The 72,089-nt window shown below is 33.6% G+C and overlaps 6 protein-coding genes and 1 pseudogene across 8 annotated transcripts; 4 read left to right on the plus strand and 3 right to left on the minus strand.

The window, feature by feature from the left end:
* Positions 1 to 10,923: 10,923 nt before the first annotated feature.
* LOC114185752 (lipoyl synthase 2, mitochondrial) lies at positions 10,924 to 14,962 on the plus strand. Its single transcript, XM_028073653.1, has 4 exons — positions 10,924 to 11,427; positions 12,411 to 12,622; positions 13,155 to 13,534; positions 14,500 to 14,962. Exons 1-4 carry the CDS (start codon positions 11,000 to 11,002, stop codon positions 14,620 to 14,622), a joined length of 1,143 nt encoding a protein of 380 aa, XP_027929454.1. The 5' UTR covers positions 10,924 to 10,999; the 3' UTR covers positions 14,623 to 14,962.
* Positions 14,963 to 15,238: 276 nt separating this feature from the next.
* LOC114184680 lies at positions 15,239 to 18,245 on the plus strand. Its single transcript, XM_028071994.1, has 4 exons — positions 15,239 to 15,339; positions 16,361 to 16,506; positions 16,607 to 16,676; positions 17,993 to 18,245. The coding sequence occupies exons 1-4, from the start codon at positions 15,239 to 15,241 to the stop codon at positions 18,231 to 18,233; spliced, it is 558 nt and encodes a 185-aa protein (XP_027927795.1). The 3' UTR covers positions 18,234 to 18,245.
* Positions 18,246 to 22,201: 3,956 nt separating this feature from the next.
* Positions 22,202 to 23,112, plus strand: LOC114185864 (protein GRIM REAPER). The gene has a single exon (XM_028073807.1). The coding sequence runs from the start codon at positions 22,328 to 22,330 to the stop codon at positions 22,796 to 22,798; it is 471 nt and encodes a 156-aa protein (XP_027929608.1). The 5' UTR covers positions 22,202 to 22,327; the 3' UTR covers positions 22,799 to 23,112.
* Positions 23,113 to 29,292: 6,180 nt separating this feature from the next.
* On the plus strand, positions 29,293 to 33,568 carry LOC114184681 (annotated as a pseudogene).
* Positions 33,569 to 33,968: 400 nt separating this feature from the next.
* Positions 33,969 to 36,602, minus strand: LOC114183503 (50S ribosomal protein L3-2, chloroplastic-like). The gene is made up of 6 exons (XM_028070539.1): positions 36,478 to 36,602; positions 36,108 to 36,408; positions 35,279 to 35,488; positions 34,911 to 35,015; positions 34,680 to 34,793; positions 33,969 to 34,383 (listed from the first exon to the last, which is right to left on the minus strand). Exons 2-6 carry the CDS (start codon positions 36,399 to 36,401, stop codon positions 34,210 to 34,212), a joined length of 897 nt encoding a protein of 298 aa, XP_027926340.1. The 5' UTR covers positions 36,402 to 36,408; positions 36,478 to 36,602; the 3' UTR covers positions 33,969 to 34,209.
* A 1,094-nt stretch (positions 36,603 to 37,696) lies between these two features.
* On the minus strand, positions 37,697 to 42,645 carry LOC114183915 (putative RNA-binding protein YlmH). Its single transcript, XM_028071096.1, has 10 exons — positions 42,409 to 42,645; positions 40,826 to 40,935; positions 40,493 to 40,624; positions 40,332 to 40,405; positions 40,128 to 40,233; positions 39,676 to 39,744; positions 39,232 to 39,296; positions 39,060 to 39,158; positions 38,118 to 38,217; positions 37,697 to 38,009 (listed from the first exon to the last, which is right to left on the minus strand). The coding sequence occupies exons 1-10, from the start codon at positions 42,560 to 42,562 to the stop codon at positions 37,947 to 37,949; spliced, it is 972 nt and encodes a 323-aa protein (XP_027926897.1). The 5' UTR covers positions 42,563 to 42,645; the 3' UTR covers positions 37,697 to 37,946.
* A 2,137-nt stretch (positions 42,646 to 44,782) lies between these two features.
* Positions 44,783 to 49,222, minus strand: LOC114184873 (proton pump-interactor 1-like). Of its 3 annotated transcripts, none has more exons than XM_028072246.1 (8): positions 48,996 to 49,222; positions 47,893 to 48,286; positions 47,375 to 47,560; positions 47,091 to 47,270; positions 46,785 to 46,979; positions 46,108 to 46,206; positions 45,479 to 45,985; positions 44,783 to 45,404 (listed from the first exon to the last, which is right to left on the minus strand). In XM_028072246.1, the coding sequence occupies exons 2-8, from the start codon at positions 48,259 to 48,261 to the stop codon at positions 45,081 to 45,083; spliced, it is 1,860 nt and encodes a 619-aa protein (XP_027928047.1). In that variant the 5' UTR covers positions 48,262 to 48,286; positions 48,996 to 49,222; the 3' UTR covers positions 44,783 to 45,080. The 3 variants fall into 3 exon arrangements, with proteins under 3 accessions (XP_027928047.1, XP_027928048.1, XP_027928049.1); XM_028072247.1 differs by having other exon boundaries at positions 48,971 to 49,140; XM_028072248.1 differs by having other exon boundaries at positions 47,893 to 48,269; positions 48,996 to 49,128.
* Between the last annotated feature and the right edge of the window lie 22,867 nt (positions 49,223 to 72,089).

Raw genomic sequence — 72,089 nt, forward strand, 5'->3', positions numbered from 1 at the left:
CATCATCCTCCAGAATGTGTGTAGGATCGGCTATATATTTTCTCAACTGTGACACATGGAAAACATTATGCAAGTTTCCCAAGTGTGGTGGCAATGCCATCTCGTACGCTGCAGGACCAATCCGCCTCATGATCTGATATGGTCCGATGAATCGAGGTGTCAGCTTCCTCGATTTAAGTGCCCTGCCAATACCTGCAGTAGGACCAATCGAGGTATTTATTAATTAATTATTTATTTAATTAATTAAATTCTACGGGTCTTACAATACTCCCCCCTTTTTAAATTTTTCGTCCTCGAAAAAGAGAACTTACCAGTGAAGAGATGAGGATAGGACCGCCTCATGACATCGTCCATCTCCCATGTCATTTCTTGAGTTGCCTCATCCCATAGGACTTTCACGGTTTTGATTTCCTTCCCTCTGAGCTGTTTCGTTTGAGAATCCAAGATTCTCACTGGTCCGGCTCCAATGGTTAAGTCCTCCCGTATCTGCACATCATCATCCTCCAGAATGTGTGTAGGATCGGCTATATATTTTCTCAACTGTGACACATGGAAAACATTATGCAAGTTTCCCAAGTGTGGTGGCAATGCCATCTCGTACGCTGCAGGACCAATCCGCCTCATGATCTGATATGGTCCGATGAATCGAGGTGTCAGCTTCCTCGATTTAAGTGCCCTGCCAATACCTGCAGTAGGAGTGACTCTGAGAAACACGTGGTCCCCTGCCTCAAACTCAAGCGGCCTCCTCCTCTTGTCCGCGTACGACTTCTGCCTGCTTTGAGTCACGCGCATCCGATCCTGAATCACCCTCACCTTCTCGGTGGTCTGCTGTAAGAACTCTGGCCCAAGAACCACTGCCTCCCCATCCTGTTGCCAACACAATGGCGTCCTACATCTCCTACCATACAGGGCCTCGTAGGGAGCCATTCCAATACTGGTATGATAACTGTTATTATACGTGAATTCTACCAATGGCAACACATCACTCCATGTACCCAGATGGTCTAAAACGCAGGTTCTCAACAGGTCCTCCAACGACTGTATGGTCCGCTCAGACTGTCCATCTGTCTGAGGATGATAGGCGGAGCTCATCCTGAGCTGAGTACCCAAAGCGTTCTGCAATGACTGCCAGAACCTCGATGTGAACCTCGGGTCTCTATCAGACACGATACTCGCTGGCACTCCATGTAACCTGACCACCTCTCGCACATACAAGTCCGCCAGCCTATCCATATTCATCTTCTGGTTAATCGGCAGAAAATGGGCACACTTCGTCAACCTGTCTACTATCACCCAGATTGAATCGTGTCCTCTCACTGATCTCGGCAGGTGAGTGATGAAATCCATGGAAATGCTGTCCCATTTCCACTGTGGAATGTCCAGAGGTTCTAACATGCCACCCGGTCGCTGGTGTTCTATCTTCGCTTTCTGACATACCAAGCAAGAAGCGACGTAATCAGCCACATCCGTCTTCATACCCGTCCACCAGAAAGAGGCTTTCAAATCTTTGTACATCTTAGTCATACCCGGATGTATGCTAAGACGACTCTTATGCCCCTCATCTAGGAGCATCTTCCTCAGAACCCTGCTGCTTGGAACACACACTCTCTCCCTGAACCGTAGGATCCCGTCTCTGCCCATTCGGAAATCCTTCCTCTTCTCAGTGCCCAACTCACCAATTATCATCTGCAGTTCTTGATCCTTCCCCTGTTCCACCCGGAGCTCATCTAAGAACTCATTCGTGATCCTCAACATGCTGCACCGTATCTGTCCAGGTCCTATATCCAACCCCAGATTCATGTCCCTCAACTGTTCTATCAGCTCCAACTCCCTAATCATCATAGCTGATACGTGAATTCTCTTCCTACTCAAGGCATCCACTACGACATTAGCTTTACCAGGGTGGTACAATAGCTCAAAGTCGTAGTCCTTTAAGTACTCCATCCAACGCCTCTGTCTCATATTCAGCTCTTTCTGATCAAACAAGTATTTCAAGCTTTTATGATCGCTGAATACCTGGAACTGCGCTCCATACAGGTAGTGTCTCCATGTCTTGAGAGCAAACACGACTGCCGCTAACTCCAAGTCGTGTGTCGGGTAATTCTTCTCATGCACCTTCAACTGTCTCGATGCATAAGCTACAGGTCGTTTATCCTACATCAGCACACAACCTAACCCCCGATACGAGGCATCACAGTACACCTCAAATGTTTTAGTCGTGTCAGGGATTGCCAATATCGGTGCGGTGGTCAGTCTCCTCTTCATATCCTCGAAGCAAGCTTCACACTCGTCTGTCCACGAGAAAGGCTGGTCCTTTCTCGTAAGCTGTGTAAAAGGACTCACCATCTTGGAGAAACCCTCCACAAACCGTCGATAATACCCTGCCAAACCCAGAAAACTCCGCACCTCTGAAACTGTTTGAGGCCTCTCCCACTTCACCACAGTCTCTATCTTCGCCGGATCAACGGCTATTCCTTGGGCTGAGATCACATGGCCCAGGAATTGTACCTCTTCCAACCAGAATTCACATTTCGACAATTTCCCATATAGCTGGTGCTCTCTGAGAATCCCCAATACTACTCTCAGATGTTCTGCGTGTTCTTCCCTGCTCTCGGAGTAGATCAGAATGTCATCGATAAACACTACTACAAACTGATCCAGATATGGCCTGAAAATCCTATTCATGTAATCCATGAATATAGCCGGCGCATTGGTCACCCCAAATGGCATCACTACATACTCGTAGTGACCATACCGTGATCGAAAAGCTGTCTTCTGGACATCCTCCGGCCTGACAAGGATCTGATGATACCCCGATCTCAGGTCTATTTTTGAGAACACTGCAGCTCCCCTCAACTGATCCAACAGATCATCAATCCTCGGCAACGGGTACTTATTCTTTATCGTTAGCTTATTCAGCTGCCGGTAATCAACACACAACCGGGAGCTACCATCTTTCTTCTTCACTAACAGAACCGGTGCTCCCCACGGTGATGCACTCGGTCGGATAAACTTCTTCTCAAGCAGATCCTCAATCTGTTTCTTTAGCTCAGCTAACTTAGCAGGCGCCATTCTGTACGGTGCCATAGAAACTGGCCCAGCGCCAGGGATGAGATCAATGGAGAAGTCTACATCTCTGCTAGGCGGTAGTTCTGGAATCTCATCCGGAAATACATCTGCATATTCATCCACTACCGGGATCCTGCTGATCTGCTCGGCTGTGCTCATCTTCTCTGCTTGAGCCACAATCATGTAACAGGTAGCTCCAGCCTCAATCTCTCTCACCGCCTGATTAGACGAGATCAGTTCTAGCCCCACCGTCTCAGGAAACACTATCTGACGCTGCCCGCAATCAATGACGACATGGTTACTCGACAACCAATCCATGCCCAGAATCACGTCTAGACCCTCCATCGGCAAACAAATGAGGTTCAACCTGAACCTACGACCTGCCACCTCCATAGGACACCCCACGCACATAGAAGTGGTGGATACCTCTCCAGACGCTGGCGTCGCAACTAAAAGCTCGCACCCCAGCTCTCGCATCGTGAGCCCGAGCCTCCTCACACATTCATTAGACACAAAAGAATGAGTGACTCCCGAGTCGAATAACACCACTACCTCGTGGTCACACAACAAACATAGAAACTGTAAAAGATTACCTGACTGTTTCGCCTCTGTGGTCGTCAAAGCGAACACACGCCCCGGTGCTCTGGGTCGGTCTCCTACTGGCCTCGTAGCTGGCGCACCACCAGCTTGTCTTCTGTTAGGACACTGACGTGCAAAGTGCCCTGTCTGCTGGCATGCATAGCACCTACCAGTACCACTGCCTCCACCGGTACTGCTGGCAGGTTTAGTACAATCCCTCCTCAAGTGTTCCCCGCCACAGTTAAAGCACCGTAATCTTCCCCCGATAGTCGGCGGTCTGCTATAAGGTTTCCTCTGAGGTCTGACATCTGAGGTAGTCCTCTGCTGTTTCCCCCCACTACTCGATCCAGTCTCCAACTGCTCCACAGTTTTGGCCTGCTCGACCAAAACTGGAAACTCTCTAATCCGAAGTGGCACAATAAAGCGGTGTATCTCATGTTTCAATCCGCCCTCGAACCTCCTACACCTCCACTCCTCAGTAACCTCTGGAGTGTAGAAACGCGCCAGGTATTCGAACCTCTCTATATAAGCCGCCACAGTCATAGTCCCCTGCTGAAGAGTAAGGAACTCTGCCTCCCGTTCGTGCCTCGCACTGTCGGGAAAATACTTCTCCAGGAACCTCGTCCTGAAGACAGTCCACGTCACCTGCTCCCCACGGGTCTGCATCAACTGCTGCATCCCCTGCCACCAATATTCTGCGTCCGCCACCAGAAGGAACGTGACAAACAGCAACCTCTGCTCATCTGTGCATCCCAGCACTCTACAGATCTTCTCACACTCCCGCATCCACGCATCTGCCTCGTCAGGGGTGGCCTTGCCAGAGAACTTGGCCGGCCGGTGTTTCATGAAATCCTCCATAGCTACTGGTCGAGTAGGTGCCACTACAGCTCTGGGTGGCGCCGCTATGGGCTGCATCGCGTCCACCATACGATGGATCGCCTGAGCTATGTCATCAGCTCCAGCGGTGTTCCTCCTCCTCCTATTAGCCATAGCTCGTGCACGCCACATATTATAGCTGGTTCACACACACACAGCCCATATTAGGATTTCATATCCAAAAATAAACTAATAACACAGACAATTAGTCACGCAACGTAACACGGTATGCTCACTCTCCATAGACCCCAAAAATCATTTTGAAAACCATTGCTCTGATACCAAATGTAGCATCCCGTCAGGATATTACTAATTTATAAATAAAAATTGAAATAAATAAGACAACATATTTAATAATACCTCATTTTCCCAAAACGCGGGAAAATTTAAAACTTTATTAATTGCTGATAAAAACTTAGAAAGTTCATCATATAATAAAAATCCAACGTTATTAAGTCCCCCATCCGGGTTTACAAATATTTCCAAAACAAGTAATATAAGTAAAAAGTTTCCCCAGGTCAATCCCCTCTCCGCGCCTAAGTTGCACCTGAGCCACCTGCATCACAAGCATCTGCTCCCGTGTACCGCGTACACAATCATCGCCACACACACGCAGATAGGGTGAGCTTAGCAGATAAAGCACATATATATATACAAAGCTATTACATATATAAATAATTCAGTACTCATAAACATATCATCACTTTAAATTAACTTCCCACATTGCCCTATATTTTTATTCTCTCAATTCAACCTCCAATACGTTTATTCGTGTTCTACTTCGTCTGCTAATTACTTCAAGGTGACTTGCTGCCATACCTATCGGCCACAACCGATAGAGCACGTGCGGGAATACATGCTACGGATCATACACCGCAACGCCAGGTAGAGTTCCCACATACGAACAAAGTCCGTATCGTCCCAAGACTACCAAACTCGTCAGCCAACAACTGAGGAGGGCAATCTATCTGGACCCATCCGTACTGGCCACAACCAGCACACTCATACCGGCCACACTCGCCAACCCGAGCCACAACTCAAGGGTCCCTCGTGTTCGTCCGCCATCCCGAGCCACAACTCAAGAGATGCTATTCCGAGCCACAACTCAAGGAATACCACGTGCTTAACCCCCTATCCCGAGCCACAACTCAAGGGATACGTTCCGAGCCACAACTCAAGGAACTCCAGCAACCTCACCTCTAAAGCATTACCAGAAGCCTTGTAGAACACCCTATGAAGTCCAACAACTGGGACATACAGCATCTAAACCGCCTAGCGGGGGACACGTACCGCTAGGCGCCACAGCTTCCAGACCGCCTGGCGGGGGACACGTACCGCCAGGCGCCAAGCGCCTCAACACACAAAGTCTGCAACCACCGCCTGGCGGGACAGTATACACCGCCAGGCGGACGTTGTTCCAGGGATCACGTATTTCTTCGCCATCGCCTGGCGGAACCCCCCTTGCCGCCAGGCGACTTCTGCACCAGAACCCCATTGTTGCCTCTCTGCCGCCTGGCGGACCTAACTCTGTCGCCAGGCGCCGTATCAGTACTTATGCAGTACTGGTTTTGGTCAATTACTCTTCGCATCTTGCCCTCACACCCATTCTCAAACCATTATACTCCTAGCTTAGGGCATGGCACTGTTCACTTAGATGGGACTTTACCACTTTCCCTTTCTACTACAACTCTCCACAAAATAATTACAATCCAAGGAACTCACCCATGGTTGGGTGTCATACTTATTTTTCCCAATTCCAACTGTCCCTATTCTAAGACTTTAATTCAAGCAGTACCACGAACCCAAGCAACCAAATTACTAATACCCATATTAGACAAATTAGTTCAACATCTCAAGCCTCTCTTAAGCTCGCTAATTCATATAACATACCCAACATATGTGCCCACAATCAAGACAGAAAAACAAGTCGTGACCCATGGATTTCCCAACACTTATTCCACCATACTGAACCAATTCCTCCCAGAACAAACCCCCCCCAACTCTCCAACATTAGTTTCATCCAACCTGGTTACAATGTCTGCGTCGACGCCTGGCGGCAATCCTCGTACCGCCAGGCGGTGCATACCATCTGGGCATTTCCAGATTCTTCCCAACATCACTGACTTCACCATTCTTCCAACTACGCGACTCCCCATCAGTCCCCACTCATATTCCAGCACAATCAAGGTAATTCGTACTCAAATACAATGATCAATTAATCCCACTATACTCTACCAGTATCCAATTTCGAATCATAACTAATGGAATCCCCAACATTCAACCCTAGAATTCTTGTACACTGTTCCATCAATTCATCTGCTAAATATACGGAATCTCCACAAAATATGACGTTACATCATCTCTAACTCACTAACCCCAAATTTCTCTCCGATCAGAATCACGTTTAACACCCAGAATTGACGAAAATCATAACTCAGTCTCGCGTCGCCTGGCGGAAATTCATCACCGCCAGGCAGTTCATCACCAAAACCCAGAATGCTCACGAACTTTGAGCCGCCTGGCGGTTCAGGGATTCACCGCCAGGCGCTGTACCCAGAAATTCCCACAATACACATTCAAATGCATGAGCCACCTGGCGGCTAAGTATAGCCCGCCAGGCGGTTTCTGGAAAAATTTCAGAATTCGACGAAATTATAATGCAGACACAGAACATACTTAAATTATATAGCATTTCCATACATTTCAGACCAAACAATCAAAATTAACGTAGAAAGCTCCCCTAACCTGGTTCCTTAGCTTTCAACCTTGATAATTTGAGGAAATCTCCCTTGATCACCAACCCTCCTTGGTCCCTTTCTATTCAGCCCCCTCAAGTCTCACTCCAACTCACAGAAATTTCAGATTTTCGTGCTCTCTCTCTCTGGTATATTTTTCAGCTTGCCAAAACCTTAGCCCTTAACCTAATTTTCCCTTTTAAAGTGTGCCTAAACTAAGGAATTAACTTCTAAAACGAAAATAGCATTGAATGATACATAATGTGCCATTCAATCCCTCCCTTGGCTGCCCTTCCAGCCTCCTTTGGCTGCCCACTCAATTAGGTCTCCTCCCCACCTTTCCATATTCACATCAAAACCAAAAAATGCCAAAAAAATATAAAGTTTAATGTAAGTTCTCCAAGGCTTCAACCCATAACCATGCAATTGCCCAATCAATATCACACCATTTATCCAATCCATATTTCATGCTAGGAACTACAATTCAAGCATCATAACATACAAGAACACGTTTTTCATAATTTTAAATAACAAAAACATAACATCAAAAGTTAGCATACATAGGACTCGAACTCAAGTCCTCTCGCACAATCAAAGTGCTCTCAACCACATGAGCTAGCACTTTTCCACGTCATACCAACCATAATTTAATGTCATAATTATTACCCCTCCCGTATTTATTAATTATTTATTTATTTAATTAATTAAATTCTACGGGTCTTACACTATGAGCGAGGGAATTCATAGTAGGAAAGACAGGTATACGGGTCTGGGTCTGAGCGAGGAGTTCAGAAGACGGGTGAGGGAGTTCATGAAGCAGGACTACGAGCGGGATAGGCTTGTAGGTTGGACCACGAGCGAGGAGGGTCGTGGAAGCACAAGAAGTCCCATGAGTTAGAGTACATGCATGAACTCATAATGATTATGAGTGTGGGAAAGTAGGTGTTTTGTGGAATAATAAATATTTCATGACTTATCGGGTGGGTGTATTTCATATTTATTTATATCTATATGCATAGCTCACCCTATCTGTTTGTGTGTGGCGATGATCGGGTAACTTGTTATCTGGGAGCAGATGATGTTTCAGGTGAGCTAGGAGACGCTTAGTGGCGGAGTGTGGGAGCAAAGTACGAGGGGATTTTATAAATAATTTTTTTTAATTTTCATGTAATTTAATTACTGTTTTGGACTTCCAAATTGTAATAGAGAATTATGAGTATTTTGTTTTTTTATAGTGGACATCAAATTTAAAGGTTTTAAAATTTCTCGCGTTGTTAGGAAATGGATTGATAATAATAAGGTTTTCCTTTCAAAATTGTTTAATTCTTTTTACTTTAAGTAATATCCTACTGGGATGTTACACAAGAAATGCATACAATGCAAGCAAACAAGAGGAAGTTTTTAGAAGTTTTTGCCCCATAAAATCAAGTGCCAAACTCGAGTTAGTCGGTTTAGATGTGTGTGGCCCCATGCAGATAGAAACATCTGGAGGGAACATGTATTTGTATTGTTTGTGGATGATTTCACTAGGAAAACTTGGACATATTTGATAAAACAGAAACATGAAGTTATAGATGTGTTTAAAAACTTAAAGGCCTTGGCAGAAAAGTAATGTGGAGAGAAAATTAAGTTTCTCCAAACAGATTGAGGAGGAAAGTATACCTCCACTAAGTTTAGAAGATTCTATGAAGTTGAAGGAATGTCTCAAAAAGTTACACCACCATATACCCCCAAATTTGAGATGAGTGACCTCGAGGTGCTAAGCTATTTTTCTGGCATAAATTTTACACAAAGTCTGAATGGTTTGATTATGCATGAATCACGGTATACAAGAGAATTACTAAAGAAGTTTAAAATGGGCCAGAGTAATGTTGTTGCAACACCTTTACAATACAAGGCATGACTTGTGTTTCAATGTTGGATTAATTAGTAGATACATGCAGGACCCACGAATGTCACACATGAATGCTGTAAAGAGAGTGCTGAAATATGTGCAAGGGACGAGTGAGTTTGGGGTTCTGTTTTCCAGGTCTGAGACAAAATTTGAGTTGGAGATTACTGTATATTCAGATGCAGATTGGTGTGGTGATAAGAGTGACAAGAAGAGCACATATGGGAGCATCTTCTTTCTTGGAAACACTCATGTATCGTGGAGCTCAACCAAGGAACATGTTGTTGCTCTATCTTCATGTAAATATGAATATATAGTTGCTTATGAACCTAGTTGTCAAGGAGTATGGCTAGAATCCTTGATGAAAGGGCTCAAGGTTGGTATTGGTAAGAAAATGAAGTTGTTAGTTGACAATAAGTCTGCTATCAGTCTGGCAAACCATCCTACTTCTCATGGTAGAAGTAAACATATAGAGACTAAGTTTCACTTTATACGTGAACAAGTAACAAGTGGAAGAGTTGAGATTGAGTATTGCAAGTCTGAAGAGCAACTGACAGACCTTTTAACTGAAGCTTTAAAATGTGATAGATTCAATGATTTGAGGAAACTTATTGGAGTTGTAAACGTGAAAGACTTTTGGCTTAGGGAGGTGTGTTGGAGTTTAGTCTTTAAGCCAAAATATAAAGTTGTTCTTGTAACAGTTTTTCGTTTTTTGTTTTTATCCTTTTTTGTTAATAGCAATTGCTCTGTTTATGTGGTGTATAAAACCTTGTATCATGGTTCAGTTCAATATAGCCTTTTCACCTTTTGTCTTTTGCATATGTGCTTTGTTGCCAAACCCTTTAAGGTGCATGACGTTGTAACTTTACTGTAATGGAGATGGGAAAACTCTATAGAGATACAATGACAATGGAGGAGCACAAACTCCACGGAGGCGCAATGACTTCTACTGTCACAAAGATGGAGTTAGGTCATTTTCATTAGGGTTTTTAATATTTTTTAAGGATTAAATATGTTTTTGGTCCTTCAATAGTAAAAATTGAAATTAGTCATTCTTGTAAACTTTGAAACAATTTAGTCCTCCAACTCCGTAAATGTGTGGATTTAGTCCTTTTAACAAAATTTTATTAAGTTTATTTGACGTTTCAAACACATTTCATTATAGTATTTTAGTTTGTTTACATCGTTTAGCACATGTTCGGTTCAATGTTAACTGAGAAATGTGTTATAAACGTCAAATAAACTTTAAAGAAAATAGTTTAAAGGACTAAATTCATATATTTCTAGAGATAAGAAACTAAATTAGTTCAAGATTTTCAAAAGAGACTAATTCTAATTTTAATTAAAAGTTGAAGAACAAAAACATATTTAATCATATTTTTAAAATAAAGGTTATTTAGGTCATTTCCATTAGACTTTGGGGGTGAAAAAAAGAGTCCTGGAATAATGTTAGCTCAATTTGCAAACACGGTTTTTTTTCTTTTTTAAAGGCAATTACTCCCTGCATCCCATTAAATTTCTTCTCCCACCCATCAAAATGCTTCCGAAAAATATTTTTATTAGAAGATGAAAACTTTTGCTTTCTGGAAAAGGATTTCCGGAATTATTTATCGTGTTCCGGAAAATGAAATCTGGAGAATGATGCAGGATATGGTGCAGGAAGTAATTACGCTTTCTAAATTGGTAAGCCCAGTGTCGTCTAGCCCAACCCATTAACATAAAAGTAATAAAACACCCATTAAACAAAACTAAGAATATGTGTGAGCGTGCGTGTCACGTGAGTCTCCGTCCTCATGTTCCTCTCTATCTGTGTTAAGCAATGTGTGATTGTGCGAGGCAGAGATAGATAATGATGCATTCAAGGATTAGAAGCGTTGGCGCAAACATCAAATGCGCCGCGAGACTCTTCTGTTCATCATCGGCAACCTCTCCGGTGACGCCGTCGCAATTCCCGCAGACTCTGGCGGGGCTCCGGGCGCGGCTGGAGGAGGAATCACCGTCGCTGTCGGACTTCATCGCTCTGAGATCGGAGAGCGCGTACTCGGTGGAGGTTGGGACGAAGAAGAAGCCGCTTCCGAAGCCGAAGTGGATGAAGGAGGCCGTTCCCGGCGGCGAGAAGTACGTGCAGATCAAGAAGAAGCTCCGCGAATTGAAGCTTCACACTGTTTGCGAGGAGGCTCGGTGCCCTAATTTGGGCGAGTGCTGGTCCGGCGGCGAGACCGGCACTGCTACGGCAACTATCATGATTCTCGGTGACACTTGTACTCGAGGTTGCAGGTTATAATCCAATCGTTTCGATTTCTACATCTATAAATTAACATCTACACTATCACTAAAGGAAGATACGCATTGAGTGTTTCTAGCTTATTCTTCCACTTCAGCTTTAGCAGGAACAGGGACGTTATTTGTTTTTGAAAGTGGCTTTGAGGAAGTGTGTTCTAGATTTGGATAAATAGGTAGAGTTGGTGTTGCAGTTTGATGGATAAGTAGAGCAGATACCACTCGTCAGTAGAGTTGCAAAAATGATATGGAGTAGTTCTGTGCTCATGTTATGAATTCTAAGGAATGCTGGAGTTGCTTTAAGTAATAAGCATGTTTTAGAGATTGAGTTGTTTAATGGCTTAGCACGTATACTTGACTGAGATAGTAATAATTACATGTACATCTTAGAATTTGGGTTACTCAAATCCATAAACTAGTTCATGAAATGAGAGCTGTCCCACTCTTGTATACGCTACTTTTGTCATATCATTACTGATCGTGAGCTTTCCAATACATCCGATAATGGATCGGTAACCAGCGACTCAATAGGTCGAGTAGCAATCACTAAAATAAGGTCTATCATCTTTAAGTTTGGTTTGGATGTATAGCAAACTTTGATTTTAAAATATAACTTTTATTATCTGATCAATAATACTTTGGGGTGATACTCTGACTTCTCTTACGGGTACTGCTTGTTAAGTTTACACACTACATCCTTTTTGTTCGGGAAACTACACACTGTCATCACTTTGTATTTTATAATGCACACCCTTTTTTATATTTGAGAAGTTGCTCCTAGCTGTTCTGCTTTTATGTACAATGTCTACAACATTTATTCTAATAAAAATAACTAGGTAAGAAAGACAGCCGTAATTTCCCAAAGAAGTATATATAATAAGAACTAACCACGATGATTATCCAAAACTCATTATAGTTGTACATGGATTAGTTTTGTTCACAAGAACACTTGCATCTAATTATTTCTTGTTAATTTCCAGATTTTGTAATGTTAAGACATCAAGGACTCCTCCACCCCCTGACCCTGATGAGCCCACCAATGTGGCTGAAGCAATTGCATCATGGGGTCTAGATTATGTGGTTATAACAAGTGTTGACCGTGATGATTTACCTGATCAAGGGAGTGGTCATTTTACTGAGACAGTGCAGAAGCTGAAGGCACTGAAGCCTAATATGCTGATAGAAGCCCTAGGTATGTATTTGAATATTTCTAGTTACCGAAAATATTTTGGCATCTCTATCAAATTAAAAATCTAAGCCTAATACTGATAGGTGGGCACCTAGTTCTATTTAAAAAGTTAAGCATCTATATGGTTTGCAGTTATACTTAGTGGATAATGGGTATGAAAGGAAGGCAATCTTTAGTTAACTTTTGTTTCAACTATAGGATATTAGGTTGCAAGGTGAATCAGGTGGTACCTATTGTGCTAATTCCCCATGAAGTGTCAGTTGTTGAATTTCATAGACGTAGTATTTTTATTGTTGAAATGTGATATGCTAACGGTATGGCTTTAAATAGAATTATGAAGAGATCTTGGTTACAGGTCATTGAGAATAAATTTGGTTCGATTTTGAATTTACATCCTCTTGTGTCAGGTTTCAATCTTAGTATACATTTGTTGAGATGAATTATTATTCAGGGTCTATGCTTAATTAAAATCCTTCTTAAGTACTGACTCAAATTTCTTTCTTTGATGATTATTATTGCACTATTGTTGTAATAGTTCCAGATTTTCGGGGAGATGCAGACTGTGTAGAGAAAGTTGCTAAATCAGGATTAGATGTCTTTGCACATAACATTGAGACAGTTGAAGAGCTACAGAATGTTGTACGGGATCATCGTGCTAATTTTAGGCAGTCCTTAGATGTTCTAATGATGGCCAAGGAATATGCTCCTGTTGGAACACTCACTAAGACTTCAATAATGTTAGGTTGTGGGGAAACACCTGACCAGGTTGTGAAGACAATGGAGAAGGTGAGAGCGGCTGGAGTTGACGTGATGACATTTGGGCAGTACATGAGACCTTCAAAGCGCCATATGCCAGTATCTGAATATGTTACGCCAGAGGCCTTTAATAAGTATCAGACTCTTGGCATGGAAATGGTAAGACTTTTGTTCCTGTGTTTGAATTTAACTTATTTTGGTTTGGAGAAATACTCATATTTTTTACTGCCTGGGACCTGTTGAAAAAGATAGCATTAATATCACATAATGAATTGGTTACCAAAAGAAATTGTTAGAATGTATGATGAATATCTTGTAAAACCAATATTGTATCAAAATATTTTAGAGTACCTTAGAGGTTATATCATTAGCTTGGTCTTCCTTTTTGTTTTGAAAAGATTAATATTAGTTTTCCAATTTTCTTGATTTCCAGGTTTTCTTATATTTCATGATTTGACTCCTTATTTAGTTTAAGGTTATGATGTTGTTTTGGCATGAAAAAGAAGTGTATTTACCATCTTATTGTAACTCGTCATTCAGTCTCTTTTCCTTTTCGTCCCTCTGTTCCAAAAATTTAATAATTTCAACAGTAATTGCTGATAGTATACTTTATCATCAAAGTTTGCTGGCCTTAATGTAATCTAATACTAAATATAAGTTATGTACTATAATAGTTTTTTTAATTCTTTTTTAATTTTCTATGTTCTCACGATGTAGTAGATATTGAGTGGCATAAAACTTATTAAAGCCGAGCTTCTTGCCTGTATTTATTCGTCTCAAAATTTGGAGCATATAAAATCATTTTTTCCTTTTCAGTTTTTGTAAAATAATCATATCTTGCTAATCCATGGAAAGTTCAGGCTTGTCATTCTCTTATTTATTCTTAGAAGTTAGCACACCCCTGACCCTGACCCTGACCCAACGGACCTGCCAATAGCAATCTTTCCTCACATTCTATTTCTATTCATCACCAAGCAGTGCAATCATGGAACATTTCTCTCCTTTTAATTGTTGCATCCAGCATCATGATGATTTGTGGAAAAACTATAATATTATAAAAGCTGCATATGGTATTTAATTATAGCTTGATCATGAGGTATGAACTGATTCTACTTTGTATGAAGGGCTTTCGATATGTGGCATCTGGGCCCATGGTGAGGTCTTCATACAAGGCTGGTGAATTCTATATTAAATCCATGATTGAATCGGATCGTGCTGCATCTCCCTCAAAGCTGACATCCTCGTGACGCATTATCCTTTTTGTTATTTACACACTTCAATGTGCATTATATGTAAGTACCGCAGAATTATTACATGCTGTTGATGCTCAAGTCACCCAGTAATGAGTAAAAGCTTCTAAATGGACATGTGCTGTCTGCCATATTTTTCTCTTCCTCCTTCCCAACAACAACACCATTAGTGGATTGGCTCATTTATTTGGAAAATGCAAATTTCAAGGTTGTATATGTTCTCATTTACATGTACTCATTTTTTCTCTATTCAACTGGTGCTAACTAATACCAGTTACTGTAGTTATTGAAAGTAATGACTTTGAGAAATCGTTTAAATCTCTTATTTTTAACTCAATTTGGGTTTATTTGGTTGTTGCCGTTCAAACTTATCTCACTGGACTTCAGTTTTGAATTAGAGTTTGGTACTACCAAAGAGCCTATATTGTTCTGGCAAATTGTCCTGAAGTTATGTTTAGTGACGCGGTTACATTTGAAAGGCACTAGTGTCTGTCCCTCAACATCCTGTGGGGAATGATGGTAGAACAATTGAAAGCTGGAATACTTTGAGTAATAATTTTTTGTTACAATTCATTCATCTAATCAAATAAAATCTGTTGAACCTTTGTACTTCATGGGAGTTCTATGTGTCTGTGTATCCTTTTCTTCATCAGGTTTTGATGAAGATAAGCTTCATAAGATAACTTTGGCTGTCAATAGAGGTGCCAAAAAGGGGTAAATATTCGTATAAAATTTAAATCATATTAGTAATATTCATTTTAACTTGAGATATAATAATTTAATATATAAATTGTACACGTGTATTTTAATTATAAAATGGCTCAACTCATTAGGTTGAAGCTCACAGACTTTAAGTCTACTAAGGTTGTCGACTAATATGATTGGATAAAAACAATGGTATAGTTGAATATAAGATTATAATGTTTCAGCTTGACTTGTTTTTTAATATTTTAAAATTTTGAATAACTATCCAAATTAACTGAATTGTAAGAAAAAATGTGTTACACATTAAGAGGGAGTGAATTAGTGCTTAAAAAAATTATTTGATTACTAGAGATTCCAAATTAAATTCACTTTCATTCAATAATAGTGAACGTAAAATAAGAAACACTTATGTTTGCATAAAAGGAGAATACTCAATCCTTTTATATGTTTCTATTCTTCCTAAATTTACATTTAATTTCAATTACCACATAACCTTAGTCAGACTGTTTCAGTGTCTTATATGTAATCACTTGAAATGTACAATTTTATTGAAAATCTATCAAGAATACTATCAAACAATATAAAAATCTATTATTACATGAAACACCAAATTTAAGTGTATAAAAAATTACGCTAATAGACAAAAATAAATAGGAAGATATCATTTAATGTGATAGATAATCCAAAAGAATAAGAACAAGAGTTTATGAAAGTATATTTCATAATATCTTCAAGTCAAAACTTCCTCAGATATTTATCAAGAAAGAGACATTTTTATTATTGAAAATTATTAAATACAAACATAAATTATTTGTAAATGTATAAGACTATTACTTCTAAAATACACAATAAAACTTTTATATAAATTGCTATGAAGTTAGTCTAACGGGTTATATTTAATAATGTTTTTTTATATTTTAACTGATAAGAAAATTTGTGAGGCCCAATTATTTGTTTTTGTTTCAGCCCTAATGTCAGTGGGCCGTCCTTGTAGTTGGGCCTAAGGCCGGCCCAACATAAATGCCCTTAGGTCTGCCCTAAACCTAGGGTACCCTACATTTCAGAGACACTTTGCCCTTGCCTTGAACCCAGCAGCCGCCACCCCTCTGCTAGGGTTTCGTTTCTTCGTCTCGAACCAGTCCATCACAAGAGCTCGACTTGTGATTTCTGCTCCACGTAAGTAACTCTATCCTACTGTACTTACCTTATGAGGTTTACATTCGTTTTCCACCGATTAAAGTACGAAAATAATCGTGTCCTCCGCTGTTTTCGCCAGTTTTGCAAGTACGCCTTTCAAGTTGTTGTGCTCCGAGGTCCCGCGTCGAGGTTCTGTTAACCTTTTCCAGGTACGGGAAGCTAGGGTTCTAGTTTCGAGTCTTTTTAGAACTGTTTCTGCGTTGGTTGTTGATTTCATGGTTGGATCTGTTGTTGTGATGTGTGAAAACAGCTTGCATGTGTTGTTTGGCCGGAAAACATGGCGGTACGGCGAAGAACAGTGGCGAGACCTGTTAATCTCGCCCAAGCGAGTCCATCTCGCCTAGGCGAGATGAAATAGGGAGCTCGCCTAAGTCTTTTGCGCGAAAAGTCGCCCGGGCGGCTCGCTCAATTTTTGAGCGAGCAGGCAACTCGCCCAAGCGAGAGGGATCTCGCTTAAGCGAGATCCCGTGTTGCCCATGCCCTAGTTTTTGGCATTCTCGCCTAGGCGAGGGGGGAGGCTCGCCTGAGCGAGATGCTGGGCGAGACAGTGTTGTGATTTGGACGTTTGATGTTTCCCGAGTGATCTGTTTTGATTGGGTATGATTGTGTGATGATGGACATGTATATAATGGAGTATGAAATGTATTTTTGGCATGATTCATGAATTGTGGAGGAATGGGTTGGTATGAGACTTAGCATGTGAAATAAATGAGTGGTTTGGGACTAAAGGAACATGGTATTATCATGAGATGAGACCCCAGACCCATCGGGGCGGTAATGAACAGTGGTATGGACTCAAATGTGATGCGTATGAGGAATAAATCTCATGGATGGATATGGAATTGAAAAACATAATTTAATATTCTCTTAATTGCTGATTTATGAATGTTGGTCCATGTCAGCGTATAATTCCTTGGGGTCTCTAGGTGAGACCTCCGGGGTCGCGCTTCAGTGGTCGGGACGTAATTCCATGGCCCCTGTTAGTGGGTGTTCATGGTGGTGCCCCATCTGTATAACTAGGTAAGGATTCAAGGTAAGGTTGCATCCTGACACTCCGAGGAGCCAGTTAGTCTCACTTAGAGCGGACTGACTCCTGTGGTGGGAGTAGCAGGAGGCCTGAAACTCACTAAGGGCTAACCTTGTGGTGGGAGAGATTTGATTCATTATAACACTGGTAATACATGGCTCAGGATCGAGCAGCTCAGGTTCGAGCAGGGGTACCCACACAAGTGCAAGCATCCGCTGAATCCGACCAAGTTATACGTATCCGGATGAGTCGAGTCGAGTCGTAGTGTATTGAATGAAGAGTCATAACCTGTTTGGTTGCTATGTGGATGAGATGATGAAAATATGCTTGATTGCATGATTTATGTTGTTGGCTCTAGCTTACCCGTTTTGTTGTATGTTTGTGTTGTATGTGGCCGTTTTTCCTTGCGATGATCATCAACTTGATTGATGGGAGCAGTTGGGCGAGGTTCTCAGGGTCAACAAGCGAATGGCGATTCCGCTGCTTAGCCATCTGGGCTGGAGTTTCCTTATGTTTATTTAGGGCCATGGCCCATGTATTTCTTTCCGTATTTCTACGCTACATTCTACGCTGTATTCGTATTCAGCTATCCTGTTTTTATTGGCATCGTGGTGTGCCTAGTTTTGTAGGGGTTGTGTTAGGGACCCCAAGACTTTTCTGCAGTACTATTATCGCGTGACGTTTCCTTTAATTACGCATTAAATTAAATGGGACGTTACAAAATTTAATTAAAATAATCTAATTTATTATTTCTAATCCAGTTATAATTGATTATCTGTAAAACTTACGTTGAATAAAACTTTAAGTAATTAATTATTATTTAACTTACAATAATCTACTGTGATATAAAATCATTAAACATCTACTAAAGGACAGTAGTGTACCTTAGAAAATAATCCATTATGTTTGAACATAACTAATTACCAAATTTCAAACTATTCTTAAAATGGGTTCAGTTTTCCTAAAGACAAAATAAATATGAGAGACGTTGACTAAGTAAACATAAAACCCAAATAGTTTATTATAATCTCCCCTCAAACTTTCTACCCTCACCCGTCATTTCCAAACAACTATAAAAATAAAACTATTCCTCATATCTCACACACATTTAAATGTAATTAAATTAAATTAAATTAAATTATCACTTTTTAATTTTTTATGCAGTTATTTTAAGGAAAAAGATAACTTAAAAAAATTATACATAAAATAAAGAGGAAAAGGCAATAAAAAAAATCGGTATAATTACTCGTATAGTACCCAGTTTGGTGCTAGTGTGTCAGATAGGTACCTGGTTTAAAAAAAGTGTCAATTGCATTTCAATTAGGTCCCTTTCAGACGGAGTTGACTAACACCGTTAATGACGTACCACGTGCAGTATGTGGTTTTTTTTTAATTTTTGTTTAATTTTTTTAATTTTCTTTTTGACTTTTTGAAAAAAAAATAATAAAAATGTCACGTGTCAAATCCTTGTGTGTGACACGTGACATTACAATGCCACATGTCAGTATCACTATCAGATGTCATTGTGTTGATTTCGATTTAGTCCCCATATATGTTTTTTTGTTTCAATTTAGTACCTACTTATGTGTATCTCATTCAATTTTGACCTAATTTTTTTTAATAATTAAAATCCATTTTTTATAAAATTAAAAGTAATTAAGTATAAAATTTTTATAAAAATTAAGTATTTAATATCTATATTAAAATTTAGTGGTAAAAGTCATTTTATTAAGTCATTTTTAATAAAAAAAATAATATAACATTCGTACAAATAGAAATTTTGGTTTAAAATTAGTAAGAGACAATATTGTTCTATTTTGGAAAAAAAATAAAAATTAACAAAACATGAATACTTAATAAAAAAGTAATTAATAAAATAATAGGTTAAAAAGTCGTTTTTAATAAAAAATATTAGTATAACATTTATACAAATAATAAATTTGGTCTGAAATTGAAAGAAATAATATAAATATTAGTACTTAATTTTGTAAAAATATTTTTACTTAATTATTTTTAATCTTATAAAAAATGGATTACAAAAATATTTTAATTATTAAAAAAAATGGGACAAAATTGAATCAGATACACATAATTAGGTACTAAATTGAAACAAAAAGACATATATGGAAACTAAATCGAAATCAATACAATGACATCTGAGAATGATACTGACACGTGGTATTGCAATACCACGTGGCACTGACAATGCCACGTGTCACACACATGGAACTGACATGTGGCATTTTTATTTTTTTTTCAAAAAATAAAAAAAATTAAAAAAACCACATACTGACACGTGGCACCGTTAACCGCGTTAGTCAACTCCGTCTGAAAGAGACCTAATTGAAGCACTTTTTTAAAAGTTGGGATGCAATTGATACTTTTTTTAAACTGGGTACCTATTTGACACACTAGTCCCAAACTGGGTACTATACGAGTAATTATACAAAAAAAAAATCATAAAAAAAGTATTATATAAAAATCATTTTTGAGATAATAGTATAACTTGTTTAACATACATGTATAATATAGTAAAATATTATACTTTCAAACATTTAAGATCTAGAGTTTGAAAAGAAACTAAACAACACAATTACAACTACAATTGTTTTCAATTTAACTTATGAAATAATATAACAGTGGTACATGAAATTTTTAAATGCATTACAAGATTGAAAAAAAATACACCCAACAATAAGGAACACTGATTTAACTTAAGAGAGAAAAATGTTGAGTAATTTAAGAGGTGAAGAAGAAAAAAAGAATTTATACATATACCTAATACTTTAGTGAAGATATATATTGCCCTTTTTATAATATATTTTAAAAATACTCATCCCTACACATTATTATTATTATTATTTGTTTGTATTTGGTAATGATGATGTCAGCATGATGAACTATTGTGTGAATCAATTATTATGTAATTAATTGAGATTACAAATATTAGAAACATAATTAAGGGCAATTTGCTAAAGTCCATTTGCAAGTCCATGGTTTTGAAAAGTTTGAAGAATCAACACTCAACACAGTTAATAAGGGCAATGCAACAACCAAGAAGATGAAAGTAAAGTCAAAGTCAACCCTATTTTGGTCTACATTCCCACATATTCATCCTTTTCAACGGTTCTGATTCGCTTTAAGAAAGTTCAACTATGGTGTTGATGGTTGACAATTGTATAAGCCGCAATTGGCTTCACGCACTTTTCGCCGGAAAAAGGGATCCTCTGCACATGCACCTACGATACATCTCATTGTCAACCATAGTAGGTAGAGATCACAAATCGGTAGGTATTATAGAACCCTTTTTAAACTAAATAAACTACTCATATTAAGCTCCATAGAATTACTCATATAATTAAAAAGTGATTATTCAAAATATGTAAGTTAACTGAGATATCACTTTTCAAAAAATTTATTTTAGCTTACATTTATGAATTATAAGAATAAAATTATGTAGATATTTGTTATAACTAAAATTAAATTTCTGAATTTTTTCAAAGATATCTCTACTATATAAATGTATAAAATAAGAATTTTATCAAATTTTAACAAAAAAACATTTTATTAATTGTTTTCATTTTTAGAATATAACACATCGCATATATGAAAAATAAAACCATTTATTTCTTTGATTCAAAGATCAACAGAACATATTTATAAAAATAAATAATAACATAATATTATAATTTACAAACAATAGAAAAACTATCGAATACATAATTACAAACTTAAAAATATATATAAAAGAATTTGATCAAGATATATCCATACATAAAATAATCCACATTGTGCATAAATATGAAAGTAAAAAAATATATTATTCTATTTTTATCATTATTTATAATAATAATTTTTCAATTTAGAATAAAAATAAATTAAAATTTTACTATTAAATTACTCAGAAATGTCATGTTTAAATAATATTAATAGTATAACCTTAGAGTCATAAATTTGACTGATGATAGTTTAAAATATATATATATATATATATATATATATATATATATATATATAGAGAGAGAGAGAGAGAGAGAGAGAGAGAGAGAGAGAGATATTAAATGTTAACCACTGTGTTTTTGAATAAAATGTTCTCATAAAAAGGGATGGAAATTCTAAAATTCAAATTAAAAGTGAAAAAGTTTTAAGCCATGATAACGTTCCAAATATATTTTTCACAAATTAAACACGTTTATAATGTTTCTAAAAGTTATAATTCCAAGGAACATGATTCTTGAAAAATATATGATTCCAAGATTAAACTTGAAAAAAAAAATGACCACATGCTGCTGTATTGTTGTATTAATTATTGTATACATAGAAATATTAAAAAAATTTATAACAAATTAAGCTGAAATATATATATTCATCTGAAAAACCCTAATAACGTTTAGTTCTTTCTATATATATCTTGCGTTTAACAGTGATTAAAATCTGATATTCCTACCTACACTTAACTTTGCATCATCACTTTTTTGTCCTTAACTTTCGAAGCTTTCTTGAAAAATGAGCAAAAACAGGTTAACTTGTTCCATTATTCACATTAATTAAACAACAAGATCATGCTTGCACATCACTTATCCTCGAACCGAGAATTTAGATGAATCTAATTCTCTCATTCAACATTGCTATTAATTAAAAGAGCCAAGTTTTCCCCTAAGATCATGGAGTATTTCACGACAAACCACACTTTAAATTGCAAACACATTCCCATAACCATAATCAAAAGCTCAAGTTACAGCAACATCAACCTAAACTCAATAATTCATCACCATGGCCAACACAATCCTGAAGCTCACAGCATTTCTCGTTCTGCTCATTTTTTCAACCCTGCATGATTCTCATTTTGCTTCTGCAACTGACGTACAAGATCAAAATCATAACGAAGAGGAGGACGAAGACTATGTTCTTGATACCCCAATAACCCATTCGGGACCAAGAAGCAGATTTTTGGTTTCTGTAATAAAGAAAGGAAGACAGTGTAATGCTGAGAGCAATAACATCTGCAATGGGGTTCGAGCGAACAAGGGGAGGGACCTACTTTACTGCTGCAAGACGCATTGTCGCAATGTTCTTCGTGACAAGAACAACTGCAAGGTGTGTGGGAACAAGTGCAAGCAGGGAGAAAGATGCTGCAATGGAGTTTGTACCAATGTTTTGTCCAATGCTAATCACTGTGGCAAGTGCGACAAGAAGTGTTCATCTGGTGATTCATGTGGGAATGGTGTTTGTGGGTATGCTTGAAAGGAAGTTATTGGAAAAGGTTAGGGATCTTGTGATCCATCATATACTATATAGCAGTTTGAGATATAAAAAGATTAAGAGATGCTAACTACACTTTGTTATTGGTTAAAACCATGAAGAACTCACCAAAGTTTGTGACTTTTGATTGTTTCGATCAATGACGAAAGTGTGTTAGGGAGTGTCTTTCTAGCATATGAAATCCCATTGTGGTTTTGTTTTTTCTTAATCACATTTTTAGCACGTTAATAAGTATGAAATTGGACTGAATTTTGATTTAGTTTTGTATTAAAGTGTAAACATTTTAATTTTGTTAAGTGATTGGTTTTATTTGTTTAGTTTATGATGTTGTTATTGTGGTTGTTCCTTTATTTAAATTAATAACAAATGGTTGTCTTTGCATATATGCTCAAGAAGAATAAATTTGCACGTCAATTAAGTGTAATTAATATCTTGTAAATGAAACCTATGTCTATTATTAACAAATTAAGTTTTCCTTTCAAGATAAGGAGTGATTGTAGATATGATTTAAATCAATCTAAGAACATTTAGAATCGTTCATACCATAAGAAGAAAAGAATATATAATGAATATTATTAGTTTTACATTCTGGTAATAAGAATTCACTAACATATTACCGTGTTCATGTTATACATTTTATTCTCAAGGATAATGATATTTTAATATATTTTTTTTGACTTACTTTTAACTGAATATTTGAATCATCATTAGATCATCTATTTTGATTCTTTTAGTGATGTGATGTGATAATTTAATCGGAAATGATATTTGAACATATTTTTTGAACTTAAATTTGACATGACTGATGTGGCATGACCTTTTTTTATTCAAACATAAACTTTTTTTTAATGAAAGAAAATTGCTGCACATGCGAGAGTTAAATTCTTTTTTTCCCAAAAACCAAAGGACACAGAGACAGAGAGAGAAAAGGCACAGTGATGAGTGTTAGTGTTAGAGAAGCAAAGAAGCAACCCAGAGAGAGAGAGAAAGAGAGAGAGAGAGAGAGAGAGAGAGAAGCAAAGAAGTAGTGCTTGCCGGAGAACGCATCGACCATTAAAAGTCATCCATGGCGAGGCTTCCACCAGTTTTGGGTTTCAAGTGAAAGGTGTGTTTGGAAGTGTTTGCACAGCGAATCAAATAAGCATTGATTGTATAGTGTTTGGAAGAGTTTGCACAGTGAACCAAAAAATTTAAGATAACTCCCCACCTAATTATTTTTGAGTCCCCACTTTTGACCCATTTCTGATTTAAATTTTTTTTGTCAAAATTTCGTGCCCAACATTGTATACCCATCATGGAATGTGATGGTGATGGAAATACATACATACTATGTTAAGGTTGTTGTGTGAGGAAATGTAACTAGCAATGATGATTGATTTCTTTAAAATTGGGTGTCTAAGTCCAAAATACTCATGACAACTCCCTATTAAAAAGTTCTTTACTCCCCACGAACCAATAATATCCATATTATCGCATTTCTACATAGGTTTACTGTATTCATAGTCCTGTGGCGAATTATGTATTGATTGAAGGAATTGTCTAGCATTCAAATGTGACTTTGTGGTGCGCATAACTTTGTAATTGGTTTCAAGTCTTGGGTCTGTGAACCGAAAAATTCAAGATAACGCCCCACCTAATTATTTTTGAGTCCCCACTTTTGACCCATTTCTGATTTAAATTTTTGTCACAATAATGTGCCCAACATTGTATACCCATCATGGAATGTGATGGTGATGGAGATACATACATACATACTATGTTAGGATGTATATGCATGTGGTGTGGTGTTTGGGCATGAAGGACTAAGTCCAATAGGGTTCTGGGATGTGCTTGGTGGTTGGACACATGATGGGCAAGGAACTGGTTGAGTTCTCGTCGGCTACTAATGGGCGAGGAGTCCTTAGTATGGTGATTGCATGTGTCGAGCGCACGATGGGCAATGAACTGTTATGTTCCCGTCGGCTACTATTGGGCGTCCATAGTATGGTGATTGCATGCGTGTCAGGGTCCAAGTTATGAGACTTGGATGTTTTTACTACAGGCGAGGAGTCTGTAGGGCAGGATTATGAGCGGGATAGGCTTATAGGGTTGGACCACGAATGAGTTAGTTTCGTGGAAGCACAGTGAAGTCCCAAGATCTAGTTCATGCATATGACTCATGAAGGACTATGAGGTCATGGTTGGGTGATTTGGATAGTATAAGAAATTTGATTATGTTATTTTGGGTTGGGAAGCATATTTATTTCTTATATTTGTTTATATTTTTTTTTTGTGCATAGCTCAACCTATCTGTGTGTGTATGGCGATGATTGGATAAATTTGTTATCCGAGAGCAGATGATGTGACAGGTGAGCCAGGTGATACGTAGACTCGGAGCGAGGGCTAGCAGGGGATAATTTGTGTATATACATATGTTTATTACTTTCGTTTTGAGGATATTATGTAATCCTGGCGGGAGCCATGGACTTTTAATTCAGTTTCATGAATTTTTGGACTCCTGGATTTAACGATTTTAATTTTTAAAGTTTTATATTTCCCGTGTTTTGGGAAATAGTGTATATTATAAATGCAGTATTTATAATTAGAATTTTTAATTGTTTAATATCAGTAATATTCCTTAGGGATGTTACATTTGGTCTTCTCTCTTGCGCCTCCACTGCTTCTTTTTCTCTTTCAAGCGCCATTGACCACTGTCGCCGTGCCCTACTACCGTCGCACCGTGCTTCAACAAGCTTCTTCTTCTCTTCCATGCCATTCTTCAACAACCGATGCAATAAGTTAGTGTTTTTCTCCCTCATTTTCTCATGACTAGGGTTTTTATTTGTGGAGAAAGCTCTCTTTGTAGTTGTCTTTCTTGGTGCTCGGTGTTTTCCCATCTCCTTTGCAAATGAAGCAAATTTGTGACGCTGCTGCTTTACCGAATGTGTGTCGCTGGTCCCTATGGTGTTTCGTGAAGTCTCTTAGTCAAGTTTGCAGTCGGGGTGCGGTGTTCTCCTTGGTGGTTCGTTGGTGGTTCACTTGGTGGTTCGTTGGTGGTTCACTTGATGTTTCGTTGGTGTTGGTCTGTGGTGGTTTGTTGGTGTTGGTCCGTGGTGGTTTGTTGGTGTTGGTTCGTGGTGGTTTGTTGGTGGTCTTTGGTGGTTCGTTTCTCCTTTGCCCCTTCGCATGGTCACTTTCGAAAATGTTTTTTTTTCTTTTCAGTAAAAAGATATTAGATCGGTATTTTCAGAACCGATCTAATATGTTTTTGACATATTACACCAGTGTATATTAGATCGGTTGCGGAATCGATCTAATATGCGCTCCGGAACCGATCTAATATACTTATTTTGCACTAGTGCTAGGTGCATATATATATATATATATATATATATAATGACCTCTAGGCCACTAACTCCGTTATGTAAGTAAATGTTAAACTAGGCCACATCAAACCAATACAAAAAAAAAAAATCATAATTGGTGGGTTATGTGTTTTAGTATGTTTTCACCTCACGACCTAGTTTGACCTGATCTATTTTTTACGGTTCAACAGTTGGCCAAGCTAAAACGGATCAGATTGGCCCATTTTACCACATCTTTCTGTAATTGGTTTTTATGATATGATATAGGTTAAATTATAAATTTGGTCTCTATTTTTGTTTAATTCAGTACTAATGTTCTTTTATTCAATCAGGTCCTAATTTTTGTTAATTTTGTTCAATTTGGTCATTTTTTGCGAACTCTGTTTAAATTATTAACGATAATAAACAATGACTGTCACATGTCACTTTATGGTTTTTCTTTGTTTTTTTTTAATTTTTATAATTTTATTTTAATTTTTGAAAAACGTTCACGTATCAACCCAATAGTGTCACATTTAGAGTCAAAGTTTAATATGTTTTATATTCGATTTGGTTTCTATATTCGCTATTTTTGTTCAATTTAGTCTCAATTTTATTTAAAATGGAACAATTTTGTCCATCTCTAAATTGAAACCAAATTTAATTTTTATATAAATGTTATAAAAATTCAAAAAATTATTAAGTATTTTTTATTTAAGATTACAATTACAGATGTCAACAAAATTCGTACCCGCGGGTATTCGCGGATAAAACTCGCCACGGGTAAAAAACGGATACTCGCTACCCGTTGGTACGGGTATTTTGGATACCCGCATGTTAACGGGGCGGGTATGGATATCATAGTATTCGTACCCGTGGATACCCGTACCCGCTAAACTTACACCCCTTGACATTCTTCTCTTTCCTTCCTTTGAAATTGGGCATATACATCAAATCTTATATAGACAATGACGTTTATGGTATGCTTGTTGTCAAATGATGGAATCAAAATAAGAATATTTGGCACGTGACAATTGAGGTTTATTATTTGTTTATTTTCAGGAATCAATCAGAGAAAGTGAGTTTATTGATCAAAGCACTAATTAAAGAATTTTCATTGTGTTAAACGTCATTTTATAAACTTGAGTTTATTTAAACTTTATTTGAAATTTATGACAGTTATGTATTTTGTTTTATTTTATTTGAATTTATGACTAAATATTTGTATTTTAAATAATTTTGTAAACACCCGCAGGTACCCGTGGATACCCGCGGATATGAAAAAAATAGACGGGTACCCGACGGATATGGGTACGGGCACGAGGTAGATATTTATCTAGCGGGTAGGGTACGGGGGAGCTACTACCCGTACCCTACTCGCCTCGTTAACATCCCTAATTACAATTAGTTTAAAATTTTAAATCAATAATATTAGTCATCATCCTTCAAATTTTCGTTTTAATTTTAAACTAAATGTAGCCCTAAACCAAAAATATATAATAAAAATGTGAATTTTAATAAACACATTATAACATTTATATAAAGATTAAATTTGGCATCAATCTAGAGGAACAAAATTGCTTTATTTTAATAAAAATTGTCACTAAATTGAACAAAAATAATGAATATATGGACCAAATTTAATACAAAACATCGATTCTGACACATTGCACACGGCTGGATTGACACATAAACATTTTTTCAAAAAAAAAATAAAAATAAAAAAAAAATAAAAAACACACAAAATGACACGTGATAGTCACGGTTCATTACCGTTAATCATTTAAAAGGAGTTAGCAAAAATGATAAAATTGAACAAAATTTAACGAAAATTAAAACCTCATTGAACAAAAAAAAATAATAATATGATTGAATTGACAAAACTGAACGAAGATAGAAACCAAATATATAATTTAATCTATAATATACATTCATAATTGTTACCACTTACAACTCTTTTAAAAGCTACTATTTTATTTTATTTTGCAATCGAAAATAGTGATTAAATTGTCAAATACCTGGAAACAAATAATTGCGTATATTAACAAAAATCGTGAAATTGATTGAATTATTTTGTATAAAATGATTTCAATCCATGAAATATTTTTATTCATTTAAACTTTAGTAACTGAACTCATTCGCTATGGCTTATAATATTTTTTTTTAAATATATTTTTAGTCCTTAAATTTGGTAAAACTAAAATTTGGTCTAGTCTTAAATTTTGATACAGTTTAATATTCGGACATTAAAAGTAAATAGATATCATCCTTTTAATCCAAATTGTAATACTCTTTTTTTTTTTTTCGTTAAACGAAATTTAAAATTTGTGTTTAAGTTGTTTACATCGAATGTTAGCTTAGAACATTGTTAAACATATATCAAATTTTGAGATGTTTGAGTTGTTGACTTAAAAGGAGTATATTCATTATTTTTTAACTTTGAGGACCAAAATATATCAAAGTTTGAGACAATAATAAATTTCAATTTCGCATATAAGTTTAAGAATTAAAAACATATTTAACTAATTTTTTTTTCTTGCAAAATTTTAGAGTTAATTTTTTTTAGTAAACTTTAATGCGAAATTGAAATCCATTCGTCATATTCTAAACTTTGATACAGTTTAATCTCCAAACTTTAATATATATATATATATATATATATATATATATATATATATATATATATATATATATATATATATATATATATATAATATTCTCTATAAAAAATTCTTCACGCCCGAAAAAATAAAACAATCTTAATTTCTAATTAAATAACAAATACCATTATAATAATCAAAGAACTACATCATGAGAATGGTATAAGACAAAATAACGTCATTGGTAAAATATAAATCTAACTATCTCTTCATTCCTTCTATATACACATACTTTATGACTAATTTTGTAAGACACCCAACAATCCATAAATCATTTCCATTGCAGCTAGGCTGTCAACTTAACCCATGACCCATGGGTCAATCCTAAGCTAACTTGAATAAGTCCTCATTTTGGAAGCCCCTATGAAAGGACCAAACACAAATCTTAGTTCCCAAATACCCCTTTCAACTAGTTTAAGGTCAGAGTTAAGGTTTCAGCATGACCCCATTACAAGACTATAATTAACTATCAAAATAAATATCTATATTAGGAATGACAACGGGACAGGTAGGTTACGGATAGTAGCTCCTAATATTCTACCCGTTTGATAAATATTCGTTTTATACCCATCTGGTATCCGTTATGCAGGTACTTATATATTTTTTTAATATTCAAGGATATCCACGGGCATCCCCAAATATTTTAAAAAAATAATATTTAACAATATATTTGAACCATAAATTCAAATAAAATACAATACATAACATTCATAAATTTTAAATATGTTTCAATCAATGATGAAAGTGTGTTAGGGAATGTCTTTCTAGCATTTGAAATCCCATTGTGGTTTTTGTTTTTTCTTAATCAGATTTTTAGCACGTTAATTAGGATAAAAGGATATATGACATTGGATTGAATTTTAATTTAGTTTTGTATTAAAGTGTACACATTTTAATTTTGTTAAGTGATTGGTTGTATTTGTTCAGTTTATGATGTTGTTATTATGGTTGTTCGTCTGTTTAAATGTATAACAAATGTTTGGCTTTTAGTTGCATATGTATATGTTGATGAAGAATAAGTTTACATGTCAATTAAGTGTAATTAATATTATGTAAATGAAACTTTATGTTTATTATATTCAAATTAAGTTTTCTTTTCAAAATAAGTAGTGATTGTAAATATGATTTAACTCAATTTCAATAAGAATATTTAGAATCATTCTGATTGGATGATGGGAAGAATAGTTAGAACTAGTAGCTAGAGCTATTGTCTAGAGTTAGAAGTTAGTAACTAGAGCTAAAGTTGTAGCTAGTAATTATAGCTAGAGATAGAGCTAGAGCTAGAGTTAGTAGCTAAAGCTAATAGCTAGTAGTTAGTGCTAATAGCTAGAGCTAGTAGCTAAAGCTAATACCTAGAACTAGTAGCTAGAACTAGAGATAGTAGATAAACGTAGTAGCTAGAGGTAATAATTAGTAGCTAGAGTTAGTAACTACAGATATTATCAAAAGTTAGTGGCTAGTAACTAGAACTATAGTTGTAGCTTGTAGCTAGTAGCTAGTAGCTAGAGCTAGAGCTAGTAGCTAGTAGCTAGAGCTAGAGCTAAAGTTGTAGCTAATAGTTAAAGCTAGTAACTAAACTAGTAGTTAGTAGCTAGAGCTAGTAGTTAGAGCTAATAACTAGAGTTAGTAGCTAAAACTAGTCACTAGGACTAAGGCTAGAGGTAGTAGCTAGGGCTGTAGTTAGTAGCTAAAGCTAGTTTGAAAGTTATTACCCATGTGAGATTTTGAACTTTACTTACTTTCATTGTGTGATGCATTCATGTTTATTTACATTTTAGAACTTGCACTATTTATTTTCAAACGAATTGTTGGATTTGAACTCTTGATGTTATATTAGGCCATGTTTGTTTTTATTCACCTAGCCAAATAAAACTTACTTTGAACATAGTTCCTTTGCATATGAATTTTGAGCAATGTTATACTTCTCCTTTATTAATTTTAAGCTCATCACAAGCCTTAGACCAGAAAAACCGTGAAAATACCCATTCCTAGAGTTGTGAGATGTCTTAGGCAGTGTTTAGGAATTTGGGAAATTCAACTGGGGGGAGATTTGAGCTTTTATGATGATTGATCATGAATAATGTGTTGAAACATTTTGAATGAAAATAAATGAGCAAAAGCTGAAAAATCTGAAAGTAAAGCTCAAAATCTCACATGGAGTAAAATCTGTCAAAACTGGCTCAAGACTGACTTTGGCTCAAGACTGATTTTTCATGTAAAAACTATTCAACTCTATTGAAATAAATTGTAAAACTAGTTAGAGACTATAAACTCAAATTAGAAACTCAAAAATCATTCACAATCAAGAACTAATTATGCAAAATGTGTGAAACTCAACTAAAAATAGCAAGGTATCTATCTAAGCAAGTTTAAAACAATGAAAGAAAGCTAAGAACATAATTAATTTCTAAAAACAGCAAAGAACTAACAAATTCACTATTAAATCTGAAACAAAATACTAAAACAGTACAAGAACTCAAACTACTCTTGAAACAACAAATGAAATCCCAATTAACATTTCTAAAATTTTAAAACAACAAAATAAAAGTAAAATCTACTAAAAACATTAAAGAAACCTAAAAGAAACTATCTACAAATGAAGGTTCAAATAAAGTCTAAACACTAAAAACAACAAAGAAAATTAAGATGCATATGAATACCAAAGTTGAACTAAGGATCAGCGAAACTAGCATTAGTAAACTAAAAGAACCAACTCTACAAACTAGAATTAGTAAACCAAACCTGTAACAACATCAAATTAGTAAGAAGAAGTAAGATAGAATCAACTAACTAGAATGGAGAATGGATAATAGGTACCAGTAGTTAAACTTGCAAAATAAGAAACTAAGTCAGAAATGAAACCAAAGTCAGAATTCAGAACTGGTTAAAAAATTAGTAGAAGAATTAGTAAAAGAAGCAAAACTGGTTAGTAAGCATATTAGTAACTGGCGTAAAAACTGGTTAGAGAAATATCATCAGCAAAAACAAGCTAGTGAAAGTAAGTGGGTCAGCCAAAAAGGGTTAGAAAGGTTAGTAAGTCAGCAAACTGATTGAATCAGCAAAACAAGGTTAGTAAACTGAATGCATCAGCAAAAAGTAATCATCGAAGCGGCAGACTTTCCATACGGATTTTCTAACCCCTCCAGTGCTAAGGAATCTATGCAAGTTTTGGAAAAATTAGCAACTGCTCAAGGAGGTTACCCTCAGATAAATGCTTTCCAGTCCCTCCATACTAAAGTTATCTGAATTTGTGTGTAGACTAGTGATCCAGAAGAACTGACTAGTGATCCGGATATTATTTCAGCATTAAGGTAAATCTTCTAATTTCATTACTAACAATTTCAAGCTCATTAGATCCAATATTGATGTTTCTGGAAGTGTGCTAATATTTCCATAAAATTACTTCAGTATTAAAGGGAACTTCCAGTTTGAACCTTGCTCACATGGTGACTTCCTTGGCTCAGTTCTTGGAACAGGAATCGTCAGGGAGAAACTTGAGGATATTATATTGCAGGTATTTCTTTAATTAAATTTATTTCAGGAAAGTTCTTTTTAAAACTTTGCTAATGTGCACACATGAGTGCTAAATTTCCATGTCTTCTCTTTGTTGTTTGATGAGTCAATATTTTTATTATCTTTCTACTTGTATCAATAGAGTGCACTTAATAGGAAGATTATTCTTACCATGGATCCAAACGGAATCAAATCAGTGTCAAAAAAGAAAAGAATCAAATCTGTCAAGAAAACAATATTAACAAGTGTAACCTCTGTAGTTCTTGTTTGCTTTCATTCTGAGTTTTATTTTACCATTTGGTTCTGTTTGACTTTACAGTGTGCATGTACAGCAGCCCCAAACATATCTTAGGAAACTTAGACTTTTACCTTTGTTATCCAGGGAGAACAGGGTGCGCAGATAATTGTTGTGCCAGAACTGGTTGAATTTCTTATGTCAACCTTGGTTAAGGTAGCTTTTTACAGTTTACTTTTCTAGATAAACATCTAATTCTCAGAAGTAATAGTTTTGATTGTAATAGTTAATATTTGATTGCCATTGATGTGGATATGAACGTTGTTTCAAAAAATCTATGATAGTAGTATGGCAGAGTGTTCAAAAATAAAAGATTACAGGAACATTAATATTCGTATAGATAATGTTGCTTAAGTTCATTCATAAGAATATTATATGTCAATTCCAAAATACATAGGCTAACAAATTCAAATATTTTGGTGCCAATTTTTATGTTTTGTTTTTGTTTTAGGATCTAATCCAATACAATTTAAAAATAATAAACTACAAAGATATTAGAGAAGCCATAAATAGCATTCTGACTGCTTTCTTGTTATTCAGGTTCGTAATGTTCCTGTAACTTGCACGAAGATACCATTAATTTCTCTTGATTATGAACCACCAAGGTGCAGCAGTCTTAAACTACACTTGATATTTGTGTCAGTTATACTTTTACTGAATTTGTTTATTGTGCAGAACAAAATCATTCAAAACTATAGAAGCATCGCTAAGAGTTGATGCACTTGCTAGTGCTGGATTTAAGATTTTACGCTCAAAGCTAGTTAACTTGAGTAATATCTCATTTGTCAATTATCTGTAATTTGTTGATACACTTGTGAACATTGGAAAGATTTATGCATAGATTGAATGTTTCTGAATTTGATTAGCTATAACCAGACCAGTTGCATGGCTTACTCTTCCCCTTTCTTTCAATGCCAATATCCAAAAATGTACTCGTGTTCTTGCAACTAAAACTGCTTGAACTTTAACAGCTATTTTGGCATATAATGTGATGAAAAAATAATGGGGGCCATTATGAGTATCAGTTTGGGAAGGAATTCACGCCACACTAAAAAAATGAAAATGAGTGATAAGTGATGAAATTGATCATCACAAATTACTCTCGTAAGATTAAATTTGAGTTCTTATAACTTAGAACTCGAAAGAGGTTATTATAACAAAGAGAAATCTCATTTTCTATCTCATATATCTCACTATCATATTACAAGTGTATCCCTTACAATACCCTCTTAATTCCACAATATTTCCCAATAAGTAATATTTAATAACCACTAGTAATTAACCCCACTAATACTGTTTTTAATTTATATTATCTGGATCATTATTTTTCATTTAATTAAAAAGATAAAAATTACAAAGAATAAAAAGGAAACCATTCAATAAGAATAAATCGTATGATACATTAATTCCAAAAATCCACACTTATTGGTAGCATTGCAAGAGAACCATGCTTTGCCCAACCTAGCTTAGATTTGGCCAATGTCGTAAACAACCCTAAAGCTGCTGTAAAAGACAGGTAAAAGGGTTCTCAAAAATTTCATTTTACCATCTATAATCAGAAAACATGAATGCAGAAGTGAACCTATCACGAAAACCAGCTCTTTAATCAGTAACGATAAATGGATCCACATCACCTAGATCAGCAACCAATGGTTTCAAATTATCAGTATCTTCGTCTTCTGGGGCAAAGTAAGTTGGGAAAGGAAGTAGAGATATGTCAGGTTTTTCGTATACAGCATCTTTTATAAAAACAAAGTTCCCTGTAGCTCCTGGGACCTGTTGTGCACATCATACATACATAGAGAAATAAGCCATCGCTGAGAAGCCAAAATCCAACTTTTTTAGTGACTTAATGGACAACTCTGAACCATGAAGTTGCAAATCTACCACAAAATTTGCGCAACTAATTTGGCTCAACATCAAATTAAAATTTCTGTAGCAGTATTGCATGTGAAATGATTCTGATTTGAACTTTCAGGAAAAAAATTGGTGCATCCACCCCAGTCTGATGTTATGAGCAGATATTTTTTACCCTTAATCTGAATGTCATAAAAATAGAAAAAAGAATTTACCTGGCCTTTCACCCACATCAAATTCCTTGCCGGATCAATTTTATAGACCCATACATTTTTAACTGTTCTTTGATCTCCACCCATTCGCCCAGCCATCTTTTTACCTTTAAAAACCTGAAGGGTAATATAAGACGTGTTTAAATCAATCATCGAGCAAAAATTATAGTAACCAAATTACAACTTATTCAAGGAACTAAACAAACATATCAATCTAAAAAGAGTACAACTTACCCTTCCAGGACCAGTTATATGACCAATAGAACCAGCGCTTCGATGGGACAACGAAGTACCATGGGTTTCTGGCATCCCCTTAAATCCATGCCGCTTCATCACACCCTGGTAACAAAAATGATATTTAAAATTGACACCAATGATTTGAAGATATCCACAAAACTGGAGGACCCTTTTAGTGCCTTTTTACTCGCATTGAATGATTCTCCGCAAGTACACAGAAAATATAAATAAAAGGAAAACAGCATGATGATATATAAAAACACGGCGCAGATACATGTATAAACTTCCATACATGCACAAAGTAATTAACTTCTAAAGAATAAAAGGTAAAAGCAATATTTAACATGAAGGAAGGGGAAAAACACCTGAAAACCTTTTCCTTTGGTTATTCCCGTGACATCAACATATTGGCCTGGAACAAAGTGGCGAACATTAAGTGATGTTCCAACAGGAAGAAGTGCATCCTCTGTCACTGGAAACTCCTTAAGCTTTCTCTTCAGTGGAACTCCTTGCGCCCTTAAATGACCAACTTCAGGCTTGGTCAAATGTTTTTCCTTCTTCTGTCCACAACCAATCTAACTAGAAACAAACCAGCATAAAAGTTTATAATTAGATACACAAACGCTTAAAGGCATAACACCACGGTAGAAACCAAGGCATAGCTAAATGGACCACACCACAAAATATTCAAACTGCTTAATAACACAAACCCGTTTTCTTAAACCAGTTCAGTAAATAGAGTCAACTTTCAATCCAATTTGTTTATTTGGTTCTAAGTTGCAATCAAACCCAAAACAATCTAAAGATCTTTAATGAAGAGTAGTACAACTGTGGGTAATGACTGCACCAACTTGAATATTGGCTTGTTTTAATTATCATTTCTGTCCTTCCTAGTGCATTAAACTGCAGTTGTTCATGTACATTGTTTCATTGAACTCCACCAAGAATGTGCACTATTCAAACAATTGAAACATAAACTGGCTATTAACTTTCCTATAATTTCTTTGAGATTATGCGGCACAAGTCCATAAAGTTGTTGTTCATGCAAATCGGATAAATAGTTAACCACATTGTTACCATTCTGTACAAACTTAATGTCACTCAGGTGAACTTAAGTTCCAAAATCCCACAACAAATACGGTAGAAAATAATACAGGTTTTAGTATGGGTAAATAGAAGGGAAGAGAGGTGTACCTGGAGAGAACAAAAACCTTCTTTCTCTGGGGTCTTAACCTGAGACACAATGTTATCATCCACCCAAAGCACGGTGATTGGGATTCTAGCACCCCATTTATCCCAAAGCGCGCTCATTCCACATTTTACCGCTATAAGCCCAGTTCGCTTGGAATAAGGGGTCATCACACAGGGTTTTTGATCAATAATACGAGTCTGAATCGCTGCATCGGAGCTAAGAAATCGGAGCGGCGAGGGTGAATCGAATGCGAAACGTTGCAACCTGGAAACAAAGCCTCTCGAAAATGCGAGCATGGCAGAGCTACAAAAACGGAACGGATCAGCACAAAACGAATCGAAAAACCGAAAATGTGAAGAATTGCGCGCTTACCCAGGTGAAGATATCAAAAGATTAGGAGATCACACAGCTGGCTTTGCACGGGAGCAGGATGGGATTTAGGGTTTTAGAACTGCGTCTGTGTCAGAGACAGTGTAAAATTGACAAGTTTAAATAAATGAGTCACTCTAATTTTTGTTTTTTAATATAATTTTTCCAAAGTATAATCTTTTAATATAATTTTTCCAACTTTTTATCTCAATGTACACATAAATGAATTTTAAGTTATAAATAAATTTGTTTTGCTTAGTTTTTTTTTTTTATGAAAAACCTTTAAACTGATTGTCTACAGTGTATAATTACTTTGTAAAGTGAATGGACTTGTTATGGTACCCTTCAAGTTTAAATGTTTTCTTCCATTTATTTAGGTATAAAAATCTTTCTCTTTCAGGTCTAACATTAATATATTTTTTTTAGTTTTCTAATACTATTTATATATCTTTTATAGATTAAACTCAATTCATTATACTCACAAAATATATCAAAGTGGATAAATAAATTAACATATTTCAATCAAATGTTATTTCAAGTATTCATTTGTCATATACATAAAAAAATCAAATTACTTTCGTTTGAATTAAAAAAAAAAAAAAAAAGTTCAACATGATGGACATATGACTGTTACATGATAAATTTTGGTGCGATACCAAGGATGAAAATAATAAATTTTAACATATATAATTATATTGATTGATAACTTATAAACTTATATTTTTTTAATGGAATGATATCTAGTAAAATGTTGCCTTTAAATATAATTTACCTTTAAAAATAATATAGTATCATAATATAAAATACTTATAGTAAGTCTAAAATGTAAAGTAAATTATTTATTGAAAAATAAATCATAATTTAATTAAGAAATAAAAATATTTAATTATTATAAATTTTAGTTATATTCTATAATACAAATTCAAATATTAACGACTGTATAAAGTTGAAGTTTGATCAGTTCCTCATTCAAATACATCTGATTTTTTATGCTTTTTTTTTAACTCAATCTAACTCAACTTACCAATTAGATTGAGTTAATCAATTAAAACTACTAACTTTGAAAAAAAAAAATATCATTGAATTTTGTAATTTTTTAAAATATTCTAAAACACTTTTTTTATAAATAATAAATATAATGTAAGTAAGGTTAAATAAAAAGTTACAAATATTAAAACTAAAAATAAAAGTTTTAATTATAGCTCGGATTTCAAGTTAAACCTACATAATCCAAATCATAAATCTAATATATTTATATTGAATTGTATCAGCATCAACATTTTCAATGGGCTGATATTACTGAATAAAATCAGTATCAAATACAAATCACAGCTCTTAGTTTAAGGTGAACATCAATAGTCTTGAAATGGAGGGAATAATAATATTCCTCTGTAAAACTTTTGCCTCTCTCCATTTTTATTTACATGAGGCAAAAGCTTCCCACATAAATGTCTTCTGAACTTGCTCAACTTCTACAAATACCGAATGAGCTCCACTGCAAATTTTCCTTTCTTTGTAGAGTTTATTTCACCTATCTGGTCCCAGATGAAGTAAAACATAACCAACTAAAACGCTTAATCACATATAATATAGCCAAAGTCATTCAGGTAATCCAGTAGCTATTTTAAGTTTTGGCAAGTTACCTTTAATCTTCCCTTTCCACTGACTGATACAATATCTCCACTCTTCAGTGTGGTTCCTTTGGTAGTAACAGGGATCCAGTTCACACGCACATCACCATTGCTACAAGCATATGTAAAACACAGTTATTGTATCTTGCCAAGGTCTTGTCATCAAGAGCAAGCCATGCAAAATGTTCATTTGTCACACAATGTCCATATTTGATTGATATGATTTGTTTCAAGTGGAGTGCTAAACTATATAGAATATACACATAGGTTATGATATGATCTTGAGGTTGTCAATGTAATTTTAGTTTTCTTTGTAATTTTTATCTTTTTAATTAAGTATGAAAAATAATGATCCATATAATGTAAATTAAAAACAGTATTAGTGGGGTTAATTACTACTGGATATTAAATATTACTTATTGAGAATTAATGTGGAATTAAGAAGGTATTGTCTAATTCATCCTATAAAAGGAATACAGTTGTAATATGATAGATAGATATATGAATTTTGACAGAAAATAAGATTTCTCTTTTGTGAGAACTTTTTGGAGTTCTAAGTTATAAGAACTCAAATTTAATCGTAGGAGGGTAACTTCAATCAATTTCATTACTTATCACTTATTTTCAAATTTTTAGTATGGCGTCAATGTCCTTTCCAAACTGAATATCAAAACGGTCTCCATTGTTTTCTCATCATATTAATATGCCAAAATAGCTGTTAAAGTTCAAGAAGTTTTAGTTGCAAGAACATGAGTACATTTCTGCATATTGGCAACATTGGAAGAAAAGGGAATTGTAAGCCATGCAACTGGTGTGGTTAAAGCTAATCAAATTCAGAGACATTCAATCTCTGCATAAAACTTTGCAATGTTCATGAGTGTATTATAGGCAATCAACAAATTACAGATAATTGACAGATGAGATATTACTCAAGTTAAGTCCGAGATAACCAACCTGATCATGTCAACTAGCTTTGAGCGTGAAATTTTAAATCCGGCACTAGCAAGTGCATCAACTCTTAGCGATGCTTCTATAGTTTTGAATGATTTTGTTCTGCACAATAAACAAATTCAGTAAAAGTATAACTAACACAAATATCAAGTGAAGTAGTTTAAGACTGCTGCACCTTGGTGGTTCATAATCAAGAGAAATTAATGGTATCTTGGTGCAAGTTACAGGAACATTACGAACCTGAATAACAAGAATGCAGTCAGAATGCTATTTTAAGACTTCTATAATATCTTTTTAGTTTATTATTTTCAAAATTGTATTGGATTAGATCCTGAAACAAAAACAAACATAAAAATTGGCATCAAAATATTTGAACTTGTTAGCTTAGATATTTTGGAATATATTATTCTTATAAATGAACTTAAGCAAAATTATCTATATGAATGTAAATATTTCTGTAATATTGTATTTTTGAACAGTCTGCCATACTACTATCATAGATTTTTGGAAACAACGTGCATATTCACATCAATGGCCATCAAATATTAACTATTACAATCACAACTATTACTTCTGAGAATTAGATGTTTATCTAGAAAAGTAAACTGTAAAAAGCTACCTTAACCAAGGTTGACATAAGAAATTCAACCAGTTCTGGCACAACAATTATCTGCGCACCCTGTTCTCCCTGGATAACAAAGGTAACAAAGTCTAAGTTTCCTAAAATATGTTTGGACAGCTGTACATGCACACTATAAAGTCAAACGGAACAAAACGGTAAAATAAAACTCAGAATGAAAGCAAACAAGAATTACAGAGATCACACTTCTTAATATTGTTTTCTTCATAGATTTGACTCTTTTTTCCTTTTTGACACTGATTTGATTCAGTTTGGATCCATCGTAAGAATAATCTTCCTATTAAATGCACTCTATTGGTACAAGTAGAAAGATAATAAAAATATTGACTCATCAAACAACAAAGAGAAGACATGGAAATTTAGCACTCATGTGTACACATAGCAAAGTTTTAAAAAGAACTTTCCTGAAATAAATTTAGTTAAAGAAATACCTGCAATATAATATCCCCAAGTTTCTCCCTGACAATTCCTGTACCAAGAACTGAGCCAAGGAAGTCACCATGTGAGCAAGGTTCAAACTGGAAGTTCCCTTTAATACTGAAGTAATTTTATGTAAATATTAGCACATTTCTAGAAACATCAATAATGGATCTAATGAGCTTGAAAATTGCAAGTAATGAAATTAGAAGATTTACCTTAATGCTGAAATAATATCTGGATCACTAGTCAGTTCTTCCGGATGTCCAACAGATATCCGACAGCGTTCAGCCTATAGAGAATACAAGTGTTATGTCTACACACAGATTCAGATAACTTTAGTATGGAGGGGCTGGAAAGTATTTATCTGGATATTTACCTGAGGATAACCTCCTTGAGCAATTGCTTTCACGTCTGCTAATTTTTCCAAAACTTGCATAGATTCCTTTAGCACTGGAGGGGTTAGAAAATCTGTGTGGAGAGTCTCCCGCTTCGATGATGCTCGTCTAGCCTACAACAAATGGACAACAACGAAGTCAGGGAATTAAATAGTGATATAGGGTAGGATTTTAAGACATGTAATGGTCCAAGGGCATCTATTTTTGACAGACAATCAGCATCAACCTTGTATGCAGGTAAAAAGGAGTACCAAAGTTGTTGTGTGAGGTAATGATGCTTATGGACTAGAGACCAGGAAAAAAGAAGAAAGTACCATCTCAAGAATATGTTTTACTTCTTTTGCTACACTTCTTTCTCCTACTCCCTTGATTAGCACGTCAACTTCTCCCTTTAAAGCTTGTACTGCTTGGCTTACACCTGAAGCTGCACTTCAAAAAACATTAAAATGGAAACTGGATCAAGATTGAGAGCCCACAAATACATACTTTACTAAACCTGCAGCTCAAAAGTGGCAAAGAAGTCATGAATATTTCCTTGTTATCACCCGGTACACTTATTTTCTAAGCACTAATCAATCGATAATCATATGTCAAAATTGGTTAGAGCTTAAGAGCAGGCGCACTTACAGGATTTAATGAAAGTTATCTAGTCAAAAACATTACTATAATATCTCACATGTACATTACCACTAACACCAATAAGTACTCTAGATGACATTAGAACAACCTTATACAAAATTGCCCCAGTTTCTCAGGAAAAGCATCAGATCCTCAGTAGCAGCACATGGAGATTGCTACAATGTTGAGCCGCTAGTTGGAATAAAAAAGTAGGATATATATTTCAGTGGACATACCATGGACCACCACTTTGTCTCAATTCAAAAGTTTTAGGCATTATGTTCAAAAGTCCTTCCACATTATACACTCCTTACCTGGTTCCTTAATATCCACACTGGAACTGCTTCACTAGTCCACTCAAACCCACATTCCTGTGACAATTTACACTCCTTGTCCAGAAGCCTTTCCCAGGTAATCAATAGTTAATATTTTCATGAGCACAGAAAGCCTATTTTTCTGAGATCAACATGCCTACCAACATTTTGGCACTCTTTAGTCTTCACCAAACCAACCTGCACTACACTGTTTTCTCATCACCAAGAAAAAGCCTACTTTTAAAAGCCAACAAAGTCATATATGTTACCACTTATCACCAGGTCGAGCCAGATAAAAACACTAGTCATGCCACCTCAGCCATTGATTCTTCTCTCTCACACATACTCTTCCCCATAGTGGCTTTTTCCCATTCATTGGCAATGGTTCAGGAAACCCCCTTACCCTTTGGGCCTCAGCAATACCAAAACCCCTTCACTATAGCAGGCTTACAGTGTATCAAGTTCAATATAATCAGTGAAACAAGAGGAACACCCTTGCCAAATTACAAACGGCATGCATATAATTCATGAAACCCCTTTGTCCATTCAGCAATATAAATTCATATAAACGTGAGTTATAAACACAATGCATCTCAAAATTAAAACAACAGGTAACGAAGACAAGGATAAGATTTCGAGTTTTACCAATTGCAAACATAATAAGATGGGAGTTAGCATGTGTCCTGAATGATTGAATAAAAAATTCTTACAATTTGGTATTTCAAACATTCAGAACACGACAATTACTAACATCCTGTTGTGAGAGCAAATTGATAAACCCCATCGGGGTATTATTAGAATTCTCCACTCTGTTAAACCACACACCCACAATTTCTTATATCAAAAAGATTGCAGCTTTTAAGAGAGTAAACATAATGGGTATGCGAAGGTTAACCAGCATCAGATTAAATACAGGTAGCATCAATAAATAAAGGGAAACTCAAATTGGAAGAATAAGTATAAACCTGAACAAGTAGAAACGGAGAGAATATGAGAGGAAAATTTTGTTTGGAAAGAGAAGGTGGCATTGCTGTTGAAGATATGAGAATGAGATACTGCAAAAGTCTGAGCAGCTCTTCTTAGAATACATGCAGTTCCAAAGCTTGTGGCTCCAGCCATGGTGGTTCCACCTTTGTTGGGATGACCTGAAACTCAACACCACCACATGAGGAGTTATATTGTGTCTCTTATTTTTCTTCTTATTTTTTCCATTTTGTGTTTAAGATTGAAAATAAAATGTAAGTTTATCATGTTTTTTATTGTTTGTTTTACCATTATACTATTATCATCAGACCACTTTTACAGTTTATCCTCCATATCAAATAATATATATTTGCGTTTATTAGATAAGATAATTGATTATATAATTCAATATAAATATATTATATTTATGATTTGGATTATGTAGGTTTAACTTGAAATCCAACCTATAACTATTTTTTTTTTTTACATGTTTTAGTTTTAATATATGTAACTTTTTATTATGTCCATTATATTTATTATTTCTATAAAAAAAAGGTCTTTTAGAATATTTTACAAAAACAATTTTAAAAAGTTACAAAATTAACTATTATGATACTATATTGTTTTTAAAGTAAATTATATTTAAAAGTAACATATTTTACTAGATCTCATTCCATAATATATATATATATATATATATATATATATATATATATATATATATATATATAATTTTATAAGTTATCAATCAATATAATTATATATGTTAAATTTTGTTTATTTCCATCCCTTCCATACTTATTTTATGGTTTGGTACCAAAACTTATCATGCAATGTTCATATATGTCCATCATGTTGAACTTATTTTCTTAATTCAAACAAAGCTATATTTTTTTATGTCTATTCTATATGACAAAAATGAATATTTGAAATAACATTTGATTGAAATATGTTAGTTTATTCATCCACTTTAATCCATCTTGTGAGTATAATGATTTGAGTTTAATCTATAAAAGCTATATAAATAGTATTAGAAATTAAAAGGAATATACTAATGTTAAACTTAAAAGAAGAAAGGTTTTTATACTTAAATAAATAAATGGAAAAAAACATTTAAAATTGAAGAGGATCATAACAAATCCATTTACTTTAAAAAGTACTTATATTTTGTAGTAGTGATGGCAATATAAGTTGGTCCAACCTCCACTTTGGCTCGCAAAATGCAAGTCGGACTGTCCGCCCCACACTTTCAACACGGACTGAAAAATTTGGCTCGTCCTGCATAAATGTGTTCTGCTGGTTTGTAGGCCGATCCGTCTTTTTTTTAAAAGAAATTATGATAAAACTTTCAATATTCAACAAATTTGAAAACTTTAACGGGTTCACAAAATTAAATAAAGACTTTGAGAAATTGCATAATAAATTAATAATTTAACATTTTCATCATATTTATAGTTATATTTTGATATATTATTCTAATTTTAGCATATTAAAAAATACATAATACTTGTCATTTTTAATCACTCAAGTATTTGAAAAGTTTATGCAGAAGTCTAGAAAGAGTAACTAATATACACAAGTACGGCCAGCAGACTCAATGTCCTAACCTATTTCGAGTTTTTTTGACAAGTCTATTGTTTGGTCGGACCTAACACATATAGACAATTGGTTTACAAGTTTTTCATAAACCAAAATAAAATTCCGGCAAAACAAATTATTTATAACTTAAAACCTATTTGTATATATTTAGATAAAAAGTTGGAAAAGTATATTAAAAAATTATACTTTGTAATTTTTTTCACTTTTAGACCATATTAAAAAAATTCAGAGTGACTCATTTAAACTTGTCAATTTCACACACCAGAAATTCACTGTAACGATACCACTAGCACACAGTTTCAAAGGGTTTGTCCTTGTTCTGTTATGGTAGAGAAACTTCAACTCTGACTAAAGGTTGAAAGAGACTACTTTCAGCATGTTTGGACCTTGATTAATCTCATCTTCAAAAGTACTTCCATAATAAAAGATACAAAGATTATTTTTACCCAAAAGTACTTTTACCACCAAAAGTATATTTCTACTATTATCCATACAAGCACTTTGCTGACAAAGTTTTGCAATTTCAAACATGCACTTTGCTAACAAATTTACGCAATTTAAAAATCTTCATTCAGATCTAAATAAAAACAAAAACTTCAAAAAACGCACCAGTGGACAAAGTGTAATTTACCTAAAACTTGTACCCTTAACACTTTGCTATTTGTGCCTACACTTTTGAACTTCTACTTGGTGTTCTTAAGTCAATGATTATTTCATATTGGTACCTGTTGTAGCTTAATAAAGACATTCATGCTCACTGTACCATCACATCTCAAGTCATGTTCAACCAATATGTAAAACCTTTGATAAAGTTCAGTATATCACACTACGTTCTTGTGAACAATTAACTATAAAAACAAATTAAAGCTTCCGGTAACATCTCATGAAAACTGAACAAAATTTGAAAAGTACAAAGTCAAGCTAAAAAGTAGTATTCATGCAACTTCTCCCCAACGCAGGAACTAAGCACAACAAAGTGTGTTTGATCTATTTCTCTCAAGAGGGTGTATGGAACATGAATATAACTTATGCTACTTCACAAACCTAGCCACCCCACCTTCTACATCTAAACATCTCAGAAAAGATAGATGTATCCAAGCACTGCCAAAAGGAGGACTAACAAAGCAGCCACTGCAGCTCCAACCCACACCCAGTAATTGTTAGACTTCTTACGCTTAAGAATAACTTTTGGCACTGAATCTGGACCTCTTGCTCGGTTCCTGGACCTGATACCACTCTCCTTTTGGACCTTTTCCTTCACAGGTGCAGGGGCTGGAATCTCATCTACAACCTTTTCTGGTTCAGTAGCCTCAGCAACTTCATCTTTTGGTTCATCCTCAGGGTTGGCAACAACTCCAGCAGCACCTGAAGCTTTCTTCTTTGCTTTCTTCTCACGGTCCTATAAAAACCGGTTTCAGGTTTTTGAAAATGTATAACTACAGAATGACAAAAAGAAATGAAGAATCAAATCACCTTGAGCTTCTTCTCAGCTTCCTTTTGTGCTCTGATTGCTGCTTTGGCTGCAGCTTTGTCAGCTAACTTCTTCTTTCTTTCCAGGGCCTGCTTTGCTTTCAAAATTTCCTCCTCACGCTTTATCTCTTTCAGCTTTGCAGGATCAATTTCAGGCTCCTTGGCAGGGGTCACCTTTCTGGGATTTTCAAATTCATATTCATCAGTTACTGCTGAATCCTTAATGTCTGGTTTGGATTTCAAATCTCTCCCTTTGCTTTTGGATTCTTTCTGAGCAGGCAAAGTTTCTTGTGGAGATGGCTTAGGTTCCTCCTTTGGCTGTTTTGAAACAGTTTTTGGTATTGCTTCAGCTTCAGCAAGTTTTGGTTCTTCCAGTAATGGCCTTTCATCTGGGTTCCTCATCCGTCCATCCCGACTTAACTGACGCATATCCAATGAGGCTAAAATTCTTTTTTCATAATCATTCCTGAATGCTTTGTCACTGTTCCAGAGTGCCATAAATTTCTCAACCTGGAATCAGGGGAAAATGTAAGTTCGATCATAACCATCAGTCAAAAAAGCAGAAAAAGGTGTGCAATGCATCACTAAATATTGGATAGTTAGTATGAACCAATATTATGATGAGGACAAACCTCTGTCTGTGAAACTTCATCAAGAGCATTGATATCTTTCTTGGCAGCCAGATCCCGTGCTTTGTTCAGAACTGTACGACTTTGATAGAAATAGGAATTCTGAACCAGAAAATATTAATGCAAATTCAGATATTATTCCACTGTGCTACATAGCACTGAAATAAACAAAATTAGATTAAAAATTGTTTCAAAAGTAAATACAAATTGACATCAATGACAACTTCAGGCATGTTTTCATGAAACTTTATCAAGACAAAAATTCTACTTTATAGTGCTCAAGTAAATAGATATGCTAAATAATTGCCAATTTGGCAGAATTCCAAGATTCCAGTCACAATAATGCGTCAACTAAGTTCCTAAAACAGCAAGTTATACGTAAACTGAACAGAAGTCATTAAATGATTGCTGGTAACATAATTGAAAGAAATGAAGGTGCAAATAATCCCATGTTTCTTTCCACCTTAAAAAAATTATCCATATCAAATGAGATGGAAACAGAAAAATAAGGTCTTAAAGACCCCATTCTCCACCTTCTCTACCTAAACACCAGAGGAAATTAAAAACATTTCACCCTCTTTCGCATCCATATATTCTTCTTTTTTCATTTTCCACCTGGTTTACCAAGCACATCCTAAAGAAATCACATTGGAGTGCTCATATTTTAAAGTGAAACATACCCCCTCCTCACGCTGTTTTTTCAGCTGCTGCATGCTTTCAAAAGATTTGTCCCTTTTCTGAGATATGGCTGCCAGTTCCTCCTGTAGAGACTGAATATCCTTGTCAATGGTTTTCAGGGCATCATCAATTTGCTTGATTTTGGACCGAATTGCTTCTCTCTCTTTCTTCACTCCATCCAAATCCCCACCTATAAGCTGCAATGGAAGTTAATTTCTCAATAACCTTTTGAATAATAATACTCATTTATTCAAAAATAGTTTTAATAAGGGGAAATTTATTAGCACAAACAAATAAAACCATCTTACCTTGACCTGATCTTGAATGGCTTCTTTCTGCCCCATAGACTCCTGTAACTTGGTTCTCATTGCCGCATTAGCAATAACTTTCTCCCTTGTGCCCTCGAGCTGTTTGATTTCTCGGAGGAGTTGTTTTTCCTCAGTCAATGGAATGCTCTCGTGCTGTATGCGGTACTGCAAACTATATATCTGCATTCGTCAACCACACAGGAGTAGTGAGTAATGGAGAATAGATGTTGGTATAAATAGACATTGATGAACTCAACTAAAAAGAACTCAAACTCATAACATACAATACTATTAAGTTCTGCCTCAGATGAACACAAACCACCCCGACCCGCATTATTTGTATTGCGCAGCTTGCCCAGTGCTTGCTGCAAAGGTTCAATCTCTTTTATTTTCTCATCCACAATACTCTGAAATTGCCTACTGTCACCTCTTAGGGACTTGATTTGAGAAATTAACTCGCCTCGTTCTGACTGCAATGAATATATAAATATATTAGATCATCATATCACGTCATTTCATTCTGCAAAAATAACTCATGAAAAAAAAGATGCAAGCCCCATGATCTTTTCTACTATCAATGGGCTCAATAAATGTTTAAATTCCACAGTTACACTCAAACAACACTACTAACATCAAAATCCATATAAATGTAATCAGAAAATAAATTATTTAATTTCTTTCTGCATAAATTTTGGATATAATTTTGAAAACAAATGTTTGCTGCTTAGAGTCTTAAGCATTTTTTACACCACCAATACAATAATTTTCATCAAGCAACCAAAATGATTTCTTCTCAACTCACCCGCTTTGCCTTCAGTGCTTCAGTGATCTGAAAGCGGGCTTGATTTTTCTTGGTAATCTCTTTGTCAAGAGAATCAATTTTAGACTTTATGGTTGGATCCTCGTAAGGCCGCCACCTGACAAAATAATAAGAATGAATCTGCTTAGGTGCAGGCCACTCTTCAGCAGCATCTCTAGGCACATTCGCTTCAGAAACATCATTCCCTTTTGCCGATTCATCTCCATGTGACCCAAATTTGATGGCCTCCACAGCTCCTATCTCTTTTTCCAGCTTTCCATTCTCCTTCTCATGTGAAACAGGTTTTGCTCCTTCAGCACCATTCTCCACTGGTCCTTGAACCATCTCAAATCCCACAACCTCAACCGCCATGGTTCCAACTACAAGACAGGAATACCTAATAATACCAAAGCCAAAGCAAATAATAAAGGGAAGATTCATGAGCATATACAGTTGAATATTTCGATATTTCGATCCACAGGCTCAATAAGCAGGTAAACAATCGCTAAATCACAACTCAAACACTAAATCACAACTCAAACACTAAATCACAACTCAAACAGAGAATTGTAAGAAACATGTTAACCGTGCACCATTATTATTATCATCATCGAATAACAACCAAATACACATCCACAAAGTCATTAACATATATGCTGAACGACAGCACAAGAAAACTAAAAGATCAACATTCCACATGTCCTTTCAGTAAATACATAAATTCCATCAATTTGATTATAAACAACCAATCAGGTTAAATACATAAAGGGATCTAAAGATTAACAGCTTCATCTCAAACATGCAAATGAAACAAACCACCATCAACAAAACAACAAAACACGATTTAACAAAAACATAATTTTCCAGACAAAAATTCACCTTTTTATTTGACTAAACCCAAAGTGTGCAAATCCGAATCCCAGAATGAAGAAAAGACCGTCAAAACAAAATTCATAAAGGGTATGATCTGAATAAATAGAACGATCAACCTAGCATAGATGCATCGAGAAAGACAAAAACTTTGAATCTAAAAATCATCCCAATAAACTAAAAACGGCACAAGCAATGACATAGAGAATACCCAAATGGAGAAGGAAGAGAATTACAGCAAAGGAAGTCCTCCTCTTTCAAAAGGGTCTCCAAATTATAAATCAGATCTCGAGTTCTGAGACAGAACCTCTAGCCCCTCTTCACTGCGATGACTTAGAACAAAACCCAGTTTCAGAGAGAAATAAGAATTAACAGTTTTTATTTATATAAACAAAATCGTAGATATTTTTCCTTTTTCTTTTTTTTTCACGAGCGGATTTCGCACCTATCTTTTCTTCTAGTAAAATGTATGATGACTACAGTATATCTTGCTGCTGTTATTTTAAGTAGGATTTTTTTTTTTCTTTTCTACACTTTTGGGATAATTCATAAATTCAAACTAGATAAATAAACGAATATTAACTATAAATCCAAATGCCAAATGAAAATATAGGAGATTTTGTAATTTTTATTCTTTTATGTACAAATTTTGTTCATTGCTCTTTATTGGACATGTGTATCTAAATCTAAAAGATAAAATTCTCTTAACCCAAATCAGAATCTTGAGAGGATCATAGAGAAAAGAGTTATATATATATATATATATATATATATATATATATATATATATATATATATATATATATATATATATATATATATATATATATATATATAATTGTTCTGCTTTTAGATATATAATATTATATTATAACAAAATATTTATCAATTTTAAGACTTCTTTCTGGTAACATAGATAAGTATATATGTGTTATTCTACTTACATTAGGGTGACATGTAAATTCAGATTAAAAATAAATTTTGTAACGTAAGATATTATTAATTTTGTAACAAATTGGACGTGGTTAAGAATAATAAGATATGGGATGAGTATCTTTTATTTTGTTTATAAATGATTATTATCCTTGTACTTTGTTCTAAAGATAATTTGGTTAGTACAAAATAAGTCTTTGATCATTATCTGTGGCAAAAATCTAAGGAGCTAACGGATATATTGTATAAATGAAATTAGTATATATTATGATGAATAAAATTTGAGTTTTTTTTTTTTTCATATCATGTGTTATAAGTTATTGAAAACTAAAAAACTCAATTTAAAAATAAAATACAAAATTGTGAAAAATAAATTATCTCCAGATTACTTTTTTTTTATAAATATGTGTCCATCTATATTACATTAAAATAATGAAATTAAGAAAAACATAAAAATATAGGTAATTTTATAAAGTTCGTTTTTAAATGATTGTGTGGAGAAATAGAAATATTGAATTTTGAGAGAACTATTCCGACTTTTGAACAGTTAAATTTGTAATATTTTAATTAAATAGTTAAATTACTTTTATGGAAGAACTATAAAAAAAATTTCTCTTTTATAATATATATATATATATATATATTAATGTTTTATATATTAGTTTATGGGTGATAATGATTGAATTTACTTTAAAGTTAAAATAAAATTTAAATTAATAAAACTATTATTAAATCAAAATTTATATTTTAAAAATAAATTATTTTATGAAATACTAAAATTTCAATTATTTTATTTTATTTTTAGTTTAACTATTTTTATTTTAATTATTTATTTTATTATGGCACAAAATCGTGCAAATTAATAAACTATTAAATATTTTTATTTTAAGTTTGTTTTTATATTACATTTATAAAACAATAATTTATTTTATTTAAAAATTAAAAAAAAAACATGTGCATATGAAAAAACTTTTCCTGTCAAAATTAAAGTTTCACTCTGGTAATCATTATTATAAAAGTTTGCTTCAGAAATCAAATAGATATTTTAGTAGAATTTCAATTCTGATTGTAGAAATGCAATAAACATACTTAAGGAACTGTACCTAAGTCTTGTGTTTAAATTAAGGTCTCAAATAACTCTGTTTCACTTGTGTCATTTGTTATTGTGTTGTTTTTTCTATTGAGTCTTCAGTCATAAAAATGTAGGACTTCATATGTTTTTTTTTATTTGTTTACAACTGTGGAAGAGTAAATGGAAGGATTTGAAAGAATAGAAAAAAAAATATGGTGTTGTTTATTTTGAAGACTTGAGATATAAAAGTAAATAAATTTGAAGGAAAAATATATGAAAATTTGTGTAAAAATTGATGAATATGAAAAAAAAATTATAATAGATAAAATTAAAAAATTACGCATTTGTTAAGTAGTATATAATAAAGAAATAAAAGTGATATTTAAAAAAGTGGTATAATATTGATATTTAAAAAATCCTATAACATATTAATTTAAAAAATGTTCAAATTAAATTAAAATTAAAGAAAAATAGTGAAATCAAATTAAATTAAAATTATAAAAAAAATATATTATTATTAAGAAGTGAAAAAGAAATTGTTATCAACAAAGTAAAGAAAAACAACCAATTATTCTCATGCTGCCTTAATTAAAAAAACATAAGGACATTTTCGTAAAATAATGAATGATGAATATATATCTCTTTACATCTTCTTTCACTCATTTACAAATCTCCTCCCACAAACCCTTACAAATCTTACCAAGTGAACACAAGAACATTTGTTTTTTCATCTACACCAACTATGAATGATTAGGAGTGAACACAAACTAAGTGATCGAGGAGAAGATCTGAGGAGTGAAAGGATGAATTTGAGGAGATAGAAAGAGAATTGTGGTATTGTTTGCTTTAATTGATGGATGAAGAGAAAGTTTATGAAAATTTATGAATAATTTGATTGATGTGATGTGATGTGATATGATGGATAAAAAAATATTTTAGTAGATAAAATGTGTATATTACTACTTTGTCTGTATGATTAAAATGAATATAAAATAAAAATGTTAATGGTATTATTAATATAATAATTATTATTATTATGGTTATTATTATTGTTATTAATAATAATAATTATTATAATAATTAATAATATGTTAAATAATTTCATTAGTCTTCATTTTTGTAAGAACTTGTTTCTTTATTTGTCTCGATTTGGTCTCTAATTTGGAAAAATAAATACAATGAGGCCTTAATCATTAACTGCGTCAGTCAGCATTAAATAAATAATGACTAGGCATGGCTATGTGCAATTTTTAAATTACATGGGTTAAAAAAGGAATTGTGATGTGGAATTATGTTTTCTTAAATAGAAAAGGAGGAATAAATATATGATAAAAGTCAGGTCAAATTAGGGATTGAAGTGGTGGGTCTGATTAACAAAAATTAGGGATCGAATTCGCAATTAGCGAAATTAGGGTTCATTCAATGAAAGAATTTGTCGTGTTTTGGAGCTGGTTCGTGGGAATCGTGGGATCCTTCAAATAAAAAGGCATTAAAGGTTAATATTTTGGGATTGCATCGTTGGAAGGTCAGTATTTACAATTTTTTGTTCAATGATTTTTGTCGTGATGTGTTGTAGCGTTTGTGTTTTGGGAAACCAAACCAGATTATTGGTTTTGGGGTTTGAGGTGTTTAAATGTTGGGAAATGATGTTTTAATTATGAGTGTGTTGTCCCACCATGTTGAAATGTTTTTGTGTTGTGGTCCCCCATCTTTAAAGTTGTGTTGAAGTGTCTCTTTCAATGTGGTATGTGTTTAATATATCTTTAATTTTGTTGGCATATGAGTTTTTGTTAGGTGCATATATATGTATGTATTTGTTTGCATCATGGTCGATGATTTTGAGGTGGTCTTTCACCATGAAGGCAAATTTGTAAGTGATAGGAAGCTGGTGTATGAGGGGGAAATCATTCCTTGTCTTTTAACCTATATATGTGGAGCTACTATGTGGTTTTCAGTGTGCGTTGGAGTGAAACAACTATGATATTGTGTAGGAGGGGGTTTAGTGTTGGAAGACAATTTGGAGCTTTTGTTTGATGACACTAGTGCGATGCATATGGTTAACATAGCGAGGCTGAACGACCAGGTTCATCTATTTATGGAACACACACTGTCTAAACCTCATGTAATAGAAATGTTGGAATATTTGTCTAATGGTGCAACTAAAGTTAGTGTTCATGAAAAAGGTGAGGATGGATGTGAGAGTGTGTGACAATGAAGGTAAAGGTAAAGGTGCAATTGTGTTAGATGAAGGGGTTGAGTGTGAAGGTGAAGTTGAAGGTGAAGCTAAGATACATGAGGATGCAACTACGTTAGGTGAGGGAGGTGAGTGTGAAGGTGAAGGTCAGGCTGAGAAACAAGATGAAGGAGGACAATGTGAAGGTGTAGTTGTGTTAAATGGGGGGTTTAATGTCAATGTGGAAGTCAAGATGAGATGTAGGAGGAAGGGGGTCAATGTGATGGTGCAACTGTTTTAGATGAGGGTATTGAGTGTGAAAATGAAGGTCAGACTGAGATATAGAAGGAAAGGGGTGGAGTCAATGTGGTGGTGCAAATGTTTTAGATTAGGGTGGTGAGTGTGAAGGTCAAGTTCAGACTAAGATACAAGAAGAGGGGGTCAATTTGAGGCTAACACTAAGTTAGAGGATGATGTTCATGTTGATAGTTGGAATGAGTCTATTGACAACCTAGTTGATATCAATATTGATTGTGATATACATGATGAATTAGGGGATGAAGAATGGTCTGGTAATGTGGAAGTTGAGTAGGATCTGTTTCACATGACTTTGGTGGACCATTTATTACTTATAGATCACATTGAGAGAATAGGATGACAATGATTTGGATGATGATGTTCATGTGAAGAATGATAGAGGGTTGTTAGATAAAGAGTGGCAAAAAGAAGAATCGGATAACAGGGACCTATTTGATATTTTCTTACAAAAATGGGGATCAATAAATTTATTTAACCTTAATAATATTACTATTAATATCATTATTACTATTATTAATAGTAGTATTAGTATTATTATCAATGTGATTATTATTCTTTCACAATTGTTTATCTTGGTAATTAATATTTTCATTTTTCATATTATAATTAATATTAGTATTATTAAGTGTAATGGATTCCAATTTGTTGTTATGGCCAATGTAATTGATTCAACATGTGCAACTTTAATTTAAAACGTGGACGATGTTATTTTCGAGTTTATGTGAATATGGAGGTTATTATGGTGTTTCCATTCATGTTGAACAATATATCTACACCTCATCCCTTCAATTTTGCGAGGATGATTTATACAGTACATTCCTTCCAATCCATTTACGCAAATACCCTCAAATGCCGAAAAATAAACATCATACATCATTCCACATCCATTTGTCCCTACAATTCATCCCTTGATCCAAATGTTACTGTTTGAAGTCATGAGCACTTTGAAGGGAGCAGCGAAAGTGGAAGGAAAAGTAAAAAGTCACTAGTAAAAAAAATCATTTAACCTAAGAATAGAGGTAAAATTTTTGTGGTTTATTTTTTGTAATAATAATTATTTTTGTAGGTAATTTTTCAATTGAAAAAACAGTTAATCATTATTCACACATATAGGTCATACATTCCATAAAATTTAATAGGTAGATCATTTTATCTCATTCATCTTTTTTCATACTCTTAAAACATCATACTACATCATATATATATATATATATATATATATATATATATATATATATATATATATATATATATATATATATATATATATATATATATATATATATATACCTTACTCCAAAATCATCTTATAACATCAATCAACTATTATTTATTTCAATTCACGTGTTAATAATTTATCATTTATTTTTTATTGCAATAACATAATCTTCAATTATAATATTTCACTTAAGTATATCAAAATGGTCAAAACGAAGAACCATATGCCTAACATTTGTTGTCAAAGTTTTAGTCTGATCCAACGGTTAACGAATCGAGAATGTCAAATTTTTTGAGATGACTCAGAATAAGAAACACGAAATCGCCCAGCAAAGGTTGTCTCAGCTAATGAGAAAGTTTCATGTGTCTATCTGCCAAACTCAAATTTGGCACTAGCTTAGTGAGCGGTTCTTATCCATTATCCAAGTCAAAAAACAATACCAATTTGTTTAAAATGACTCAATAGAGGTCCCAAGTACCATCCCATAGGTTCAATTCAAATTTCACATCACATGATCAATATAACATTCAATCACAAATTTCTCATTCAACAACATTTCATAAAAGTATAGTCAAGTGCAATCTATAATCCTAAAATCACTTTCACATATTCAATTGAAATTCATAACTTAATATCAAACTCCACAAACAAGCACAATTTTTCTCATTTAGCTCATTACCATGCATCAAGCCAATTCTTGATCACAAATTAAGCATCAATTTAACTAATAATTTCATATAGGTAAAGTAAACATTTAAAGATAGATTCACTTTCTCCATGCATCACACACCATCATCATACAATTCGCATTTCATAAATAATCAATAAGAATTAAATGACAACTAGCTTCCCTTATCTTATTAAACCACCTTTTTTTTTTCTCACATTGGTCACTTAAAACTTTATTTCTCACAGGATGACCTTACTAGACAAACCTTGATTAAAAATCTAAACATATCACTATGATCACAAAGCAACATAGATTTATTTTAAGCACATTTGAGTCACGTGCATGGGAGTATAGCACACATGCAACTCAAAGAGCTAAAACCAACTCAAAAAGGGTGAAACGTAAACTTATTATATTCTTCACTCTAATCGGGTGAATGTATAAAGCTCTTCATGAAAAATAATCATACGATCATTGATTTTCGAAAGGATGAAAATTGAGGTTAGAAATGTAGAGAAAAGGCAGAAGAAGATTTTAGAGAAAAAATTTAGAAAGATGATGACTTTTATAAAAACTAACTTTAGTTAATAAAAAACTTATTTATAACCTTAACCTTCTTCTATGTTGAAATATTATAGTATCATTTCTTTTAAAAACCACAACTACCCTTAGTTCATTTTCTAAATTCTTACATTAACTCTCTATATGTAACACCTATTTATTCAAACAACTCCAACTAAGAAAAAAAAATACAAAGAAATTTTGAAAATCTTAAGTTACATCATCTAGTCTAACAAATTAATAATCATTAACTAGACTAATTAAAAGAAATTTGTCCCAATTATTAAAATAAGTGAAAAAGTATGACATTCCTTAATAGAATAAAGAACTAACAAAAAGATAAATAATATTTAAATTAGAATGAATAGGATTAGTCTAGTAGAAACCACCAATTAAAAAAGAAAAAAATATTAAAAAAATAAAAATAAAGAATAACTTATATAGAAAATACAAAATAATATGGATTTAAAAAAATGAATTTTAAATGGTAAAATTTGTAGTCTATGTACTCTAACGTAAAAATATAACTTTTTCTTAAACAATCCCTATAAACCATAAAAAAGAGATCTTACTAATACTAAGCTCATTCTAAAAACACTACCAAAACATTTATCTCTCCTCCAAAAAAGACTATCCATATTTTATGAGTATCTTGTAGAATACATAATTTTCTCATAAATTTGATAATTCCTACGATAAACAAACAACATAAGACTTGTATTTCTACTTATATATTTAACCCAAAAAATAAATGCATATACTTTATATGCATTTAAAAGGAAGGTAAGATGGGCGTTAAAATCGATGTGGGACCTCATTTACATAAATATCCTCTCACCTTCCCTCAACTACCTCAACTTATTTTTCTCCACGTGTTCACACGTGTTTTTTTTCTTATCTTTTTGGTTTGTCTGTTTCTGAATTTACTTGCCATTGTTGCAGGTTCTTGTCGTTGAGGAAAGAGTTTTGTACAAATGCAACCAAATTTGATGCTGCGTGTTGAATTCATGCTTTCAATGTTTTGGTGATTTTTTTTAAGCAAAAATGGCAACAAGATGATGCCCTAAGAAGAGACAAATTAAAGAAGATGCTGATCTTGGTATCATATTTTTCATTGCCTTAATTAACTCTCTTCTCAATATTCAAATATTTCTTCCATTACTATTTAAAATTATCAATACAATATACTGAATTTTTTTCATCAATGATTTATATTTCATCAAAGAAATATAAAATTTGACGAGTTAAATACGATAAAATTGAAACAACACTAAAATAAATAAGAAAACGGTCAATTATTTTTAATAAAAATTAATTAAAAATGCTTAAATTTAAAAAGTTAGAATTTTAAGGTTTTCCAAAACAATAAATGGCAAGGCCACATAAACAGTTGAATATTATTATATTTATTGAAGGCAGTAGTTGAGTTGCATGTTTAATAAAAATGAATGTGATGATTGCCATGGGAAAAGATAGAATACAAGCGTCACGTGGCTAAGTTTCTTAAGCCATTATTTATTATGAGTTTTTATAGTTTTTGTTTAATATGTTAAGATAATATAGGCATGCGTATTAATGTCAAGTGAAAAAATAATTAACCTTTTAAATGAAACTATAATCTAGTCTTAAGTTAAATATATAATAAATTAAGTATGTCTTGTTATTTCAATTTTTTTTATAAAGTATAGGAGCATATACTCATAAATCCATCACTAATCCGTCTGAGAGTAGATTAAGTAAGGTTTGATCTAATTATAAATTAAACTCAATTCATTCTAATTAGGTTGAATTGAGTGAGTTAAATCATGAGGTAATCTAATCCAATGAACACTCTTAATATTCTTTTTTGTTATATAACTTAAAAAAATAGCAAAAATTGTCCAAAATTCACTATAACATAAAAAAGTAAAGAAAATCATAAGAATATGTAAGAAAGATTAAATGTAAAGTTATAATTTAAATGTATGATCACTGTGTGTGTATGTTTATGTGTATGTTTGTATAAAATATTACAACATCTAAGATATGAAAAAAATTAAAGCATTGACACTAGATTTGAAAAACTAAAAACTATAATTTTTTTTATATATCTTCCTTATTTTTATATCCAATTAATTTCATATTTAAAAGAAAAAAATTAAGATTAAATGTGTGTGTGCATGTGTGTTCTTATATAAAGATTAGCCATTAGACGATGTAAGTAAAGTAAAATAAACATAAACATGTTATGCACTAGAGTAGGCATATCATTTGGATGATGTATTGTCTACGTTCTACAAGTTAACTCATAACGACTCTTCATTAAAATGTTGACACAAGTACCAAATATAAATGTGAGAAATCACTTTCTTGGTATTGTTAGTTATGCAAAGACATTCATAGAATTAAAGAGTCAGTCACAAAGTTAGAGAGTGTAATTTAATTATTTTATCCTACCACAAGTTAAAGGATGTTAGTGTTAGAAATCCAAGTGTGAGTCTAAGTCCCACATTGGTTAGAAATGAGAAAGTAGAACACTATATAAAGAATAAAGACCCATAAACTCATTGCCTTAAGGTTTTGGGTTGAGAGTGGTGTTAATGCCTTATGTGGTTGGGCTCAGGTCTCATTGGTGTTGTATCTCCCCAGTGATACCCCCTCCTCTTTAAACGTAACAAGTGGTATTAGAGCCGATGGTTAAAACCGGCTGAAAGTCTTCCTGACAGTGTGGGTCAGGTAAGCGTGTCCGGGTCAGGTAAGCGTGTCCCGTTAAGAAAAAAGAACGGCGGAAGATTGTTAGGAATCCAAGTGTGAGTCTAAGTCCCACATTGGCTAGAAATGAGAAAGTAGAGCACTATATAAGAATAAAGACCTATAAACTCATCGCCTTAAGATTTTGGGTTGAAAGTGGTGTCAGTGCCTTATATGGTTTGGCTCAGGTCTCATTGTATGTGGTTGAAGGGACTCACTCTTGATGGAGAGATGGTTAGAAATCCAAGTGTGAGTCTAAGTCCCACATTGGTTAGAAATTGGAAAGTAGAGCACTATATAAAGAATAAAGACCCATAAACCCATTGCCTTAAGGTTTTGGGTTGAGAGTGATGTCAATGTCTTATGTGGTTGGGCTCAGGTCTCATTGGTGTTTGTTCTCCCCAGTGACACCCCTCTTTATAAACCTAACAGTTAGTAGTAAGTCATGACTTTTGAAAAAGCTATGATTCAAGATGCTCTTAAAGTATACAACCTTCAATAGTTCTTTTTTGGAAATTTACACAAGAAAGCCCAACCATGTAAGAATAACTAAGGTTCTAATACATAATCATCAACTGTGCATGCATGTAAAAAAATGTTAATAAGCCTTAAGTGTTAGAAATATAGACAATCTTCTAGACGAATAAAATATATAAATAGATCTTAATTGTATACTCTTCATAATTAGGAAGTAATATTCTCTAAATCAATAAGAATGTGTATTTTATATCCATTCTAAAGAGATAATATTTCATATTCACTCTAAAGAGTGTGAACATTGACATTTCATTGTTGTCTAGTTAGGAAAAACTTTATTACTTGGCTTAGAGAGATCCTATGTAATCATGCTTAAGCTTAGGGAGAGGGAGTTAAGTGGGTAGCTTGGTGAGACTTTGTGTAATTAACTAAGAGACGTTGTGTACTTGGATAGTGATAATACTTGTAATTTGCTTTGAACAACAAAGCTCATTGTTGTTAGCTTTAGAGAATGATGTATTGTAATTCGAATTGAACCATTATAAATTATATTATTATCATACCTTTCTTACACATGCATTCTCTATTGGGTATCCTCGTAGAAAATGAATAATGTAGATATTTATAAAATAGTTTTACCAATCCCATTAGAAAATTAATAGTGAAAATATTTATAACATAGTTTGACGACTCGTACTCAACATATGATAAGCTTATTATCAAAAGCTTTTCTAAAGTGTTTTATTAATAGGCAGACCCTGTTACAGGATGGGGTTTAGTTGGCAAGAAAGAAATTCATTGAGCGAATTTGTGATGGTTGGATGAGATGTTATTATAGAAACATGAGATTTGATTGATGTTTATGATGATTAAATAAAGTGTATGTTAGTGAAAGCACGTTAAACTAACAAAAAGAAAGATGATAATTTTATTCAATAATAATTTGTTTTATTCAAATGAGGTAAGCCATAAGCCAACTTAGGTAAGCCATAAGCCAACTCATTTCACTACAAATTCAACACATCTGCATGTAAAAATGGCCCAACCTCTTGTGCTAAATTTCTATACTATTTATCGCAGCTGGATAAGAAGGTTGCTCTTATTTCATTCGATCAAATGAGAAACTTTTTCCTCTCATTTTGATACTAAACATGTGTTTGTAATCAACATCTTTAATTAAATAATGCTTATTTTAAAATATGACTTCAAATGCTTTCTCAACCAATTGAACAACACTTAACAAGTTTTGATCAATCTCAAGTACATACAAAACATTATGAATTAATTTTGTATTTGTACAACTTTTAATGGGTAAAGTGCCCTTTCCTTCAACAACAATCAGATCACCATTGCATATTCTAACTTTTGATACTTGTGATCTATCCAATTCTTTGAAAAGTTTTTCATCATGGGTCATGCGGTTGGTAGAACCATTATCCACTAACAAACATTCACTTGAGCTGCTTCTAGAGAAACATGTTGCTACAAACAATTGCTCCTCCTCTTGTTGAACTGTAACTTGGGTTTCATCTTTTGGTTGAATATTTGTTTTTCAGATTCGAACATGATGTTGTAACTTGTCGCACTTTTCACACTTAACATTGGGTCTTCTCCAACATTTGAAAGGAGGATGATCTAATTTGCCACAATGCTTACAAGGAGGAAATTCTTTGTTTTTGTCTCCATTATTGTTGTGGGTTGCATCTTAGGTGTTGAAGTTCTTCTTCTTTTATGTCTTCCACCTATTTTTCTCTCCTTAGTTAAGTTGTAATTTAGCCTACAATGTTTCTTCCATACAACCCTCTCCTCGTATCATCCTTCTTTATTCTTGGGCTTACAAAGCATTTACTAGTTCTACCAAAGTAAGTATTGTCAGATGCTTTGTATTCTCCAAGGAAATATTAGTAGCCTCAAAATTTTCAGGGATAATCATCAATATTTTCTCAACGATTTGTGAGTCGAGAATATGAGAACCAAGCAATCTAACTTTGTTAGCAATGCCGCAAAGTTTATTGGCACACTCTTTAATCATTTCAAACTCCTTCATTTTTTGCATCTCAAATTCTCGAATGAAATTTAAGGATTGTATTCACTTAATTCTATCATCTCCTTCATATTCATCCTTCATGATATTATAGATTTTAAATGCTGAATCAATTGTGATAATTCTAATGAAAATGTCTTTCAATTCAACAACCAACAAAGAGGATTTTTCCTTTGACTTTCTTCCTTTCTTCTCCTTGTGATTTTTCATCTGCGCTAATGTTGGATTGTCTGGTAAGGGAGGAACTTCATGGTTCTCTTCAACAACTTCCCAAACATGATTTGACTTTAGATGGACCTTCATTCTTGCTACTCAGATATAATAATCATCACCATTAAACAAAGGGGGTGCTAGTGTTATGTATGGTGTTTCATAATCCATCTAATTGGTAAATTAAAGCAAGGTGTTTTGGCCTTTTTGTGATGGGTTACACTCGGTTCACTCACAGGTCCCTCTAAAGAAGAAGGCTCTACATACCAATATGTTTGTGAAAGCACATTAAATTCATATAGGAGGAAAGATGATCATTTTATTCAATAATAATTTGTTTTAAATATAGATCTTGAACATAAGCAAAATAACAAATTGTAACAACAGTAAAATACTAAACTTCCTAAAAATAGCCACTAACTTAATTCAGTAATTAAAATAAATAATTCCCTAAGAACTTGGCTAAAGATAAAAAAAATTTGTTAAACAAATTGTTGTTGCACACATTTAACAATGTGCTTTTAAATAATTGAATATAGACAAACATGCAAATAGATAATGATAAATATTTTGAATTGCATGAGTTATGATGATAGAAAGCTTTTCTTGATTTGATCACAATGGTTTATATTATGTTAAAGAAAGCTTGAACCTAAGTTCCAAAAAATATATGTGGGAAATGTGAATCAGTAACGTTATTACGTGAATTGTACCAATGAAAAGGGATGAATAGTGTTGATGGTGATGATTTCTTGATTTTAGTTTGAAGTTTCGATTAAAAAGTATGGTTAATTGTGTATTATATGAATGTGGTTAATTTTAAGGAGAATTGTCACATTGTTTAATTTTAGGATATGTATTGAGTGGGAGTCTCGTTTGTTAAGTCATATGAACTCTACTAAACTCATTGACTCATATAAAGAATGAAATTTAGGTGGTTAGAGTTAAAAGAGGTTCCTATAGTAAGATAACCATTTTGGCAATGGTATAGTGAATTAACTTTGCCATGGTAGATGTGTGTCAGGTGGACCCACAACGATTCTTTTTACTCAATCCACTAGATTTGTGCTAAGTGGAACCACATAATTTATTTTGCGCAAATCTAGTGTATAGAGATTTCGTGAAAAGTGCAAGATTTCATGTGTATTCGACTCAATACATGTGTTCTAGAATTAAGTCTAGTTTTTATTTGTCTTAATGTACTAATGAATGATTATTTGGGATTAGATGATATTATGTTGTACATTGGGTGTTTGGTTTGTGCATGATGTTGAATGGTGAACTAATAATGAATATATGATTGAGAGATGAACTGCATGAGATGAAATGCATGATAGAACTTTATAAAAAAAACAAATAAGGTTATCCTTGTGTTTGTTTGTTGTTTGTGGTTGTCCACATGCTATGATCATATGTTACTGATGAATGCCTATTTATGCTCTAATGGTTAATTTTGGGCTTTTAATTGAATTATATTCTTAAAATATTAATTTAATTGAGGTTTATGGTATTAGACTATTTGAGATTGTGAGATAAAAATAGCTTAAAACATATTTTTTACTTGCATAAATCATTTTTGGATATTCTAATGTTTGTTCATGTAACTGAAGTTAAGATTAAGTTCATCTAAGGTGTGAAAATAAATTGATTAAAGTTACAAAACACCTTCAAATAAGGCTAAAATCAGCAAGTTTTGGAAAGTTATGTCTTACACCCTTAATTTACTAATACACTTCCCTTTTTCAAATGGGTCACATAAAACCTACTCCTACACGCTCTAATACATATATTCTCACTCCTCATACTACTCACTAAAACAACTTAACCAGATCATGCCACGTGGCAATCCACTCACAAATTTGAACCAATCAAAACATGACACATGTCAGAATCCTAACTCACAAAATCAGACCAATCACATGCTGCTACCCCATCATCTTCAACCTCCCATCCTTCTCCACACAAATAGAAACCATAGGCAACCACCAACAATAGTTCATGTTGTGCCACCACCCATTGATGAAGGAGTTGTTGTGCATCAACCACCTTCAATCTGCCACTAAATTTGAACATTCACAAATCGAAACAACCAACAAAACGTGAAGCAACCCCATCATCAAATTGAACCACCATTGAAGCCACCACACTGAAACCTTTAAAGTTGCAACAAGCCTCATTTGAGAGGATAGGGACTTGCCATGTGTCAGCCCCTAATTGGAAGCAAATAAGTCAAACAATTAAAACAGTCAAAGTTGGTCAAACAAGAGAGGATAAAATGCAAATATTTATATATTTGAATTTATTTGCAAATTTGGATTAGAGGATTGCAAAATGGCTTATTTGGAAAATTAATGCAAATATTAGTTAGTGATAATTTATTATATATCTTTAAGTAATTAATTTATTTGATTATATAAGAAATTATCAACCAACTATATTTTCTAAATATTTTTAAAATTGGCTATATCTCTCAAATATTTTTAGATATTTATAACCACTATAAAGATAATCATACTTATGAATATTTTAAAGATATTTGAGAGATTTCAACAACAGAAAATTCAGATCCAAGTCCAATCAAGTCCTATATAAAGAGACAAGGGGAAATAGAAAAACAAGTTTGGAACATCGGAGTTTAGGAACCCTTTAGGGAACCTAATTTCTTTTTCTCTCTCCACATTCTCTTCTTTTATTTTGATGTTATTTTGATTCCATGGAGGGCTAAGTTTCTTGGGTTGGTTCCACTATAATTTTATTATGAATTCTAAGGTTAAAAAGCAATAATTGGTTTGTTATTTTGATTAGTGTTGTGATTTATATTTTTCTATGTCTTTAGCCTTTTAATCAAGTAGAAGTGATTATTTTTACATTGTAACAAGTTAGCACGATGTTAAATTTACATAACATATCAATCTGTCGCAACCGGAATCGCAACGGGAAGGCGAATCGAAAAAGAAAACGGGTTTGAAAAGAGATTTGGAGTCGCCATCATAGTTATTCTGGAAAACTATGAAAAACCATAAAAATAAAACAAGTCTGCGAAAAACCAGATTTTGGATCCGGGAGTCGGTTAGGCATAGGGAAGGTGTTAGCACCCTACCGCGCCCGTCCGAGGGCGGTACATTTAATTAAAAATGCAAAGTTTATGTGATTTTCAAAATATTAATTTTCCCAAAAATAATGACACAAATAATACTAAAAAGAAACAAAAATATTTTTTTTTTTATTTTTGGGCCCGACAAGGATTGACCTTGGTCCTACGTATTCTCATTTAAAGTGAGAAATCAAGGTTACGTAGTTCTTGAAAAGATATTTGAAAAAAAATGAGAAAAAGATTTGATTTTTTTTTAGAGGTGAACCTGAGAAGGACTGGCCTTGCTCCTACGTATCTCACGGTGGAGAATCAAAGATCACGTAGTTCTATTCAAGGACTCTTTGTTTGGAAATGGTGATGTTTTTTTTTATATTTTGAAAATTTTATATTTTTTTGTATTTTTTGAATTACTTGAAAATACGTGTCACACGACGCGGGCGGTCGGACAAACACTAAAAGGGAAAGAAAACTATTTTTGGTATTTTTAAAAATGAGTGTCACACGGTGCGAGCGACCGGACATACACAATAAAGTGAAAGAGAATATTTTTCATTTTTTAGATTTTTCTATTTTTTTTGTAATTTTTAATAATTTTCAAATATTTGGTTTTCTAGGAATAAAAAAATAAAATAAAAAAAAACGAAAATAAATAAATAATAAAAAAACAAAATAAAAATAAATAAATAAATAAATAAAAAGAAACAATTTAATTAAGAAGAGTTAAAGTGGAAAACAAAAATATGGGGGTACATGAGTAGTTAGTGGGGTGTACAAAATAGATACAACGGGCCCAAAGACAATAGACAAAGATACAGGGGTGCAGGATTATCACATATGGGAGGTGTACGAAGTAAATGAGGTGTTTGTATTAAAAGACGGGGTGCGGCAAGTAAAATATAAAACAAGCCCAAAATAGGAATGAAAAGTGTGTGCAGGGGTGCGAAATTAGCAATTGTGAAGGTGCACGAGGAAGTGAATAATGCAGCGACAATCCAACAACCAAAAACAAGGCGGGAGTGCAGGATCGTAAAAAATGGAGGTGCACGAAGAAAACAATGGCCAGATTCAATGTACATGGTGAGAAAATTAAAAAGGTGAAGTGGCTCAAATGTAACTCTTTTCTACTGCAAAACAGAAGCCACGAGGGTTTCTTCTTCACCTTCAACACAGCTTCCTCCTCCACCATCTCACGCGAACGGCTTCCATGGAGTTCCTGCAGGTCCCCGCGACTTCAGCGGCATATGCTACCACCACGCGTCCAACGGCCGGCGCGAGACGCCACTGTCGTCGTCAGCGAGAACTCGTCTTCGAAACGCGCGAGACAGGAGCATCTTCTTCCTCGCGTAACCACATGACATCGCCAATCCCCTTTGCGGCTGCGCGGCCCTGCCCGCCGGAGACTACCGTCAGCGATTCCAGCCGTCGTGCCAACCACCGTGACTGAGTCCGCGAGCACCAAGGGAACCAACCTTCTGGCCGCCGCGACCAAGATCACCTCCATCTGAGACTCCGACTCGCCGGCGACATTGCCGCCGACGATGGTTTTATCTCACTCACTTCACTATTTTTCGTTTCGATTTGTGCTTGGGTGTGACTGATTGGAAAACAGATCCGTATTTGGGTGTGAATGGAGATTCTCGGTTTTTTATTTTGGTTTTTATTCAGATGCGAGATGAAGATGGTGATGGGTTATTTCCGTGTTGTTGGTTTGGTTTTCGTGTTGTTCGTGTTGAGATAATGGAGTGGAGCGAAAATGAAAAGAAGATGGATTATGGTGGTGTAGTTGGAAGAATGTGGGAGAAGATGAAAGTAGGCATAATAACTGTGAATATATTTTTTATGGTTTTTTATGTAGGTGCGAGATGAAAATGGTGAGCAAGAATGAACCAATCCGATTTATGAATGAGTTTTCTGATCTTTCTTTTTTGTTGTAGGGAGAATGGAAAAAACATTAAGTAACACATTTAATTCATAAAACACATCTTCATGATGAACAATCCAACAGATAAACAGTGATATAGGAACACAACATCAGTTCACGCCAACATCAATTATTTTCATACCTAAGTGTTCCAAAGTGTACCTTTAGTGGATCCTTTCTAATACCCCTGGCAGTTTCTCAATGATGTTCCTTTTGTCGTCACCGATTTCTCTTGCTCTCTGAGTTCTAGTCTCTTGCTCTCTGAGTTCTAGTGCCTTCTCCCTCTATAATAAAAAAACTAGAATCCCTCCTCTCATGAATCTTTCCTTTTTTATTATGTAACTATATGCACCTTCCAATCTCGAAATTTGGAATAAGGCTGAGAGTAGATATTGCTTCCTGCTCTTTCAGCCATCATGACCATGTTACAGGTTATTCCCAATACAAAACCATGATAGCACAACAGGCATGGGTCTGATAACAGAGAGACCATACGTTACCTCTTTCTTTCCCTTTTTCTTTCATTTCATTTTTTTTCTTAAATAATAAAAAGTAAAAAAGGAAAATAAAGAAAATAAAATAAAAATAAATGAAATAAGATTAAAATGAAAAAAAAAATAAAACAAAATAAAACAAAATATATAAAAATAATAATAATAATAATAGAATAATAAAAAAAAATAAGATAAAAAGAAAAAACAAAATACATTATAACCCGAACAAAATTGGGTGTTGACTCAATCATATAAGTTCAAGGGTTAATTTTCATTGAGAAAGTACTTTGATTAAATTTAGGAACTTTCATCTGATTGAATGAGTTTTTTTCAATGATTGAGAATGTACTTTGATTAAAGGTGAAAATTTTAACAAGAATTAATCAAGAATGTATTTTGGTTAATGAACTTTTTACTTGATATAAGAGGGAAAAGAATAGACATGATTAGGCATGGTAATCTTTAATTGAGGACTTTGGTTAAATTTACTATGATTAATCTACAAAGTTCTTACTTCTAATTGAGAATGTACTTTGATTAATAATAAGAACGCCAACGAACTAATTGAAATTTACATTGATTAATTTGAAAATCTACGACAATAATTAATTGAACGATAATCCTTATATAACCAATGAAGAATATATTTTGAAAGATGTGAACTTAATCTATTTTCTTTATCATAGTGTTTATATCTTTTTTATCTTTCACCAATTTTATTTCTCTTTATTACTTTTATTATTTCACTAACCTCTTTTGTATACTTTTTATAAGAACTAATTTGTTACAAATCAATTCCGTGTTCATTGGGAGACAATTTGAAGTTACTTTATATTTTCTATTTTGTTAGCTACTTTCTTAACAACACTGAAGTTGTAATAGATAAGTAGTATAAATTTGATCGCATCAACAACAACGTTATCAGTTACATAAACAAATGATGGAAGTGGGAGAGATGGACAACATGAGACTGCTTAGAAGATTTGTAAGATGTAGTAGCGTAGTAGCTTCATATGAACTTATATTAGTATTGTTATATTCCTCTTAGTACTGAAAGAATTTTAATCTTTGCAAGATTTTCTTTAATTTATATAAAGGATTATAAATACAAGATATATGTTATGTAATTGTTTATTCTTAATACTTAACTTATAATATTTTAAATTAATAGTGTGATTTACTAATTTGGATGTTACAGTTTAGTCCTTACAACTCTTAGATCGTACTTGCCTCCAAGTAATGCTTAAAATGGACAAAACTTTAAAATTAGGTTAAATTTCTCTTTTGGTCATTCTATTTGTCAAGTAGTGTCAAATTGGTCCTCCAATTTTATTTTTTTGTCTCAATTTGGTCATTTTTTAAAAAAATGATTTAATTTGGTCATTACTGTCAATTTTGATCAAGCAGTGTTAAAGTCAACGCCATATATCAATTTGTGATTTTTTGCATTTTTTAATTTTTTTTACACATGTCACTTCATAGTTGTGTCACATGTCAAAATAATTCAATTTGGTCCCTATATTTTGTTTTTAGTTTCAATTTAGTCCCAATTTTTGTAAAAATGAAGCAATATTGTCTCTCATTAAATTAAGACTCAATTTACTTTTTGTATAAATCCTATGATGAATTCTTACTAAAATTGACATTTTTATTAAATATTTGTAAAAATATTTTTAAACAAACTTTTTTGTTTTAGTTTTATTATTAAACAAAGTTAAACCTCAAAAAATTTCAATAATTAACCATTTTGTCATCATATATACATAAAGACATCAAGTGTACCATATTATACAAACTTAGTGAAGATTAAAATCAAATAACTTGTCACACATAGTTTTAGGAAGTAAATTTCAAGTTCAAAACTGAACTAAAGTTTAAAGTTTTGTATAGAATTTAAAGTTAATTTAAAAATATTTCTAGAAATATTTAATAAAAATGTTAATTTTAGTAAGAATATCACCATAAGATTTATATAAGATGTAAATTGAGTATCAATTTAAGGAAGAACAATCTTGCTCCATTTTTACAAAAATTAGGACTAAATTGAAACTAAAAATAAATATAAGGATCAAATTCAAGCATTTTGACACGTGACATAACTCTGAAGTGACATTTGTAAGAAATAAAAAAATTCAAAAAATAAAAAAATTCAAAAGATTCAAAAAACCACAAATTGACACATGGAGTTGACTTTAACATCATTTGGTCAAACTAACAACAAGAACCAAATTGAATCATTTTTTTTAAAAAAAGACCAAATTGACACAAAAGAAGAATGAATGACCAATTTGACACTACTCAAACAAATATCAGGACCAAAAGAGTAATTTAACATTAAAATTATAAAGAAATGATTATTTATTTAGCAATTAAGAGAGGAGGAATTCGATAAAAATAAAACTTATATTTTCTAAGAATTAACTTTTTTAACCTATATGCCTTATATATAAGATAAAAGTTTGTTATAAGAAATAAAATTTTATTGAATGAAAATTAAAAAATCAATTTTAAATTTAGTGGAAACATAAATCTATTCTGAATTTTAGAGAATAAAAACATGTTTGAGTAAAACATATTGCCCTTACCCTTGCACTTAATGGTTGTATCCTATGAATTGACAAGACTGTTGGAAATCTGATATAATTTTTTTTTACCTTTCATAACTTAGGACGAAGATATCAGACCTTTCTGCATGCTTATGACTTTGTAGAATATTATAACTGGACAATCTGACAAATAGAGTAGAATAATGAACACAACATATACTCCTTTTTTTTACGGAACATATCGGTATATTAATATAATTATTTTTTAACATTTATATAAAAAATAAATAATTTTTAATAAATTAATTAACTTAAAAAATTTTAGTTAGTGAGTCTATACATAATTAAATATCTTAGGATAGATTCAATATTTTTAGATATTCGAACACGAATCTAATATCAACTAACACAAAAATCATAATGATAAAAAAATTGTTAAATGGTCTAAAAAAATTCAATAATATCCAACTTATTTATAATATACTCGAAATGATATTATATTTTTTCAAAAGTTGAAGTTATATCTAACTTAATTTTACAAAAATAATTTATAAGATAAAATTTACATTGAAAAATGTCATTTCATCTTATAATGAAATTTTCTAAAAGAAAATTAAATTTAACTTTTTATCTAAATTTGTACTTTAAATTGATATATAAGGTAATCTCAACTTACAAACAATATATTTTCTTTTTCTTACTTTTCTTTATTTATAAAGAAAATTGTCCATCATTACACAATTTTCAAAGTGCCTACTTGAGTAGTATTTGGCTACAAGTGTTGTGATAGTTTGCTGCTTATGTTACTGTGTAAATGCGTTAAGTGTTGTTGGGATTTAGTTTCTGGATGAAAACACGCAGAACAGTGAGAGAGAACTGATATTCGCGCCCAAGCGAGCTCGTCTCGCCTAGGCGAGAATAGCAGGAACTCGCTCAGTTCTTCTGCTCGAGCGCTCGCCCAGGCGAGGGGCTATATTTTTTAGCGACGAACTGTCTCGCTCAGGCGAGACAGCCTCGCCTAAGCGAGAGCTCGCAAAATTTTCCATGAGCCACTGTTGCAGTCTCGCCTAAACGAGAGTCTGCAGCTTGAGCGAGAGCACTCTTCTCGCCTGAGCGAGGACTGCCAGCTTGAGCGAGACCTAGCTTGGGTTTTGCTATGCTTCGTTTCATGAGTGTTGTTGGTTGATTGATTGGCTGGTTCGTTGATTTATTTTATAAAAGGGATGGATATGCATGTACTATGTATGATATGGGTGGGAACTACTGAATTTGAAATGAGCTTGGCATGAGATATGATTGGTGGTTGGTCATGTATGATAAATGATATGTAATTGGTATGCATGGGAACTTCATGATTGGTTGATAATGCATGAGTAAGGTTGTATAGGACGTAATCCCATGACCCGTGTAGCGGGGCTTGTGGTGGTGCCTCATCATATGGACATAATTTTGTGGGCCCTTCTAGGGGGAGTTCACGGTGGTGCCTCAACTATTAGACCTAATTCCATGAACCTCGAGGCGAGAGTTCACGGTGGTGCCTCGAGATCAGGACGTAATTCCACGAGGGTAACGTGGTGGTGCCTCAAGACCAGGACGTAATTCTACAAAGGTCACGTGGTGGTGCCTCTTGTAAGGGTGTAATTCCACAAAGGCCTCGTGGTGACGCCTCACTGCTAGGACGTAATTCCACTGTCTCGTGGTGGTGCCTCATTGAGCGGATCCGGATAATCAAGTCTTGGTGTCTATATGGTTTGCTGCCTCCTATGTGTATGTCTGCTAATCATTCTTGAATATGAAATTGTATGTTGAGTGTATGATATGAGAACTTTTTCAATAGCTTACCCCTTTTGCTTGTTTGTATGATTGTTTGTGGTTTCCTCCTTTACGATGATCATCAACCTTGTTGATGTGAGCAGATGTGAGAACCCCTGGCAGTGGTAATGATAATAGGGATGCAACAGCTTGATGGTTTGGATGGATATTGGGCCCACTGTGGGGTCCATCACTGAAGGATTTATTAGTTATGATTCTCTGTCCGAGCAAGACCTAGTATATTTAATTGTTTTTCCAATGTATTTTTGGTCTGTGCCGTGTGGAGCCTTTTTCATGTAATCTGGGTATTTATGGCGTATTGTGCACCTTACACTCTAAACCCCGTACTCTCTGAATATTCATGTATGTGATGTTTTATTAATTTGAGGTTATCCAGTTTTTGGGACGTTACATATACAAAATGTAAATTGAGTATCAATTTAAGGAGGAACAATATTGCTTCACTTTTACAAAAATTGAGACTAAATTGAAACTAAAAACAAATATAAGAATCAAATTGAATCATTTTGACACATGACACAACTCTGAAGTGACATGTGTAAAAAATAAAAAAAATGAAAAAAAAAATCACAAATTGATACATGAAGTTGACTTTAACACCGTTCGGTCAAACTAACGTCAATGACCAAATTGAATCATTTAAAAAAAAAGACCAAATTGAGACAAAAGAAGATTGGAAGACCAATTTGACACTATTCGACAAATACCATGATCAAAAGAGTAATTTAACATTAAAATTATAAAGAAATGATTATTTATTTAGCAATTAAGAGAGGAGGAATTCGATAAAAATAAAACTTATATTTTCTAAGAACTAACTTTTTTAACCTATATGCTTTATATGTAAGATAAAAGTTTGTTATAAGAAATAAAACTTTATTGAATGAAAATTAAAAAATCAATTTTAAATTTAGTGGAAACATAAATCTATTCTGAATTTTAGAGAATAAAAACATGTTTGAGTAAAACATATCGCCCTTACCCTTGCACTTAACATACTATGGTTGTATCCTATGAATTGACAAGACTATTTGA

Source organism: Vigna unguiculata, chromosome 5 (genome assembly GCF_004118075.2).
Source record: "Vigna unguiculata cultivar IT97K-499-35 chromosome 5, ASM411807v1, whole genome shotgun sequence".
Taxonomy (NCBI): domain Eukaryota; kingdom Viridiplantae; phylum Streptophyta; class Magnoliopsida; order Fabales; family Fabaceae; genus Vigna; species Vigna unguiculata.

Excerpts from the sequence above, each read along its gene's own strand:
- LOC114185752 (XM_028073653.1), top strand. The coding sequence starts at position 11,000 with ATGATGCATTCAAGGATTAGAAGCGTTGGCGCAAACATCAAATGCGCC. Across the intron at positions 11,428-12,410 it reads ACTTGTACTCGAGGTTGCAG|ATTTTGTAATGTTAAGACAT; the intron begins GTTATAATCCAA and ends GTTAATTTCCAG. Across the intron at positions 12,623-13,154 it reads TATGCTGATAGAAGCCCTAG|TTCCAGATTTTCGGGGAGAT; the intron begins GTATGTATTTGA and ends TTGTTGTAATAG.
- LOC114184680 (XM_028071994.1), top strand. The coding sequence starts at position 15,239 with ATGGGAGTTCTATGTGTCTGTGTATCCTTTTCTTCATCAGGTTTTGAT. Across the intron at positions 15,340-16,360 it reads AATAGAGGTGCCAAAAAGGG|GTCTGCCCTAAACCTAGGGT; the intron begins GTAAATATTCGT and ends AAATGCCCTTAG. Across the intron at positions 16,507-16,606 it reads ACTTGTGATTTCTGCTCCAC|TTTTGCAAGTACGCCTTTCA; the intron begins GTAAGTAACTCT and ends TGTTTTCGCCAG.
- LOC114185864 (XM_028073807.1), top strand. The coding sequence starts at position 22,328 with ATGGCCAACACAATCCTGAAGCTCACAGCATTTCTCGTTCTGCTCATT.
- LOC114183503 (XM_028070539.1), bottom strand. The coding sequence starts at position 36,401 with ATGCTCGCATTTTCGAGAGGCTTTGTTTCCAGGTTGCAACGTTTCGCA. Across the intron at positions 35,016-35,278 it reads CCAAAGGAAAAGGTTTTCAG|GGTGTGATGAAGCGGCATGG; the intron begins GTGTTTTTCCCC and ends TTTTGTTACCAG. Across the intron at positions 34,794-34,910 it reads ATATAACTGGTCCTGGAAGG|GTTTTTAAAGGTAAAAAGAT; the intron begins GTAAGTTGTACT and ends ATTACCCTTCAG.
- LOC114183915 (XM_028071096.1), bottom strand. The coding sequence starts at position 42,562 with ATGGCTGGAGCCACAAGCTTTGGAACTGCATGTATTCTAAGAAGAGCT. Across the intron at positions 40,625-40,825 it reads TAAAACATATTCTTGAGATG|GCTAGACGAGCATCATCGAA; the intron begins GTACTTTCTTCT and ends CATTTGTTGTAG. Across the intron at positions 38,010-38,117 it reads GTGGAAAGGGAAGATTAAAG|ATAGGTGAAATAAACTCTAC; the intron begins GTAACTTGCCAA and ends ATCTGGGACCAG.
- LOC114184873 (XM_028072246.1), bottom strand. The coding sequence starts at position 48,261 with ATGGCGGTTGAGGTTGTGGGATTTGAGATGGTTCAAGGACCAGTGGAG. Across the intron at positions 47,561-47,892 it reads AAGCACTGAAGGCAAAGCGG|TCAGAACGAGGCGAGTTAAT; the intron begins GTGAGTTGAGAA and ends TATTCATTGCAG. Across the intron at positions 46,980-47,090 it reads CCATTCAAGATCAGGTCAAG|CTTATAGGTGGGGATTTGGA; the intron begins GTAAGATGGTTT and ends CTTCCATTGCAG.